Below are 72,089 nucleotides of genomic sequence, written 5' to 3'. Positions count from 1 at the left end.
GGTCGCTGTGTGTTTTCTAGTACTCAGAGAGCTAAATAATTGGCATAAGCAGTCTAGAAGTCATTTTGAGAGCAAATAAACAATATTTCAAAACCGCTTTATGTTTGGAAATAAATAATTGGCATCAGCCATCTTGTTGCCATTATATGAATATGAATGATAACACCAAAACTTTTTCTCCACTTATGGCTAGTGGTTGGGTGAAGCCATTTATTGTCAAACTACTGTGTTTTCTCTTTTTAAAAAGTTCCTTTAAGCTGCTGTGCGTACTCTGCACCCTTCATCTGTGGGACTACTGTTCCTTTAAGCCACTGTGTGCACTCTGCACCCTTCATCTGTGGGGCTACTGTTCCTTTAAGCCACTGTGTGCACTCTGCACCCTTCATCTGTGGGGCTACTGTTCCTTTAAGCCACTGTGTGCACTCTGCACCCTTCATCTGTGGGAGTACTGTTCCTTTAGGCCACTGTGCGTTTTCTCCTATTCAGAGAGCTAAATAATTGGCATAAGCAGTCTAGTTGTCATTTCGAGAGCAAATAAATAAATAAATCATTTTTCAAGATCGCTTTATGTTTGGAAATAAATAATTGGCATCAGCCATCTTGTTGCCATTAGTATAACAAATAAATAATTTTGCAGGAATGCTGTGCGTTTTAGTAGTTTGGAAAATAAATAATTGGCATCAGCCATCTAGTTGCCATTTCAGGACCGCTGTATCTTTTCTACTATTGTGACAAAGAAATAATTTGTATCAGCCATCTCATTGCCATTTGTAGGCCAAACGAATAATTTTACTATACCACTGTGTATATACAAGTAGTGTTTTTATAAAATTTGTATACTATGGAGCTATATTTTTGGGAGTAGTGTGTCTAAAATAAAATTCTACTCTGCAGCCAACTCTTTCACATTTGTGGTCCGAAAAAATTTTAGTGTACTGCTGTGTTTATACGAGTAGTGTATTTAAAAAAATATTCTACTCTGCAGTCGTCTTTTTGTGAGTAGTGTGTCTAAAAAATTATTCTACTTTGCCGCTATCTCTTTTTCATTTGTGCGCCAAAAATATTTATTATTCTACCACTGTGTCTATAAGAGTAGTGTGTCTAACAATGTATTCTACTCTGCAGCAGTCTTTTTGTGGCTAGTGCACAAAAACACGGCTGTGGACGGCAGCAGCTAAATCACAACCACCAAGTCAAGCCAAAAGATTGCACAGTATTACACGGTTTGTATACAGAGAGAGCAGCCAGCAGATTATTACACTGCTTGTTTTCAGAGTACCCCAAAAAAATCAATAAAAAACAACAAAACACAAAAACAGTGTTGGTCACTTCCTCCTCTTCCACCTCCACCACCACCTCCACCTCCTCCACAACCTCCTGCTCAACTTGGACCTCCGCCTCCTAGTCAATACAATGATTATTATATTTGTTATTTTATTTTCTGTTATTATAAGTAGTGTTGAGCATTCCGATACCGCAAGTATCGGGTATCGGCCGATACTTGCGGTATCGGAATTCCGATACCGAGATCCGATACTTTTGTGGTATCGGGTATCGGTATCGGATCCATAGGTGTTGTGAATTCTGTGGCTGAATTCACTCCTGTGGTCACAAGTGGTACTGCAGCTTCTGAGCTTCCTCCCTCAGGTGTTCTGGTGAGCTCGTTAACTGCTTCATTACTTAACTCCGCCTGATGCTGCTATCCTTGCTCCTTGTCAATGTTTCAGTGTTGGATCTGAGCTTCTCCTGATTGTTCCTGTGACCTGCTGCTCTGTATAGCTAAGTGCTTTTTGCTTTTTTGTTGCTTTTTTTCTGTCCAGCTTGTCTTTTGTTTTGCTGGAAGCTCTGAGACGCAAAGGGTGTACCGCCGTGCCGTTAGTTCGGCACGGTGGTTTTTTTTTTGCCCCCTTTGCGTGGTTTTGCTTTAGGGTTTTTTGTAGACTGCAAAGTTCGCTTTACTGTCCTCGCTCTGTCCTAGAATATCGGGCCCCACTTTGCTGAATCTATTTCATCCCTACGTTTTGTCTTTTCATCTTACTCACAGTCATTATATGTGGGGGGCTGCCTTTTCCTTTGGGGAATTTCTCTGGGGCAAGTCAGGCCTATTTTTCTATCTTCAGGCTAGCTAGTTTCTTAGGCTGTGCCGAGTTGCCTAGGTAGTTGTTAGGCGTAATCCACAGCCGCTTTTAGTTGTGTTTAGGATAGGATCAGGTGTGCAGTCTACAGAGTTTCCACGTCTCAGAGCTCGTTCTTGTATTTTTGGGTATTTGTCAGATCACTGTGTGCGCTCTGATCGCTAAGCACACTGTGTTTCTGGATTGCCTACATAACACCTGTCATTAGCAAACATAACAGTACAAGGAGCCCAAACTAATGATTCTCAATAGAGGGAAAGAAAAAGTTCTGACATCATTTTTTTTATTTATTTTTTTTTCTGCTCTGTGTTCACTTTTTTTTTTCCCCTAGACATTTGGGTGATTCTGGACACAGGTGTGGACATGGATATTCAGGGTCTGTGCTCTTCAATGGATAATCTCGTTATAAATGTACAAAAAATTCAAGATACTATTGATCAGAAATCTATGTTAGAACCAAGAATTCCTATTCCTGATTTGTTTTTTGGAGATAGAACTAAGTTTCTAAGTTTCAAAAATAATTGTAAGCTATTTCTGGCCTTGAAACCTCATTCTTCTGGTAATCCTATTCAACAGGTTTTGATTATTATTTCTTTTTTGCGCGGCGACCCTCAAGACTGGGCATTTTCTCTTGCGCCAGGAGACCCTGCATTGAGTAGTGTCGATGCGTTTTTCCTGGCGCTCGGATTGCTGTACGATGAGCCTAATTCAGTGGATCAGGCTGAGAAAAATTTGCTGGCTTTGTGCCAGGGTCAGGATGATATAGAAGTATATTGTCAGAAATTTAGGAAATGGTCAGTACTCACTCAGTGGAATGAATCTGCGCTGGCAGCTTTGTTCAGAAAGGGTCTCTCTGAGGCTCTTAAGGATGTCATGGTGGGATTTCCTATGCCTGCTGGTTTGAATGAGTCTTTGTCTTTGGCCATTCAGATCGGTCGACGCTTGCGCGAGCGTAAATCTGTGCACCATTTGGCGGTACTGCCTGAGGTTAAACCTGAGCCTATGCAGTGCGATAGGACTATGACTAGAGTTGAACGGCAGGAATACAGACGTCTGAATGGTCTGTGTTTCTACTGTGGTGATTCCACTCATGCTATTTCTGATTGTCCTAAGCACACTAAGCGGTCCGCTAGGTCTGCCGTCATTGGTACTGTACAGTCCAAATTCCTTCTGTCCATTACCTTGATATGCTCTTTGTCGTCGTTTTCTGTCATGGCGTTTGTGGATTCGGGCGCTGCCCTGAATCTCATGGATTTGGATTATGCTAAACGTTGTGGGTTTTTCTTGGAGCCTTTGCGGTGTCCTATTCCATTGAGAGGAATTGATGCTACACCTTTGGCCAAGAATAAACCTCAATACTGGGCCCAGCTGACCATGTGCATGGCTCCTGCACATCAGGAAGTTATTCGCTTTCTGGTGTTGCATAATCTGCATGATGTGGTCGTGTTGGGGTTGCCATGGCTACAAACCCATAATCCAGTATTGGATTGGAATTCCATGTCGGTATCCAGCTGGGGTTGTCAGGGGGTACATGGTGATGTTCCATTTTTGTCGATTTCGTCATCCACCCCTTCTGAGGTCCCAGAGTTCTTGTCTGATTATCAGGATGTATTTGAAGAGCCCAAGTCCGATGCTCTACCTCCGCATAGGGATTGTGATTGTGCTATCAATTTGATTCCTGGTAGTAAATTCCCTAAAGGTCGATTATTTAATTTATCCGTGCCCGAACACGCCGCTATGCGCAGTTATGTGAAGGAATCCCTGGAGAAGGGACATATTCGCCCATCGTCATCACCACTGGGAGCAGGGTTCTTCTTTGTAGCCAAGAAGGATGGTTCGCTGAGACCGTGTATTGATTACCGCCTTCTTAATAAGATCACTGTTAAATTTCAGTATCCCTTGCCATTGTTATCTGACTTGTTTGCTCGGATTAAGGGGGCTAGTTGGTTCACTAAGATAGATCTTCGTGGTGCGTATAATCTGGTGAGAATCAGGCAAGGAGATGAATGGAAAACTGCATTCAATACGCCCGAGGGTCATTTTGAGTATCTAGTGATGCCGTTCGGACTTGCCAATGCTCCATCTGTGTTTCAGTCTTTTATGCATGACATCTTCCGTGAGTATCTGGATAAATTCCTGATTGTTTACTTGGATGACATTTTGATCTTCTCAGATGATTGGGAGTCTCATGTGAAGCAGGTCAGAATGGTTTTTCAGGTCCTGCGTGCTAACTCTTTGTTTGTGAAGGGATCAAAGTGTCTCTTCGGTGTGCAGAAAGTTTCATTTTTGGGGTTCATCTTTACCCCTTCTACTATCGAGATGGATCCAGTTAAGGTCCAAGCCATCCAGGATTGGATTCAGCCGACATCTCTGAAAAGTCTGCAAAAGTTCCTGGGCTTTGCTAATTTTTATCGTCGCTTCATCTGTAATTTTTCTAGCATTGCCAAACCATTGACCGATTTGACCAAGAAGGGTGCTGATTTGGTTAATTGGTCTTCTGCTGCTGTGGAAGCTTTTCAGGAGTTGAAGCGTCGTTTTTGTTCTGCCCCTGTGTTGTGTCAGCCAGATGTTTCTCTTCCGTTCCAGGTCGAGGTTGATGCTTCTGAGATTGGAGCAGGGGCGGTTTTGTCACAGAGAGGTTCTGATTGCTCAGTGATGAAACCATGTGCTTTCTTTTCCAGGAAGTTTTCGCCCGCTGAGCGTAATTATGATGTGGGTAATCGAGAGTTGCTGGCCATGAAGTGGGCATTCGAGGAGTGGCGTCATTGGCTTGAAGGAGCTAAGTATCGCGTGGTGGTATTGACTGATCATAAGAATTTGACTTATCTCGAGTCTGCCAAGCGCTTGAATCCTAGACAGGCCCGTTGGTCGTTATTTTTTGCCCGCTTCGACTTTGTGATTTCGTACCTTCCGGGCTCTAAAAATGTGAAGGCGGATGCTCTGTCTAGGAGTTTTGTGCCCGACTCTCCGGGTTTATCTGAGCCAGCGGGTATCCTCAAGGAAGGAGTCATTGTGTCTGCCATCTCCCCTGATTTGCGGCGGGTGCTGCAAAAATTTCAGGCGAATAAACCTGATCGTTGTCCAGCAGAGAAACTGTTCGTCCCTGATAGGTGGACTAATAAACTTATCTCTGAACTTCATTGTTCGGTGTTGGTTGGTCATCCTGGAATCTTTGGTACCAGAGAGTTAGTGGCTAGATCCTTCTGGTGGCCATCTCTGTCACGGGATGTACGTACTTTTGTGCAGTCCTGTGGGATTTGTGCTAGGGCTAAGCCCTGCTGTTCTCGTGCCAGTGGGTTGCTTTTGCCCTTGCCGGTCCCAAAGAGGCCTTGGACACAATCCTGTGTCTTTTCGTTTGACCCTCCCAGACTCCTTTTCCATACATAATGTATTCCATAGGTCGTTGTTGCGGAGATACGTGGCACCTATGGTTCCATCTGTTGAGCCTCCTGCCCCGGTTTTGGTGGAGGGGGAATTGGAGTATATTGTGGAGAAGATTTTGGATTCTCGTGTTTCTAGACGGAAACTCCAGTATCTGGTTAAATGGAAGGGTTATGCTCAGGAAGATAATTCTTGGGTTTTTGCCTCTGATGTTCATGCTTCCGATCTTGTTCGTGCCTTTCATGCGGCTCATCCTGGTCGGCCTGGGGGCTCTGGTGAGGGTTTTCGGTGACCCCTCCTCAAGGGGGGGGTACTGTTGTGAATTCTGTGGCTGAATTCACTCCTGTGGTCACAAGTGGTACTGCAGCTTCTGAGATTCCTCCCTCAGGTGTTCTGGTGAGCTCGTTAACTGCTTCATTACTTAACTCCGCCTGATGCTGCTATCCTTGCTCCTTGTCAATGTTTCAGTGTTGGATCTGAGCTTCTCCTGATTGTTCCTGTGACCTGCTGCTCTGTATAGCTAAGTGCTTTTTGCTTTTTTGTTGCTTTTTTTCTGTCCAGCTTGTCTTTTGTTTTGCTGGAAGCTCTGAGACGCAAAGGGTGTACCGCCGTGCCGTTAGTTCGGCACGGTGGGTTTTTTTTTGCCCCCTTTGCGTGGTTTTGCTTTAGGGTTTTTTGTAGACTGCAAAGTTCGCTTTACTGTCCTCGCTCTGTCCTAGAATATCGGGCCCCACTTTGCTGAATCTATTTCATCCCTACGTTTTGTCTTTTCATCTTACTCACAGTCATTATATGTGGGGGGCTGCCTTTTCCTTTGGGGAATTTCTCTGGGGCAAGTCAGGCCTATTTTTCTATCTTCAGGCTAGCTAGTTTCTTAGGCTGTGCCGAGTTGCCTAGGTAGTTGTTAGGCGCAATCCACAGCCGCTTTTAGTTGTGTTTAGGATAGGATCAGGTGTGCAGTCTACAGAGTTTCCACGTCTCAGAGCTCGTTCTTGTATTTTTGGGTATTTGTCAGATCACTGTGTGCGCTCTGATCGCTAAGCACACTGTGTTTCTGGATTGCCTACATAACACCTGTCATTAGCAAACATAACACATAGGGATGTGTAAAATAAAGAATTAAAATAAAAAATATTGATATATTCACCTCTCCGGCGCCCCCTGGACATCACGCTGGTAACCGGCAGGCTTCTTTGTTTAAAATGAGCGCGTTTAGGACCTGCGAATGATGTCGCGGCTTCTGATTGGTCGCGTGCCGCTCATGTGACCGCCACGCGACCAATCAGAAGCCGCGACGTCATTCTCATTCACTAAACTCCTAATTCTAGGAATTTAGGACCTGTGAATGATGTCACGGCTTCTGATTGGTCGCGTGGCGGTCACATGAGCGGCACGTGACCAATCAGAAGCCGCGACGTCATTCGCAGGTCCTAAACGCGCTCATTTTAAACAAAGAAGCCTGCCGGTTACCAGCGTGATGTCCAGGGGCCGCCGGAGAGGTGAATATATCAATATTTTTTATTTTAATTCTTTATTTTACACATTAATATGGATCCCAGGGCCTGAAGGAGAGTTTCCTCTCCTTCAGACCCTGGGAACCATCAGGATAACTTCCGATACTTGGTGTCCCATTGACTTGTATTGGTATCGGATATCGGTATCGGCGATATCCGATATTTTTCGGGTATCGGCCGATACTATCCGATACCGATACTTTCAAGTATCGGACGGTATCGCTCAACACTAATTATAAGTCATTGACCCCCATTTTGTTTCTTTTTGCAGCCCCAAGCCCTTACTCGGACCATTTTACAGCCATTTTACAGCACTGAAGTTCAGGTCCCCATTGACTTGAATGAGTTTCGGAGTCTGGAGACCGCTTTATGTTTGGAAATAAATAATTGGCATCAGCCATCTTGTTGCCATTAGTACAACAAATAAATAATTTTGCAGGAATGCTGTGTGTTTTAGTAGTTTGGGAAATAAATAATTGGCATCAGCCATCTAGTTGCCAAACTTGTCCCCAGACTCCGTGTCTGCTGCTAGAACTCTGTGTGGCTTTGACCTGCTCTCTAATCTGAGCTGCTGATAACCTGCGATTTCTGAGGCTGGTGAATCGGATAAATTTATACTCAGAAGCAGAGGTGACTCTTGATCTTCCTTTCCTGGGTCGGTCCTCATGTGAACCAGTTTCTTTGTAGCGCTTGATGGTTTTTGCCACTGCACTTGGGGACACTTGTATAGTTTTCCCAATTTTTCGGACTGACTGACCTTCATTTCTTAAAGTAATGATGGCCACTCGTTTTTCTTTACTTAGCTGCTTTTTTCTTGCCATAATACAAATTCTAACAGTCTATTGGGCAATGTGGGCAATGTGAAAATGTGGGCAGCACGGTGGCGCAATGGTTAGCACTGCAGCCTTGCAGCGCTTGGGTCCTGGGTTCTAATCCCACCCCGGACAACATCTGCAAAGAGTTTGTATGTTCTCTCCGTGTTTGCGTGGGTTTCCTCCGGGCACTCCGGTTTCCTCCCACAATCCAAAGACATACTGATAGGAAGCATAGATTGTGACAGTGATGAATATGTTAGCGCTATATAAAAATAAAGATTATTATTATTATTCAGTAGGACCATCAGCTATGTATCCACCAGACTTCTGCACAACACAACTGATGGTCCCAACCCCATTTATAAGGCAAGAAGGTCCACTCATTAAACCTGACAGGGCACACCTGTGAAGTGAAAACCATTCCTGGTGACTACCTCATCAAGAGAATGCCAAGAGTGTGCAAAGCAGTCATCAAAGCAAAAGGCGGCTACTTTGAAGAACCTAGAATATAAGACATAATTTCAGTTGTTTCACACTTTTTTGTTAAGTATATAATTCCACATGTGTTAATTCATAGTTTTGATGCCTTCAGTGTGAATGTACAATTTTCATAGTCATGAAAATACAGAAAAATCTTTAAATGAGAATGTGTCCAAACTTTTGGTCTGTATCTTCAGCTGTAAAACAATGTAACTGAAGTGTCACTGATGGCTTTAAAGGTATTGTTCTCACTCTACTGAAAATGTGTTGTGACGATGAGTAACTGGCATTGTAGTTCAGGCTCCATTTACAACATGATGTTTGCAGCGGGAGGAAAGTTGTTGCCATAAATCCTGTAAAACTCTCAGTAAAGTCTGAGTTATGGGATATAATAAGAGTGAAGTGGAGGTCACAACCAGAGTAACTGATCCAGTAAAACTGACAAGATCTGTGGCTACTGCTGGCACTCGGCAATCTCGGGGATGATGGAGAACACATGGTGACGGCTGCTGATTCATAGATGTCCTATAAAGTAGACTTAGCTGCTCCAACACTGCCAAAAAACAGACCAGAGAGGACACAGCTGAGTACATAGGAGCACTGCGCTGTGCGATTATAGGATGGAGTTAAAAATGGACAATCAAACTAAATTGTCAATGAACTAGCTGAAGGTCACCATCCACCTGTAGTCAGGAGTTGCATGGACTCACCATCTTCATCTCATTTGAGTCCATTTTTACTATGCTGGACCTGCACACAACAGAGGATCCTCCTGTATTTTGGGGGTCTAGTTTGTCCCCGAACATGACGCAGGGTCGAATTGAACTGCATTTCAATCTAACTCTCCTCCAGGAAGAAGATCGCTAGCTTTTCACTGCCATTTAATGGAGGCTATTAGGGTTGAGCGACTTTTGTTTTTTTAGGGTCGGGTCGGGTTTCACGAAACCCGACTTTCTCAAAAGTCGGGTCGAGTGAAATCGGCCGATCCAATTAAAAAGTTGGGGTCGGGGTCGGCCGAAACACAAAACCCAATGCCGTGCAATGGGATACTAATGGTTCCCAGGGTCTGAAGGAGAGGAAACTCTCCTTCAGGCCCTGGGATCCATATTTATGTGTAAAATAAAGAATAAAAATAAAAAATAGGGATATACTCACCCTCGGACGCGCCCTGGTACTAACCGGCAGCCTTCCTTCCTAAGAATGAGCAAGTGAAGGACCTTCGATGACGTCGCAGCTTGTGATTGGTCGCGTGACCGCTCATGTGACCGCTCACGCGACCAATCACAAGCCGCGACGTCATCGAAGGTCCTTCACGCGCTCATTCTTAGGAATGGAAGCTGCCGGTTACAGCGGGTAGTACCAGGGCGCGTCCGAGGGTGAGTATATCCCTATTTTTTATTTTTATTCTTTATTTTGCACATAAATATGGATTCTGATACCGCAAATATCGGCCGATATCCGATACTTGAGGTATCGGAATGAAACGCGACTTTTGCGCGAAGATCGCCGACCTCATGGCCGACCCCACACAGGGATCGGGTCGGGTTTCATGAAACCCGACTTTGTCAAAGGTCGGCGACTTCTGAAAATGGCTGACCCGTTTCGCTCAACCCTAGAGGCTATGCTATAAGTCAGTATCGGCGCTTTGTCGTATGACGCTAATGAGTCGGTCCATCATTTATGGGGTAGCCACCTCCAATAGGGGACACTGCAAAGCCATCATTCTGTTACTGACCAGCCCAGGCTCCAGCACCGAGCGCTACCTCTGCTGCTTAAGCCGCAGCAACCCAATGTGCACCTATGACGTCATCTCGCCAGGTTACTTATTGATAGCGGTATGTGGGATGAGTTCAAGTAGTTGGTGTCCGGACACTTTGTTCTGGAAAGCTTTTCTCTGCCTTATTTCTGCTACTACGGTCATCATTCCAGCTCTGCTACATCAGCCCCCTGTGCTATAGCTCAGCAGTTTTAGTCATCGTTATTCCAAACCTGCTATATCAATTAAACAATAGTATTTGCTGAACTGAAAGAAATGAGCTGGAATATAAGTTGGTATAGATGCAAAGTGTAGGCGCATGTTCACACTGGCCACTAAACAGACAAAACCTAAGATAAAAGCAAAATAAGCAAATACTCCGCAGTAAGTAAATAAATAGCAATAGAGCATAAAAATAATATAGGATACTTAGTTAGCATTGTTTTGATAAAAAAAAGTAAAAGCTGTCCCACCACAACAAGGTGACCCTACTGGGGACTGTAGAATTTGCTGTTCCAGCTCTGCCACATTGCTACTTAAACCTTTGCTGTTTTAGCATTGCTACATTAGCCTCCACATTTCCAGCACTGTAACTTTAGCGTTGCTGTTCCAGCAGTGCTATATTAGTCATTGCTGTTCCAGCATTGCTATGTCAGTCTTTTCTGATCCAGCAATGCTACATTAGTATTGACTATTCTAGGACTACTACATCAGTCATTGCTCTTATAGCACTCCTACTTCAACTTTTGCTGTTCCAGCACTTCTACTGCAGCTTTTGCTGTTCCAGCACTGCTACTTCAGCTTTTGCTGTTTCAGCACTACTACATCAGCTTTTGCTCTTCTAGCACTGCTACATTAGTCTTTGATGTTCCTTTACAGCTACGTAAGGCACTTTTACAACTCTACTATTCCAGTCATTGTTGCTACGCACTTCTACATCAGTCTTTGCTGTTCTTGCCCTGCTACATCATTTTTTCTACCGCCCACTCCTCTGTCCTGCTGCACCAGTGCCGCCATCTGTCTGTGCTGCTCAAAAACTGCTGTATGGGGCAAGCGACTTCGAGGATCAGTGTCACCGGGTGAGAAATTTTCTCTTCCTAAAGGAGAGCTACTTTGCATACTTTATTATTATTTTCTGCACCAAATCTGTAAGTCAAAAATACTCAACGTGTTCATGACACATCAGGTTCCTCATCCACTTTTCTGGCATTAGGTTTTGCTTCTGATCTTGTGACAAATCGACTCAGAAACAGTGCCACAAAAACACACCAAATCTGCAACGTGTGCACACAGTCTAAATTTTTTAAGACCTCTTTTGAGAGTTAAATACCAACAAAACATACTCCAGACCACGGAATAGTTTATGGATGAGCAGTAAAATATAGCACAAGTTTTTTGGTGGCTTACATACCAAGGAAATATACACCACACCACGATGGATGAGCAATGTAATACAGATAAAAATTGGAAAAAGTATTTGGAGGATTATATAGCAATGAAATTTACCCAAGAAGATGTAATACCCTATGGATGAGCAATACAATACTGATACATTTTTTAACAATTTTTTGGAGGCTTCTATAACAACAAAATGGACTCCAGACCTTGGTATTTTTGAACAAGGTTTTTGAGGCTTATATACTCCGAAATGTGCTCCAGAACACGGAATAGTCTATGGGTGATCAATATAATAACGCTAAAATTTTGCAAACAAATTTTGAGGCTTATATAGCAACAAAATATACCCAAGAAGATGTAATAACCTATGGGTGAACAATATACCGTATATACTTGAGTATAAGACGACCCAAGTATAAGCCGAGGCACCTACTTTTGCCACGGAAAACTGGGTAAGCTTATTGAAAGCTTATTGACTCGAGTATAAGCCAGGTATGCATTGTCCACTCATCCGTGTTCTGCCATGCATGGTTCCCCCTTCCCTGTCCTGGTATGAATGCCTCCACATCCCTATCTGCATGCCTCCCCTGTCCCTGTCATTATATGCATGCCTCCCCCTTCCCTGTCCTGGTATGAATGCCTCCCCATTCCTGTCCTTGTCATTGTCTGCATGCCTCCCCCGTTCTGACTGGGTATGTATGCCTCCCCCTTCCCTGTCCCTGTATGTATGCCTCCCTGTTCCATCCCTGTATGCATGCCTCCCCCTTCCCTGTCCTGGTATGTATGCCTCCCCCGTTCTGTCCCTCTATGCATGCCTCCCACTTCCCTGTCCTGGTATGCATGCCTCCCCTGTTCTGTCCCTGTATGCATGCCTCCCCCTTCCCTGTCCTGGTATGCATGCCTCCCCGTTCTGTCCCTGTATGCATGCCTCCCCCTTCCCTGTCCTGGTATGCATGCCTCCCCCGTTCCATCACTGTATGCATGCCTCCCCCTTCCCTGTCCTGGTATGTATGCCTCCCCCATTCTGTCCCTGTATGCATGCCTCCCCCTTCCCTGTCCTGGTATGCATGCCTCCCCCGTTCTGTCCCTGTATGCATGCCTCCCCCTTCCTTGTCCTGGTATGCATGCCTCCCCTGTTCCATCACTGTATGCATGCCTCCCCAATTCCATACCTGTATGCATGCTTCCCCCGTTCCGTCCCTGTATGCATGCCTCCTTATCCCCTATCCCTGTGTGCATGTTTCCTATTGAAAAAAAAAACAAAACAAAACAAAACATCATACTCACCTACCTGCGCGCCCTCGGTGCTGGCATTGCATCTCATTCTGGCCTCTGGTGCCTGCAGCTCTTCCCGTGCTCAGCGGTCACCTGGTACCGCTCATTAAGTTGATGAATATGCACTCCACACCTATGGGAGTGGAGACACGTCCATATTCATCACCTTAATGATCAGTACCACATGACCGCTGAGCACAGGAAGAGCTGCAGGCATCAGCGGCCAGAACGAGATGCAGTGCCAGCACTGAGGGCTCGCAGGTAGGTTAGTATGATGTCCGCGCCGGCTGCTGGCACCCACTGCTCAGCCGCCCCACCTTTCTGCACCGTGACTCGTGTATAAGCTGACAGGGGCATTTTCAGAACACAAAAATGTGCTGAAAAACTCGGCTTATACATGAGTATATTCAGTAATAACGATAAATTATATACCAATGAAATGGACTCCAGATGACGGAATAGACAGTAGGTAAGCAATATAATGCTGGATACATTTTTAACAATTTATTTAGGGTTATATACCAACGAAATGTACCCAAGAACATTTAATACTCTATGGGTGATCAATATAATAACTATAAAATTTTTAACAATTTTTTGTGGCTTATATACCAATAAAGTGAACCCAAGAACATGTAATACTGCATGGCTGGGAAATGTAATCCATGAAAATTTCGAAACTTTTTTGAGTGTTATATATCACAAAATGCACCTGTCATGATCAATTTTGGGGATTTGTGGAAGATCTGGTTCCATGGAGTTAAACCTTTTCTCCATTTGGCCTATTGGGGGTTAATGTCAGTTTTTGTTACCTTGTCCATTTGGAAAAAAAAAAAAAGCTTCCTTGAATCTTGAATCTTGTCTGTCACTTCCCCCTGTGTTTATTTTCTGCAGTGGTGCGGCTAGTGCCCGTCACCAGCCAGTGCACTAGCCAGGGCAGAGTTAGGTGACAGTTAGGGACGAGGTATCCTGATGGTGGCGAGGGGAAGGACCCGCATTCGGCATTAGGGGAGTGCAGGGTCAGGCTCAGGTTTGAAGTCAGGTGGTGACCATTCCCCATTGCCTATGGGTAGGGCCTTCCTCTCCTCTGCTAGCTGACTGACCATCCATTGGGTTGAGTCACACCATGATAGTCACCGCATGACAGGACCCCAGAACACAGAATAGTGTATGGGTAAGAAATGTTAGCAAACAAGAAATATTTTCAAATGCTTTTTGTACTGTTATATAAAATCTAAATGTGACAGAAAGCACATAATACGTAGGAATGAGTACTCTTGTCCTGAAATATTTTTCTATGCTTTTTTAAGCTTTACATATCACCATAATGCAACAATAACCGTGTTAAACTGTATGGATGAGTCATAGAATTCATAAAACAAATTTTGAACTATATTATTTTTGAAAGTGTAGTTGATATACTTATACAGTCATAAAAGTTTTGCAGAAAGTGCAGTGTCAGACAGAAATTATGAGGAGGGTCATCCATAGACCCTTGAAATGCAACTACTGGTGGGACTCATTAAAATATTAAATATTATAAACACTTTAAGTGCTGCTGTCATCTGGTAATGTGGGAAATTGTGGGCTAATTCAGGTTTTATTTATTTCTGTGAAAGTGAGCCTGTCTGCATTCTCTGTTGACAGGCGAAAGCGCCTGTCTGTTATGACTTCCCCCAATGGCACTAAAAACCCACTCAGACAAGACACTAGCTGCAGGGCAGCACAACACATCTAGGCATAGAGGTAAAGCTCATGCCAGGTGTCCAGCACTGAGATCCAATAGTTGAAAGTCGCAGATGAATGAGGGGGTATGCTGGTCAGCCAGGGATCGCTTGACCATCTTTAAAAAATTTTCCCTCCTTCTCAAAAGTCATCAGGCCCTGTACGCTGGGCTGGTGTCATGAAATTGGCCCATGCCTTTAACAGTGTACTCCTGCCTCTGCTGTGTGTCTCCCTCACCACTACTCCTTGGTTGGGCAAGGAAGCTTTCCCCCTACCGCTAGCATTGTCTGATGGGAATTTTTTTCAACATATTTTCCACAATGGCTATCTGGTATCATCACTTTATAAGGCCGGTTTCACATTTGCGGTTGTGACTGCAGCGTTTCTGCCACATGTGTTGTGTATTCCTATATTTAACATTAGGGACGCATGCGTCTGGGATCGGTTGCTTTTTGCCGCATTTGACGACGCATGCATCGTTTCATCGTCTGCGGTTTGGCGCGGTAAACACTACATGTAGTAATTTTTGAGGCGTTAATTTGCCGCCTAGAAACATATGCGGTCAATTGCGGAAAGAATGCACCAAAAAAACGCATTGCTGTCTATGTGAACGCATGAGTTCACAAGCACATGCATTTGCTTGTGTTCGTGAACGCATGCGTTGCACCAGAGAAAAACATGTCTAGACACTGATAAGCCACCTCCCACATACAAGGAGATAAAGGGAGGGAGTGGACATTGGCAGGTTACTACTCAGCAGACAGCCAAGCAGAGCAGACAGACCACAGCACCTTGGAGCAAACAAGCCTCTGAACAATGTGAGTATATCCTAGCCAATGCCTTTTCTATTTTCTGTCTCTACATGTCCTAATTTTTGCCATTTCTTTCTTTCTACATGCATCAGAATGTCATTTTCTTCTTCTGATGAGGAGCAACGTCCTGGGCCTTCTGAAGTAGAACATGTCAGTGAAGTGAGTACCCACCTCCTCAGATTGGTAAGTATTCACTGTTACATCAACACGTATGACAAATTTTGTTTTTTGTTTTTTTAGAGCACTTTTTCCACTGCGGCAGAGGCTGAGCAGGAGGAGCGGGGTCACGGTCGGGTGGCACGGCGGCAGCGTGTACGTATACGTGACTGACTGTTTATTATTTCCTCACTTTACAGTTCTTGAATCTTCCTTTCTTTACTTTTCTCTTTCTTTCCCTTTTGCTTCTGTACTTCTTTTTTTTTTACTTTCAATATTCATGCCATTTCTCTGCTTCTGTTTTATTTCTTCCTTCTGTTAATGTCTCCAACATTAATATCCTTTTTTTTAGGTTCCAGAACGGGATGAGGACCTCATAGACAATGACCACCTCATCTCCCTGGTCCATGAGCAAGTTTTGTTGCGGGACACCCGGGTTCCTGAGCACTCGGTCAACGTGACGATCCGGCGGCTATGGAATGAGGTGGCCAAGGCGTTGTGGGATGGCTGGGACAACAAATGCATTTTGTAAGTATTGCAATGCAGTGTGAAGCAGCAGAGACCTTGGCCGTGCTCACATAACTGCATGCGATGAGAGAAACTCTCAGGAGTTTCTCTCATCACACACAGTTGTGTGAGCACGGCCAAAAGTCCATTGTCTAACCATTATGTTTAGTTTTTTTAACAGTGCTCAAAATCCAAACACGTTGGCGTTCGATGAAGGACCGCTTCAACAAGGACCTGCGTCAAGAGAGCCGGCTTCCTAGTGGTTCAGGAGCAAGGATCCGAAAATACAAATATCACCGCATCCTTGCATTTTTGAGACCGGTCCTTGCCCAGAGAACGTAAGTATATTTTTGGTGAAAAGCAAAAAAATGTTTTGTATTGGATTAGGCTGTCGTCACACTAGCATTTTTTGCTCACTATTTTACATCAGTATTTGTAAGCCAAAACCAGGAGTGGGTGATTAATGCAGAAGTGGTGCATATGTTTCTATTATAGTTTTCCTCACATTGTTCCACTCCTGGTTTTGGCTTACCAATACTGATGTAAAATAGTGAGCAAATATTGACAGTGACGGCAGCCTACACAACAGATCTATAGTCATCAAGTCAGGTGTCAGAAATAATGAATTCATGATGCACAAATAAATGCCTCATGAATACATTATTTCTGACACATGTCCTGGTGAGTATAGATATGCCTTGTATGACCTCCATTGCTCCTTCCTATTTTACATCAGTATTTGGAATCCAAACCCAGGAGTTGGTGATTAATGCAGAAGTGGTGCATCTGTTTCGATTAGACTTTTCCTCGTACTCCCGGTTTTGGCTTACAAAGTCTGATGTAAAACTATGACCAAATACTGCTAGTGTGACCTCAGCCTTAATCTGTATGTTTATATTCCACAGGAGTTTGTGTTTTATAAATGTTTGGTATTAATTTTTTTTTCTCCTTTTTTCACAGCACATGGAGCACCACTGTTGGCCCAGGTTCTGGAGCGGTCCTTCATCAGACAGCCACGGACCCGTCCCAGCCATCCTCCAGCGCTGCAAGTGGGCCTGCCACACTGACTGGAGACCAGGAAGCTGGTCCATCAGGTGATCCCCTTCCCCAGTCCTCTGCCTCTGACCATTTTTTTACGGGCTCCTCCCGGCAGCGTCAGAGGTCTGCGGACAGGTCACTCATGCCCGAGTTTCTGCACTTGAGCTCAGTTTTCCACGAGGGACTCAAGGCGATGGGTGACCGACTGGATACTGCCCTTAGCCTTATGAGTACACGTATCCAGGAGGTTACCACAGCCCTTGCCCAAGTGAAAGCTGACCTCCAGAGGCCAGCATATAATTTTTTTAATGAAATTGAACAGGGCATGTCGGAACACCTTACTCCCGATCTCCAGATTAGTGTTATGCAGGCTTGCAATGCTGCTTACGTTCAGGCTATGCAGCAGAGTCGGTATTTTCAGCAGACAGTGGGGGCATTTCCACCTGTGCCCACACTGTCACGCTTTACCTCAATGCCGACCTCTGCTGCATACCACTGCACAGCCACCTCCATTCCAAGCACTGCCGGACACCACTATAGCGCCACCACCATGCCGAGAGCTGTAGGACAGCCCACCGCCACCACCACGACAACTGCTGCTCCTGCTTGGACCTCCTCCAGTGCCACCACCATGCGGCAGCCGCAGGACCCTGACATGGCCTTCAGTACCGCCACCACAATAGCAATGCCGCTGCCGGACTCTGGCCTGGCGTTCCCCACCATCACAACAGCAATGCCGCTGCCGGACCCTGGCCTGGCGTTCCCCGCCACCACAACAGCAATGCCGCTGCCGGACCCTGGCCTGGCGTTCCCCGCCACCACAACAGCAATGCCGCTGCCGGACCCTGACCTGGCATTCCCCGCCACCACAACAGCAATGCCACTGCCGGACCCTGGCCTGGCGTTCCCCGCCACCACAACAGCAATGCCGCTGCCGGACCCTGGCCTGGCGTTCCCCGCCACCACAACAGCAATGCCGCTGCAAAGGCACACGGACCGTGACAGGTCAGCCAATACGGCAAGGCTGATACCAATGAGCCCAATGAGGCTCCCAGGACAGCAGCACCAATCCAAGAGAGGGAAAGGCAAAAAAAAACAAAAGACGATAGCTATCCCTCCCCCCTCACCTCCCAATGTGTCTGTAATGTCTTGTTTGTCTCACCCTCCCAGTGTGTCTATGCCCTCTCAAGTGTCTTGCCCAATCCCCGAATTTCCCGACCCCAGTAATTTTATTGCACCTTCTCCAGCCACCCCTGCGTCATCCACAGTTAGCCAGCCCTCACAGCTCCACACCCCCCGTTTACGTCAATCAACCCCAAGCAGGCGCAGTTAATTTTTTTTTTTTTTTGGTTTGTTTTGTTAAAATAAATAATAATGTTTTTTGCCCCCAATAAGGTTTGGTTAATTGTGTATTTTGCCGCCGGCAACACACACCGTGCACTAAATAAAAAAATGCACCAAACACTTTTTTATTGGGCCACTTCCTAGCTCCAGTACTTAGTTAGTACAACACTGAAGCTTTATGTGTGTTTGGTATAGAGATATGAGGTGGCCCCAAAAAATAATACTACACCAAACAGCCATCGTCTCTTCAGTCTGCGTCAAATAGCTACTGGTGAACCGAGTCAGGACGCAATGACGTCAACAACCTAAGCCCCCCCCAAAAAATTGTTTTTTATAGGAAATACATACGAGACATGGTCAAGATAATAAAACATGTTTTTTATTAACAACAATCATTATTAACATTTAAAACGTTTCCGACCCGAAGCCAACAGGACATTTTACACAATATTGTCCTACACGTACACGTCAAATCTCAGAATCTAAGAAGGCAGCAAATTGGTCCCGCATGTGGCCAACTTCAACAGTTGATCGCAGCGGGTGATGCCGGTAATCAGGCAAAGGGTTTGAACTTGTTCATTAAGTTCAATGGTGGGTCGCTCCATAGCCAGAATGTAATTGCGGAGAACCACACAGGCTTTTACCACCTCATCCACTGTCTCCATTTTTAGATTTATGGCTGTTGCAAGAATGCGCCATTTTGAGACTAGAATCCCAAAGGTACACTCTACAGTTCTTCGTGCCCTGGTCAGTCTGTAGTTAAAAATCCTTTTAGTGTGGTTCAAGTCACGACTGGAATATGGCTTCAGTAGGTTTTCGCACATCTGAAAGGCCTCATCCCCAGCCATTACAAATGGCATCAGTGGGCCTTGAGTGTTGGGGAGAGGTCGTGGCTGTGGAAAATTAAAATTTTTGCCATAAACACGTCGGCCCATATCCGAGTTTTTGAAATTCTGTGAATCGTTGCTACGGCTAAAAGCACCAATGTCCACGGCAATGAAGAGACAGTCCGCATCGGCTATTGCCATAAGAACTAATGAAAAATATTTTTTATAGTTGAAGAACTGTGATCCCGTTCTGGCTGGTTTGATAATCCGGATGTGCTTCCCATCCACCGCACCCAAACAGTTGGGGAAATCACACACAGTCCAGAATCTATCAGCAATTTACATCCACATGTCCTTGGTGGGTATGGGTATAAATTACTCACGGAGAACGTTCCACAAAGCCTGGCAGGTGTCAAAAACTATTCCGGACAGGGTGGAAATTTCAAGCCGGTACTGGAAGTGGGAGGGATGACAAGCTCTCTCCGATTACCAGAAATCTGTAATAAAATAAAGAAAAAATAATTTAAAAAAAATGCAAAGAATACATGTCAGACCAACAATAATTATGACTGGCATTTGTTTAGAATTATTACGTACCTTAAGGTAACCAGGAGACGTTCCTCTGCTGGAATCGCTCTACGGAGCTGGGTGTCCTGTCTCCTGATGACTCCTTGAATACGAGCAAGCAACTCCAAAAAAGAGGTTTGCGACATCCTGGTATATTCCGGGAATTTTTCCGTGTTGTCATTAAGCTCCCCATACAGTGTGTGATATGCACCACGGCTCTCCCGCAGTTCTATAATGGGGTGTTGCCAAAAACGCCTACTCCATCTCCTTCTCCGTCTTTCACGGTTTCAGTGTTGCTCCCAAGCAAACGCACAGGCAATAAAAAGCTTGATGCTTACATCCAGGTTGAAGTAAAAGCTATCCATGGGAAGATCCATCATGACACAGGATACAGTAGCACACTGTTAAGATTTCAGCAGTCCAAGGGTCTATATATAGAGATCCCATAATACACGCCCTCTGTAGTCCCATTGGCGGTGTCTAGTTATCTAGTTTTTTCTCCTGTAAAATTTTCCAACATGCACACTAAAATGCATGAAAAAACGCATTAAAAACATGGAAACGCAGCGTTTTTAAACAGCATGCGTTCACGCATGCGCCTAAAAACCGCTGCGTTTGTACGCGCTTCTATGCGTTTTTCTGGGACTTGCATTGGCGGATTATACGCTGCGGATTCTAACGCAAATGTGAAAGTAGCCTAAGACCTTTCCACCTCAGGAAGAAGTTCTCCTTGTAGAGTGGGGGTCTAGCAGACTGAACAACCAGTACTCTTTTTTGGCCAAGATTAATGTAACGCGAGGGTCACGAGTGTCATGCCCTCAGCCGCAGGTTCGGTCTCCGCTGTGCAGGGAGACCGGCACCTATCAAACAGCCCTACTCACCCTGTCCGTGGCTCCAGACGATCTGCGGCTTCTTTCTCTGCTAAGAACCTGCATCCTCTTGGCAGGTCTCCTGGAAATGCTCTTAGGAGCCGCGCCCCGCTTCCTGCACATACTTGAAACAGCAGGACACCTGTTCGCTATTAGGGCGGTCTGTGTTATGATGCTCTGTGCATAAAAAGCACCCTCCCCTTTAGGGAGGTGCCTGGGCTATGTGTTCATTCTTTGGATTGTTGCTGCAGCTTCAGGCCACGCTCTGCTGTGCTCTGCACTTTACTTATATCTCTATTTTCACAGAGTCCTCTTCTGGTGAATCCCATTCTGGACTTCTCTGGTCTCTCCGGTTCTCACTCTAAGTTGTCTTGCCTCTCCTCACGGAATCCTCCAGACCCTGCTACCAGTGGAAACTACCTTGCTGGATTTCATGGAGCTTTTGGGATTGTCCCCACCAGCTGGCTCAAGTATTCTACTGTGTTGCTAGTTTGTCAGTATGGGTCGTCCTCTGGTCCTGGATTCGTAGCATTCAGGCCACCTGGTGTTGTGACGGGGGAATACCTGTATAGGGGTACACCTTGCCTGGTGCTCCACTACGTGGTACAGTGCTGTGATCCAGAGGTTCTCTCCCTCTGACACCTGTTTCCTTTTTGTTAATAAATATCTTTTGGTTTATGAGATCTACTCTCCTGTCTTTTGAGTATCGGGTATACAGCCGCCACTGCACCATCAGTGGTCTAGTGAGTCCACTTTACCTTGTCACACCCTGTGGGCGTAACAGTTAGCCCAGGCCAAGGACTCCGCTGATACCCGATTCTCAGTCCAGAGAGAGCTAGCTGCGCTTTGTCAAAGCCAGGATCAGCTAGTTTCCTTCATGCAAACTCTGAATACCCGCTTATCTACTCTACAGGCTACCGAGTCCACCAACGTGACCCAGCTAGCAGAGCTCCGTCTGGAATTCAATCGCCAACATGAGACGCAGGCCCGCTTGTTGGACTACATGACCTCTGTGGATCACCGGTTAACTAAGGTACAGCATCCTACGCTTGAGCCCACCATGAGAGACTGTCCTCCTCATCTCTGCAAGCCTCCTCGTTACTATGGTGACCCCAAGTTGTGCAGAGGATTTCTTAACCTATGCTTGCTGCATTTTCGTTTTTTGCCTCAGCATTTTCAGACAGACATGGCCAAGGTGGCTTTCCTTGCCTCTCATCTGGAGGGAGAGGCTTTAGCTTGGTTCAACCCCCTAATGGAGCGGAATGATCCCATTGTGTCTGATCTGCAGGTATTCTTGGACACGTTCCGCAAGATGTTTGATGAGCCTGGTCATGTCACATCTGCCATGGAGTCTCTCTTTGATTTGCAACAGGGCTCTCTCTCTGTCGGTCAGTATGCCATCCGTTTCCGTACCTTGAATTCGGAGCTCCAGTGGACCAATGAGCCCCTGGTTGGAGTCTTCCGGCGAGGGTTGTCTGGAAGAGTCAAGGACGAATTGGCAGGCAGGGACCTACCCGAGACCCTGGATGATCTCATATCCCTCGCCATTCCGATTGACATGCGTCTTCAGCAGCGCTCCAGAGAGAGGCTTCTCGAGAAGCAATTTCCTCATCCAGCGTCTTCTTCACCAAAACCTCGGTTTCCGTGTCCTGCTCCGGTCTTTAAGGATGTGCCCATGGAGCTTGACCGCGTGAGGGTGAAGAGGAATCAGCAGGAGGAAATTCCCACTAGGAATCCATATCGTTATGGTGGACGCTCCACTTCTGGTCAATGCAGTGGAACTGAGAGGTCAGAAGAACTCTTCCGCCTAGGACAGGTAAGGGAGACCTCCCTAGGTGAGAATGACTCTTCTCTCCCGCTAACCATATCCATACAGGTAATCTTCGGGAAGGTGCGGTTCTCTGAGACGGCCTATCTGGACTCTGGATCTGGTGGAAATTTCATCCAGCAAGCTGTGGCCAGGCAGTTCGGGATTCCAATTGTTCCACTGCAGCGGTCCTGGCGCATCATCTCCGTAGATGGTAGACCCCTGAAAGATGCCACTATCGGTATCACCGAAGAGGTGGAGCTTCAAATCGGAGCACTACACAAGGAAAAGATTACCTTCTATGTGTTACCGAATCTTTCTCCACCATTCCTTCTAGGTCTTCCGTGGCTGCGCCTCCACGAACCTGTTCTGGATTGGCGGTCTGGAGATGTCCTTCGATGGGGTCAGTCTTGTCACGAACACTGCCTCATACCAGTACGGCCTGGTTCTACCTCACAGCCTCCGGCAGCTTTACCCGGGCTACCGTCTGCCTACTGGTCCTTCGCAGATGTATTCAACAAGAGGGAAGCCGAGACACTTCCACAGCACATGCAAGTAAAGAAGCTGCGGAGACACCATCACGTGTTTCTCGACGCAAGCAGTGAATAGCCAGGCCTTTCCCCGGGAAGGAACAACCACGGGAAGGGCAGCATCCTATGAAGGAAAGCCACCTATGCCAAGCATGGTATCCATCCACAGACAGCTGTTTCGGGGTTTTTGCCCCTCATCAGTGTGGAGTAGGAATCTGGCTATTAGGAGCAGTGCCTAGTAAAAAAGGCTATAAAGGCACAGATGATTGGCCTCGGGGAGACCAAAACATCCAACACTGCGGAGACACCATCACGTGTTTCTCAACGCAGTGATTCCAGAACACTGCCCCCATCCCTTATGGGAAATATGCAAATGCAAGTAAAGAAGCTGCGGAGACACCATCACGTGTTTCTCGACGCAAGCAGTGAATAGCCAGGCCTTTCCCCGGGAAGGAACAACCACGGGAAGGGCAGCATCCTATGAAGGAAAGCCACCTATGCCAAGCATGGTATCCATCCACAGACAGCTGTTTCGGGGTTTTTGCCCCTCATCAGTGTGGAGTAGGAATCTGGCTATTAGGAGCAGTGCCTAGTAAAAAAGGCTATAAAGGCACAGATGATTGGCCTCGGGGAGACCAAAACATCCAACACTGCGGAGACACCATCACGTGTTTCTCAACGCAGTGATTCCAGAACACTGCCCCCATCCCTTATGGGAAATATGCAAATGCAAGTAAAGAAGCTGCGGAGACACCATCACGTGTTTCTCGACGCAAGCAGTGAATAGCCAGGCCTTTCCCCGGGAAGGAACAACCACGGGAAGGGCAGCATCCTATGAAGGAAAGCCACCTATGCCAAGAATGGTATCCATCCACAGACAGCTGTTTCGGGGTTTTTGCCCCTCATCAGTGTGGAGTAGGAATCTGGCTATTAGGAGCAGTGCCTAGTAAAAAGGCTATAAAGGCACAGATGATTGGCCTCGGGGAGACCAAAACATCCAACATAGCGGAGACACCATCACGTGTTTCTCAACGCAGTGATTCCAGAACACTGCCCCCATCCCTTATGGGAAATATGCAAATGCAAGTAAAGAAGCTGCGGAGACACCATCACGTGTTTCTCGACGCAAGCAGTGAATAGCCAGGCCTTTCCCCGGGAAGGAACAACCACGGGAAGGGCAGCATTCTATGAAGGAAAGCCACCTATGCCAAGCATGGTATCCATCCACAGACAGCTGTTTCGGGGTTTTTGCCCCTCATCAGTGTGGAGTAGGAATCTGGCTATTAGGAGCAGTGCCTAGTAAAAAAGGCTATAAAGGCACAGATGATTGGCCTCGGGGAGACCAAAACATCCAACACTGCGGAGACACCATCACGTGTTTCTCAACGCAGTGATTCCAGAACACTGCCCCCATCCCTTATGGGAAATATGCAAATGCAAGTAAAGAAGCTGCGGAGACACCATCACGTGTTTCTCGACGCAAGCAGTGAATAGCCAGGCCTTTCCCCGGGAAGGAACAACCACGGGAAGGGCAGCATCCTATGAAGGAAAGCCACCTATGCCAAGCATGGTATCCATCCGCAGACAGCTGTTTCGGGGTTTTTGCCCCTCATCAGTGTGGAGTAGGAATCTGGCTATTAGGAGCAGTGCCTAGTAAAAAAGGCTATAAAGGCACAGATGATTGGCCTCGGGGAGACCAAAACATCCAACACTGCGGAGACACCATCACGTGTTTCTCAACGCAGTGATTCCAGAACACTGCCCCCATCCCTTATGGGAAATATGCAAATGCAAGTAAAGAAGCTGCGGAGACACCATCACGTGTTTCTCGACACAAGCAGTGAATAGCCAGGCCTTTCCCCGGGAAGGAACAACCACGGGAAGGGCAGCATCCTATGAAGGAAAGCCACCTATGCCAAGCATGGTATCCATCCACAGACAGCTGTTTCGGGGTTTTTGCCCCTCATCAGTGTGGAGTAGGAATCTGGCTATTAGGAGCAGTGCCTAGTAAAAAAGGCTATAAAGGCACAGATGATTGGCCTCGGGGAGACCAAAACATCCAACACTGCGGAGACACCATCACGTGTTTCTCAACGCAGTGATTCCAGAACACTGCCCCCATCCCTTATGGGAAATATGCAAATGCAAGTAAAGAAGCTGCGGAGACACCATCACGTGTTTCTCGACGCAAGCAGTGAATAGCCAGGCCTTTCCCCAGGAAGGAACAACCACGGGAAGGGCAGCATCCTATGAAGGAAAGCCACCTATGCCAAGCATGGTATCCATCCACAGACAGCTGTTTCGGGGTTTTTGCCCCTCATCAGTGTGGAGTAGGAATCTGGCTATTAGGAGCAGTGCCTAGTAAAAAAGGCTATAAAGTGCCTTTTTTACTAGGCACTGCTCCTAATAGCCAGATTCCTACTCCACACTGATGAGGGGCAAAAACCCCGAAACAGCTGTCTGTGGATGGATACCATGCTTGGCATAGGTGGCTTTCCTTCATAGGATGCTGCCCTTCCCGTGGTTGTTCCTTCCCGGGGAAAGGCCTGGCTATTCACTGCTTGCGTCGAGAAACACGTGATGGTGTCTCCGCAGCTTCTTTACTTGCATTTGCATATTTCCCATAAGGGATGGGGGCAGTGTTCTGGAATCACTGCGTTGAGAAACACGTGATGGTGTCTCCGCAGTGTTGGATGTTTTGGTCTCCCCGAGGCCAATCATCTGTGCCTTTATAGCCTTTTTTACTAGGCACTGCTCCTAATAGCCAGATTCCTACTCCACACTGATGAGGGGCAAAAACCCCGAAACAGCTGTCTGTGGATGGATACCATGCTTGGCATAGGTGGCTTTCCTTCATAGGATGCTGCCCTTCCCGTGGTTGTTCTTTCCCGGGGAAAGGCCTGGCTATTCACTGCTTGCGTCGAGAAACACGTGATGGTGTCTCCGCAGCTTCTTTACTTGCATTTGCATATTTCCTATAAGGGATGGGGGCAGTGTTCTGGAATCACTGCGTTGAGAAACACGTGATGGTGTCTCCGCAGTGTTGGATGTTTTGGTCTCCCCGAGGCCAATCATCTGTGCCTTTATAGCCTTTTTTACTAGGCACTGCTCCTAATAGCCAGATTCCTACTCCACACTGATGAGGGGCAAAAACCCCGAAACAGCTGTCTGCGGATGGATACCATGCTTGGCATAGGTGGCTTTCCTTCACAGGATGCTGCCCTTCCCGTGGTTGTTCCTTCCCGGGGAAAGGCCTGGCTATTCACTGCTTGCGTCGAGAAACACGTGATGGTGTCTCCGCAGCTTCTTTACTTGCATTTGCATATTTCCCATAAGGGATGGGGGCAGTGTTCTGGAATCACTGCGTTGAGAAACACGTGATGGTGTCTCCGCAGTGTTGGATGTTTTGGTCTCCCCGAGGCCAATCATCTGTGCCTTTATAGCCTTTTTTACTAGGCACTGCTCCTAATAGCCAGATTCCTACTCCACACTGATGAGGGGCAAAAACCCCGAAACAGCTGTCTGTGGATGGATACCATGCTTGGCATAGGTGGCTTTCCTTCATAGGATGCTGCCCTTCCGTGGTTGTTCCTTCCCGGGGAAAGGCCTGGCTATTCACTGCTTGCGTCGAGAAACACGTGATGGTGTCTCCGCAGCTTCTTTACTTGCATTTGCATATTTCCCATAAGGGATGGGGGCAGTGTTCTGGAATCACTTCCACAGCACAGGCCTTACGATTGCCCCATCGATCTTATCCCTGGATCTACTCCGCCTCGAGGTAGGATCTACCCTCTTTCTCCTACTGAGACTCAAGCCATGTCCGATTACATCAAGGAGAATTTGGCTCGAGGGTTTATCCAGAAGTCCTCCTCCCCAGCTGGAGCTGGGTTCTTCTTCGTCAAGAAGAAAGATGGGTCTCTTCGCCTATGCATCGACTACCGTGGTCTCAACCTAATGACGGTAAAGAACAGATACCCACTTCCCTTAATTCCTGAGCTCTTTGATCGGCTTCGAGGTTCCAGGATTTTCACCAAGTTGGATCTCCGTGGGGCTTACAACCTCGTCAGGATACGATCCGGGGGATGAGTGGAAAACCGCCTTCAACACGCGAGATGGTCATTACGAATATCTAGTCATGCCTTTCGGGTTAAGCAATGCTCCTGCCGTTTTTCAGGAGTTTGTCAATGATGTATTTCGTGACCTGCTCTATGTTTGTGTGGTGGTGTATCTGGATGACATCCTGGTGTTTTCTCCCGACTTACCAACTCACAGGAGGAATGTTCGTCTCGTTCTTCAAAGATTGAGGGAGAATCGTCTCTACGAGAAGTTTGAGAAATGTCTGTTTGAACGGAGGTCTTTACCCTTTCTTGGCTATATTATTTCCGATACAGGTCTAGAGATGGATCCAGAGAAGGTTTCTGCCGTGTTAAAGTGGCCAAAACCTGAGGGAATCAAGGCCATTCAGCGGTTCCTAGGATTCGCCAACTACTATCGGCAATTCATTCCACAATTCTCCTCTCTGGTAAGACCACTCACTGCCCTGACTTGTAAAGGAGGCAAACCAAAGGATTGGACTCCTGAGGCCGAATCAGCTTTCGCCTCCCTCAAACAAGCCTTCTCAACCGCACCAGCTCTTCATCGGCCTATGATCAACAAACAGTTTTTCCTTGAAGTGGACGCTTCGTCATCCGGATCCGGAGCAGTCCTCACACAAAAACTGCCTACTGGTAAGATGGTGACCTGTGGTTTCTTCTCCAAGGCATTTACACCCTGTGAACGTAACTACTCAATTGGTGATAGAGAGTTACTAGCAATTAAGCTAGCCTTAGAGGAATGGCGATATCTGCTTGAAGGCGCAGTTCATCCAGTCATCATTTACACTGATCATAAGAATCTGTCCCATCTTCAGTCTGCTCAAAGACTCAATCCTCGCCAGGCTCGTTGGTCATTGTTCTTTGCTCGGTTCAATTTCTCTCTCCATTTCCGTCCTGCAGAGAAGAATATCAAAGCCGATGCGCTTTCCAGGTCCTTCTTGTCTGATGACCTTGAAGAGGAGCTTGAGCATATCATTGAACCATCCAAGATGATCACGGTGGCTCCAGTCAGGCTGTCGCAACTCCCTCCCGGTAAGACCCTTGTAGCTGAAAGAGACAAGAAGCGAGTTTTACACTGGGGTCATTCTTCTAAGCTTGCCAGACACGCTGGTCAAAAGACGACATTACAATTAATTTCTCGACACTACTGGTGGTCCACTTTGCGCCAAGATGTTCTGAACTTTGTTGCAGCCTGTTCCTCCTGTGCTCATAATAAAACACCCAAGAAACTGCCAGCCGGTCACCTCCTCCCTCTCCCGATTCCGTCTGCTCCCTGGCAACACATTGCCATGGATTTCATCACAGATCTGCCAGCATCATCCAGTTGTACAGTAATCTGGGTTGTTGTAGACCGGTTCTCCAAGATGGGACATTTCACTCCACTGTCTGGTCTTCCTTCCGCTCCTAAAGTCGCAAAGCTCTTCATTCAGCATGTCCTTCGGCTTCACGGACTTCCACTCCACATTGTTTCCGACAGAGGAGTCCAATTCATTTCCCGATTCTGGCGGTCCCTCTGTAAACTGTTGGATGTCACTCTGGACTTCTCCTCGGCCTATCACCCACAATCTAATGGCCAAGTGGAGAGAGTGAATCAAGTCCTCACCAACTATCTGCGACACTTCGTGAATGGTCACCACAGCGACTGGGCCGACCTGCTGCCATGGGCTGAGTTTTCCTACAATAATCATGTCGGTAAATCCTCCTCTAACTCCCCATTTTTTATTGTTTATGGACAGCATCCTAAGATCCCGACTCCACTGCCTCTTGCTTATAGCAATCCAGCAGCTGAGTCCCTGGCCAAGGACTTCACAAAAGTCTGGACCGAGACGAGGACCTCACTGGAGCAGGCATCTGTTCGAACCAAGGAACATGCGGATAAGAGACGTCTGGATCCTCCACCTTTCCATCCCGGAGATAAGGTATGGCTGTCTTCCAGGCACATCCGACTTAAAGTCCCTTCTTATATGCTGGCTCCTCGTTTCATCGGTCCTTTTGAAGTACTCCACCGAATCAACGATGTGTGCTATCGTTTCAAATTGCCTGCCTCCTTACGGATTCATAACTCCTTCCATGTATCCCTGCTGAAACCAGTTGTCCTCAGCCGCTTCACCCAGAATCCTGGTAATTTTCCTCCTCCTGTCGGTTCCGAGGACGTTTATGAAGTGAAGGACATCCTGGCCATGAAGAAAAGAGGGGGCAGGTCCCTCTTTCTGGTTGACTGGAAGGGATACGGTCCTGAGGAGAGATCCTGGGAGCCTGTGGAGAACATTAGTGCCCCAGTTCTTCTTAGAAGATTCCTGACAGGTTTGAAGAAGGGGGGGCGTAAGGCGGGGGGTACTGTCATGCCTTCAGCCGCAGGTTCGGTCTCCGCTGTGCAGGGAGACCGGCACCTATCACACAGCCTTACTCACCCTGTCCATGGCTCCAGACGATCTGCGGCTTCTTTCTCTGCTAAGAACCTGCATCCTCTTGGCAGGTCTCCTGGAAATGCTCTTAGGAGCCGCGCCCCGCTTCCTGCACATACTTGAAACAGCAGGACACCTGTTCGTTATTAGGGCGGTCTGTGTTATGATGCTCTGTGCATAAAAAGCACCCTCCCCTTTAGGGAGGTGCCTGGGCTATGTGTTCATTCTTTGGATTGTTGCTGCAGCTTCAGGCCACGCTCTGCTGTGCTCTGCACTTTACTTATATCTCTATTTTCACAGAGTCCTCTTCTGGTGAATCCCATTCTGGACTTCTCTGGTCTCTCCGGTTCTCACTCCAGGTTGTCTTGCCTCTCCTCACGGAATCCTCCAGACCCTGCTACCAGTGGAAACTACCTTGCTGGATTTCATGGAGCTTCTGGGATTGTCCCCACCAGCTGGCTCAAGTATTCTACTGTGTTGCTAGTTTGTCAGTATGGGTCGTCCTCTGGTCCTGGATTCGTAGCATTCAGGCCACCTGGTGTTGTGACGGGGGAATCCCTGTATAGGGGTACACCTTGCCCGGTGCTCCACTACGTGGTACAGTGCTGTGATCCAGAGGTTCTCTCCCTCTGACACCTGTTTCCTTTTTGTTAATAAATATCTTTTGGTTTATGAGATCTACTCTCCTGTCTTTTGAGTATCGGGTATACAGCCGCCACTGCACCATCAGTGGTCTAGTGAGTCCACTTTACCTTGTCACACCCTGTGGGCGTAACAACGAGAAAGGCAGCAGTACATAAAATCGGTCATATGTGCCAAGCTTCATACAGCCAACACTTCCCTGTCTCCACCATGACGACAACTCTATCTCCATCTCTTCCCTCTCTTACTCCTCATTCCCATCCTCAGCCCATCCACGCAGGAGAGACGAGACGAATGTTGTGTGGCAAATAGCCTCTGTTGTGTTAGCCACCAGCCCCTGTTCCTCCCCTTTTCCTCCTCTTCAGCGTCTACCTCCTCATTGACACCCAATCCACAATGAGCAGATGAGATGAGGCTGGGCTGGCTACAATCTCTCTATGTTATGTCTACCTCCATCCCCACCTGGTCTGCATGCAAAGCTTCATGCTTAATTGTGAGCAGCAACTGTTTAAAGCAGGGGTGGGCAATTAATTTTGCCATGGGGCCGCATGAGAAATTGGGATGGTTTTAGAGGGCCGGACTAATATAATTAACTCATTTTCACCCATACTGTAGTATACATATGCTATCTTTTCATAAACAAACAGACAGGGATGGCTCTGTTTTTGGAGTAATGCAGCCATGTTTTCCTAATCTTGGACAACCCCTTTAAGACTGTACTAAAACAGCAAATCCACCCACTGTAACATAAAAGCACTATGGATTTTCCAGTTGGGGTCTGATCACTGCTTAAAAAAGGGAAACCTACCCCCAGTGACTGGATGACAAGGTAAAATGCTTAAAGGGGCCCGTCAGCGCGTCTTTACAGCTGGCAGTAGGAATATTGCTGTGGAGGAGCTTTTTGTCCCCAATAACAATACACCTTTTGTATAGCAATCCAACGGACCAATATTGAGAAATCTAGTATAGACGTCACATGCAAATCAGGCTGGACGTGCACCGGGGGCGTGTCACTGCAGCAGTATTGTCTTTTAAGTGCATTGACATTCCACAGTGCACTTTTTGCATGATTTGCATATGGTTTCTATGCAAGATTTCTCAAGATTAGCACATTGGATCATTACAAAAAAAGTCTCATTTTTTATGGGGGGACAAGCACTGACACATTTACACCACTGCTTCCGTATTTAAAAGAAAAAACATCCAGGAAGTTCCCTTTTAAAGGGGTTGGCCCGTGATGAGCAATTATGACCCCTCTACAGGAAAAGAGCTGTCTGTCTGATCACAGGAGGGATCGTCTGCTCACAAGATCCTGCGCCCAAGTGGTGGAACACATACTGTATGTGCAATGGCTATGGGGCTGACAGGAGCCCCAAGTGCTGAGGTATCTGTAACAGCCTCATAGTGTCCTGGGGGACCACCCAAACACTGAAATGGGGTCTCCGCACCCCCCGAGATCACACGCAGCACTAGATGTACAGAGTTTGTATCTGTTATATAGAACACACAATGCATGATACAAAGCAGGAGCTTTCTATACAGGTGCACAGGCATGGAGCCCTCCTATCCCCCCACACAGAGACAGCAACTGCCCCCCAGTCACCCCTGCTGGCAGGCTGCCCCGAGCCTTGCATGCACCCCTCCTCTCCCACCTGCAGCCCCCATGACCGGCCCAGGACTCCCCTCTTCTGCAGCTCTTACTTGCTCTTGTGTGCAGACTCGACATGTTGACTTCTGGGATGCGGGGGGAGGGCAGAAGATTGAGAAGGAAACAGGAACCTGGCGGCGCTGCTGCTGCATCCTCCTGCACAAGGGAACATGGCTTCTCATCACCCGCAGCTCTGCTCACACAGCACAGGGGAACATGGCTCCTCATCACCCTCAGCTCTGCAAGCGCAGTTCCGACAGCGTGTCGCCTTCACTCCAGCCGCCAGTGGTCTTCAGAAGCGGCTGGCCGAGCGGTGCCGGGGGCGGCTGTCAGAAGTGACAGCTAGCTGGCGGGCCGTTTAAAATCATCAGGCGGGCCGGATGCGGCCCGCGGGCCGCATCTTGCCCAGGTCTGGTTTAAAGGGAACCTGTCACCCCGTTTTTTGAGATTGAGCTATAAATACTGTTAAATAGGGCCTGCGCTGTGCGTTACTATAGTGTGTGTAGTGTACCCTGATTCCCCATGTATGCTGAGAAATACATTACCAAAGTCGCCGTTTTCGCCTGTCAATCAGGCTGGTCTGGTCAGGTGGGCGTGTTCACAGCGCTCTTTTCTTCCCCAGCTTTCCGTTGGTGGCGTAGTGGTGTGCGCATGTCCAGAGTTCCGACTTCCCTGCGCCCACGTGAAGACACAGCGCGCGATCTGCGCTGTAATCCCTTGCATCGGTGGGGGCGGCCATCTTCCTGGGGCCGCGCGTGCGCAGATGGAGTGCTCTGCTGCACGGGGCTTCAGGAAAATGGCCGCGGGATGCCGCGCGTGCGCATTAGAGATCGCGGCGGCCATTTTCCCAAAGCCGAGTTTGCATCTCGGCTTTGGGAAAATGGCCGCCGCGATCTCTAATGCGCACGCGCGGCATCCCGCGGCCTTTTTCCTGAAGCCCCGTGCAGCAGAGCACTCCATCTGCGCACGCGCGGCCCCAGGAAGATGGCCGCCCCCACCGATGCAAGGGATTACAGCGCAGATCGCGCGCTGTGTCTTCACGTGGGCGCAGGGAAGTCGGAACTCTGGACATGCGCACACCACTACGCCACCAACGGAAAGCTGGGGAAGAAAAGAGCGCTGTGAACACGCCCACCTGACCAGACCAGCCTGATTGACAGGCGAAAACGGCGACTTTGGTAATGTATTTCTCAGCATACATGGGGAATCAGGGTACACTACATACACTATAGTAACGCACAGCGCAGGCCCTATTTAACAGTATTTATAGCTCAATCTCAAAAAACGGGGTGACAGGTTCCCTTTAAGCAGGCACAGAAGCAAGATCATTGTTCTAACTAGGGCTTCATTGCAGCTCACGATCTTTGTGGAGTCCTCAATCTCTTGGAGAACCACACAAATGTCAGACATTCATGCCCACTCTTCAGTTGTTATATGCGGATGCTGGCGAGAATGCCGAAGGGGGGTGTTGGAGCTGGTATTCAACTATTGGACTCCTCTGCTCATGCCTTGCCAGCATGTGCAGTGTGGAGTTTCAGTATGTGGTGATGTCGCACACCAGTTTGTGAGCTGACACTTTCATGCGCTGCTGCAGCACAGCCTGAGTGGCGGCAGTTGTAAACGACTTGCAGAAATGGGAGCTGACGCGGCGTACCTTGACCAGAAGCTCTGGCAATTCTGGGTATGTTTTCAGAAATACCAAGTTTTTTAAACTACCTAGTTCAGCGCATGTGCCAGGCATAGTACATGTGTGAGCTTACCAAGCTTCACAACTGCCACCAGGTAATGCCTATTATCACACACGACCATGCCTGGTTGGAGATTCAGTGGCATAAACCACAGATATATCTGATCTGTTATTCTTTTAGGTAACTCTGATGCAGCGTGTGGTTTGTCTCCTAGACACATTAGCTTCAGAAGAGCCTGTTCCCGCTTCACTGAGGCAGTGCTACAGAGCTTCCAGCTTCCCGCTGAGGTGGACGATATGCTCTGAAGATTCCACATTGAAGATGCATGATGAGGAGCAGGAGAAGGTGCAGGAACTTGTGGAGGAGGTGGAGGAAACCCTGATAGAAGTAGGGCCAGTAATCCTCTGTGTCTGGAGCACATGCGCCGTGCCAGGGTGTGACTCAGCCCCAACCACCACAATGTTCACATAGTGTGCTGTCAGGGAAATGTAGTGTATGTACTGTAAGTGCATTGATAAGGGCACATTCTTGGACACATATTGGTATTAGGGTTGAGCGAAACGGGTCGAACATTTTCAAAAGTCGCCGACTTTTGACAAAGTCGGGTTTCATGAAACCCGATCCGACCCCTGTGCGGGGTCGGCCATGCGGTACGCGACTTTCGCACCAAAGTCGCGTTTCAATGACGCGAAAAGCGCCATTTCTCAGCCAATGAAGGTAAACGCAGAGTGTGGGCAGCGTGATGACATAGGTCCTGGTCCCCACCATCTTAGAGAAGGGCATTGCAGTGATTGGCTTGCTGTCTGCGGCGTCACAGGGGCTATAAAGGGGCGTTCCCGCCGACCGCCATGTTACTGCTGCTGATCTGAGCTTAGGGAGAGGTTGCTGCCGCTTCGTCAGAAGCAGGGATAGCGTTAGGCATGGTCCATTAACCACCAAACCGCTTGTGCTGTAGCGATTTCCACAGCCCAACACCACCTTCGGTGTGCAGGGACAGTGGAAGCTACATTTTTTTTTTTTCCTCAGCGCTGTAGCTCATTGGGCTGCCCTAGAAGGCTCCCTGATAGCTGCATTGCTGTGTGTACGCCGCTGTGCAAACCAACTGCTTTTTTCAAAGCACAAATCCTCTTGTTCCTTCCTTTCTGCACAGCTATCTTTTTGGTTTGTCCACACTTTTTATTTAATTTGTGCATCAGTCCACTCCTTATTGCTGCCTGCCATACCTGATTGAGATTACTGCAGGGAGATAGTAATTGAAGGACAGTTCCTTTTTTTTTTTTTTTTTTTTTTTTTTTTTTTTTTTGTGGGAGATTAAGATTGGCATTTCTGCTAGAGTGCCATCCCTGTCTGTGTCATCTCTCACTCAGTGGGCCATAGAAAGCCTATTTATTTTTTTGCTTGATTTGGGTTCTAAAATCCACCTGAAAAAATCACTACATCAATCAGTGGGAGAAAAATATTGGCCTCAGGGCTTGTGTGCCACTCCTGACTCCTGTGTGTGCCATCTCTCACTCAGTGGGCCATAGAAAGCCTATTAATTTTTTTGCTTGATTTGGGTTCTAAATTCTACCTGAAAAAATCAATAAATCAATCAGTGGGAGATTAATATTGGCCTTTGGGCTTGTGTGCCAGTCCTAAGCGTGCCATCTCTCTCTCTCAGATAGTGGGCCATAGAAAGCCTATTTATTATTTTTTTTATTGGGTTTATAAATTTTCCCTGGAAAAAAAAAAAAAGTGGGAGATTAATATTGGCCTCTGGGCTTGTGTGCCAGTCCTGAGCGTGCCATCTCTCTCACAAATAGTGGGCCATAGAAAGCCTATTTATTTTTTTGGTTGATTTGGGTTCTAAATTCTACCTGAAAAAATCAATAAATCAATCAGTGGGAGATTAATATTGGCCTTTGGGCTTGTGTGCCAGTCCAAAGCGTGCCATCTCTCTCTCTCAGATAGTGGGCCATAGAAAGCCTATTTATTATTTTTTTTATTGGGTTTATAAATTTTCCCTGGAAAAAAAAAAAAAAAGTGGGAGATTAATATTGGCTTCTGGGCTTGTGTGCCAGTCCTGAGCGTGCCATCTCTCTCACAAATAGTGGGCCATAGAAAGCCTATTTATTTTTTTGGTTGATTTGGGTTCTAAATTCTACCTGAAAAAATCAATAAATCAATCAGTGGGAGATAAATATTGGCCTCTGGGCTTGTGTGCCACTCCTGACTCCTGTGTGCGTCCTCTCTCACTCAGTGGGCCCTACAAAGCCTATTTTTTTTTATTTGTTTTCTAAATTCTCCCTGAAACAATCATTTTATTTTATTTGGTTTCTAAATTCTTCCTGAAAAATTCATTTTTTTGTATTTTTTTTTTCTAAAGTCTCCCTGAAAAAAAAAAAAAATCAAATCAGTGGGAGATTAATATTGCCCTTTCTGCTTGTGTGCCAGTCTTGACTCCTGGGTGTGCCATCTCTCTCTCTCCAATTGTGGGCCATAGAAAGCCTATTAATTTTTTTGCTTGATTTGGGTTCCAAAATCTACCTGAAAAAATCACTAAATCAATCAGTGGGAGATAAATATTGGCCTCTGGGCTTGTGTGCCACTCCTGACTCCTGTGTGCGTCCTCTCTCACTCAGTGGGCCATAGAAAGCCTATTTTTTTTTTTATTTGTTTTCTAAATTCTCCCTGAAACAATCATTTCATTTTATTTGGTTTATAAATTCTTCCTTAAAAATCATTTTTTTTTATTATTTTTTTTTCTCTAAAGTCTCCCTTTTAAAAAAAAAAAAAAAACAAATCAGTGGGAGATTAATATTTACATTTGCGCTTCAGTGACAGTCCTGCGTGTGTGGCATCTCTCTCATTTGTTGCCACCAACAACAGAGTGTGTAACATTGTGCCTGATTTTCGTTGTGGTCTCACCCACCTGAAAAGGGGTAGCTAAATCATACTGAAGTTATAGCTCACCGTGTAAGTTGTGTGACAGCAACAAATACCGTTAGTTTGGTAACGTTTTTAAAACAATGAGGAAGTCTGGTGGAAGAGGTCGTGGCCGGGGGCGTTTATTGTCAGCTGGTAATGAGGGTAGTGGTAGTGGTGGAGCATCAGGTGGTCGTGGGAAAAAAAATATTGCACCTAAGTCTGGAGCTGTGGAGCCAGGTTCGTCGTCTGGCTACACAAGGCCTCGAACGCTCCCTTTTCTGGGAGTAGGAAAACCGCTTTTAAAGCCGGAGCAGCAAGAGCAAGTTTTGGCTTATCTTGTTGACTCAGCCTCTAGCTCTTTTGCCTCCTCTCGTGAAACTGGTAAAAGTAAAAGCAGCGCGTCGTTAGTGGATGTTCACGGTCAGGGACAAGTTTCTTCCTTGTCCTCTTCAGCAAAAACAACAACAGAGAAGAATGCAGCAGGCGACACAACGGGTTACTCCATGGAGCACTTTACACATACCGTCCCTGGCTTAGAAAGTGAAGCAGTTAACAGTCCATGCCCATTACAAGTTGAATCTGACATGGAGTGCACTGATGCACAGCCACAGCCAGACTACTATGCTGGTCCTTTGACTCAGACCACAACATTGCCCTCACAGGGTGCTGATCAAGAATCAGACCCTGATGAGACTATGTTGCCCCATCACGAACGCTATACCACCGACCGACACGGTGACACAGACGAAGTTGCACACGAGCTACAAGAAGAGGTAATAGATGACCCAGTTCTTGACCCCGATTGGCAGCCATTGGGGGAACAGGGTGCAGGCGGCAGCAGTTCTGAAGCGGAGGAGGAGGGGCCGCAGCAGGCATCAACATCGAAACAGGTTCCATCTGCCGGGCCCGTATCTTGCCCAAAACGCGTGGCAAAGTCAAAACCTGTTGGAGGACAGCGTGGCCATCCGGTTAAAGCTCAGTCTGCAATGCCTGGAAAGGTATCCGATGCTAGAAAGAGTGCAGTCTGGCATTTTTTTAAACAACATCCAATTGATCAGCGCAAAGTCATCTGTCAAAAATGTTCAACTACCTTAAGCAGAGGGCAGAATCTGAAAAGTCTCAATACAAGTTGCATGCATAGACATTTAACCACCATGCATTTGCAAGCTTGGACTAACTACCAAACGTCCCTTAAGGTTGTAGCACCCTCGGCCAATGAAGCTAGTCATCAACGCAACATCCCTTCCGGCAGTGTAGGGCCACCATTTTCTGCACCACCTGCAGTATCTGTGCAGGTTTCTTTGCCAGGCCAAAGCAGTCAGGGTCAGGGAATCACCAGTTTCGTAGTAGGAAACACTGCATCTAGGGCACCGGCGGCAACAATACCATCTCCCACCGTCTCTCAGTCTGCCATGTCCACCGGCACCCCCGCTAGTTCCACGATCTCCAGCTCTCCAGTCCAGCTCACCCTACATGAGACTATGGTTAGAAAAAGGAAGTACTTAGCCTCGCATCTGCGTACACAGGGTTTGAACACCCACATAGCTAGACTAATCTCGTTAGAGATGATGCCCTACCGGTTAGTTGAAAGCGAAGCTTTCAAAGCCCTGATGGACTACGCTGTACCACGCTACGAGCTACCCAGTCGACACTTTCTTTCCAGAAAAGCCATCCCAGCCCTCCACCAGCATGTTAAAGAGCGCATCGTCCATGCACTCAGGCAATCTGTGAGCACAAAGGTGCACCTGACAACAGATGCATGGACCAGTAGGCATGACCAGGGACGTTACGTGTCCATCACGGCACACTGGGTAAATGTGGTGGATGCAGGGTCCACAGGGGACAGCAAGTTTGGGACAGTTCTGCCTAGCCCACGGTCTAGGAAACAGTTGGCTGTAGCCGTTCGCACTCCCTCCTCCTCCTCCTCGTCCTCCTGCAGAAGCGAGACCTCGTCCACAGACCGCAGTCGCACAACCACTCCATCCGCAGCTGCCACTGTTGCACACCAGGTCTCCCATTATGGGGCAGCTACTGGCAAACGTCAGCAGGCTGTATTGGCTATGAAGTGTTTGGGCGACAACAGACACACCGCTGAAGTTCTGTCCGAGTTCTTGCAGAAAGAAACGCAGTCGTGGCTGGGCACTGTAGATCTTGAGGCAGGCAAGGTAGTGAGTGATAACGGAAGGAATTTCATGGCTGCCATCTCCCTTTCCCAACTGAAACACATTCCTTGCCTGGCTCACACCTTAAACCTGGTGGTGCAGTGCTTCCTGAAAAGTTATCCGGGGTTATCCGACCTGCTCCTCAAAGTGCGTGGACTTTGCTCACATATCCGCCGTTCGCCCGTACACTCCAGCCGTATGCAGACCTATCAGCGTTCTTTGAACCTTCCCCAGCATCGCCTAATCATAGACGTTGCAACAAGGTGGAACTCAACACTGCACATGCTTCAGAGACTGTGTGAACAGAGGCGGGCTGTTATGTTTTTGTGGGAGGATACACATACACGGGCAGGCAGTAGGATGGCAGACATGGAGTTGTCAGGTGTGCAGTGGTCGAAGATTCAAGACGTGTCAAGTCCTTCAGTGTTTTGAGGAATGCACACGGCTGGTTAGTGCAGACAACGCCATAATAAGCATGAGCATCCCCCTAATGCGTCTGCTGATGCAAAGTTTGACGCACATAAAGGATCAGGCGTCTGCAGCTGAGGAAGAGGAAAGCTTTGATGACAGTCAGCCATTGTCTGGCCAGGGCAGTGTACAGGACGAGGTAGCGGGCGAAGAGGAGGAGGAGGACGAGGAGGATGATGGGGATGATTATATTTTTAATGAGGAAGCTTTTCCGGGGCCAGTGGAAATTGTTGGCGCGGCAAGGCCGGGTTCTGGTTTTTGGAGGGACACAAGTGACGTGGATTTGCCTGAAACTGCCCCTCAACCAAGCACAACCACAGATTTGAGAACTGGAACTTTGGGCCACATGGCGGATTATGCCTTACGTATCCTCAAAAGGGACACACGCATAACAAAAATGATGAACGATGACGATTACTGGTTGGCCTGCCTCCTTGATCCTCGCTATAAAGGCAAATTGCAAAATATAATGCCACATGAGAACTTGGAACTAATATTAGCAACCAAACAATCAACTCTTATTGACCATTTGCTTCTGGCATTCCCTGCACACAGCGCCCGTGATCGTTCTAACACGAGCTGCAGGGGCCAGCAGACCAGAGGTGTTAGAGGGGCAGAAATCAGAAGTGGCGTTGGCCAGAGGGGTTTTCTGACCAGGTTGTGGAGTGATTTTGCTATGACCGCAGACAGGACAGGTACTGCAGCATCAATTCAAAGTGACAGGAGACAACATTTGTCCACTATGGTTACTAATTATTTTTATAATAATATATAATAATAATAATTTTTATTTATATAGCGCCAACATATTCCGCAGCGCTTTACAAATTATAGAGGGGACTTGTACATACAATAGACATTACAGCATAACAGAAATACAGTTCAAAACAGATATCAAGAGGAGTGAGGGCCCTGCTCGTAAGCTTACAAACTATGAGGAAAAGGGGAGACACAAGAGGTGGATGGTAACAATTGCTATAGTTATTCGGACCAGCCATAGTGTAAGGCTTGGGTGTTCATGTAAAGCTGCATGAACCAGTTAATTAATTTTTTTTTTTTTTTTTTTTAATATAGGCCACACAGGAATCGTTAGGTTAATGCATTGAGGCGGTAGGCCAGTCTGAACAAATGAGTTTTTAGGGCACGCTTAAAACTGTGGGGATTGGGGATTAATCGTATTATCCTAGGTAGTGCATTCCAAAGAATCGGCGCAGCACGTGTAAAGTCTTGGAGACGGGAGTGGGAGGTTCTGATTATTGAGGATGCTAACCTGAGGTCATCAGCGGAGCGGAGGGCACGGGTAGGGTGGTAGACTGAGACCAGAGAGGAGATGTAGGGTGGTGCTGAGCCATGGAGTGCTTTGTGGATGAGGGTAGTAGTTTTGTACTGGATTCTTGAGTGGATGGGTAACCAGTGTAATGACTGGCACAAGGTAGAGGCATCGGTGTAACGGTTGGTGAGGAATATGATCCTGGCAGCAGCATTCAGGACAGATTGGAGCGGGGAGAGTTTGGTAAGAGGGAGGCCGATTAGTAGAGAGTTACAATAGTCCAGACGAGAATGAATAAGTGAAACAGTAAGAGTTTTTGCAGAGTCGAAAGTAAGAAAAGGGCGAATTCTAGAAATGTTTTTGAGATGCAGGTAAGAAGAGCGAGCCAGTGATCGGATGTGGGGGGTGAATGAAAGGTCAGAATCAAGGATGACCCCAAGGCAGCGGGCATGTTGCTTTGGAGTAATGGTGGAACCGCAAACGGAGATGGCAATGTCAGGCAAAGGTAGGTTAGTAGAGGGAGAAAACACGAGGAGTTCAGTTTTTGACAGGTTTAGTTTCAGATAGAGGGAGGACATGATGCTAGAGACAGCGGTAAGACAATCACTGGTGTTTTCTAATAAGGCAGGCGTGAGATCAGGAGAAGAAGTGTATAGTTGGGTGTCGTCAGCATAGAGATGGTACTGGAAGCCAAATCTACTGATTGTTTGTCCAATAGGGGCAGTATACAAAGAGAAGAGGAGGGGGCCTAGGACTGATCCTTGAGGAACCCCAACAGTAAGGGGAAGGTGAGAGGAGGAGGAACCAGCGAAACATACAGTGAAGGATCGGTCAGAGAGATAGGAGGAGAACCAGGAGAGAACGGTGTCCTTGAGGCCGATGGAGCGGAGCATAGTGAGGAGGAGCTGATGATCCACAGTATCAAATGCTGCAGAGAGATCCCAGAGAATTAGCATGGAGTAGTGACCATTAGATTTAGCTGTTAGTAGGTCATTAGAGACTTTAGTGAGGGCAGTTTCAGTAGAGTGTAAAGAGCGGAAACCAGATTGAAGAGGGTCGAGAAGAGAGTTATCTGAGAGATAGCGGGTAAGACGGGAGTGGACCAGGCGTTCGAGGAGTTTAGAGATGAAGGGAAGATTAGAGACAGGTCTATAATTAGCGGCACAGTTTTGGTCGAGGGATGGTTTTTTAAGTAATGGATGTATGATGGCATGCTTAAATGAGGAGGGAAAAATACCGGAAGTGAGGGAAAGGTTGAATATTTTTGTTAGGTGAGAGGTGACAGCCGGGGAAAGGGACTGGAGGAAATGTGACGGAATGGGGTCACTGGTGCAAGTGGTCGGGCGAGAAGATGCAAGGAGCCTGCTTACTTCTTCTTCTGTAACTGGTTCAAAGTCAGAGAGTGAACTAGATGCAGTGGGGGAGGGAGGACAGTGCATGGTATGAAGAGATTGGGAGATGATTTCCTGTCGAATATGGTCAATTTTTTCTTTGAAGTAATTGGCCAGATTGTCAGCACGGAGATCCGTGGTTGGGGCCTGCGCTCTTGGGTTGAGTAGGGACTGGAACGTGTCAAAGAGACGTTTAGGGTTATTGGACAGGGAGGTGATGAGGGTGTTGAAGTAGGTTTGTTTGGAGAGGTGAAGGGCAGAATTGTATGTCTTTAGCATGAACTTATAATGGATGAAATGGATTTTTCATCCCTTATCGACGTTCTCCCTCAACCGTCATTCCCATTTGATTACTGGGCATCAAAATTAGACACCTGGCCAGAATTGGCAGAATATGCATTGCAGGAGCTTGCTTGCCCGGCAGCTAGTGTCCTATCAGAAAGAGTATTCAGTGCTGCAGGTTCAATACTAACAGAAAAAAGGACTCGTCTGGCTACCCAAAATGTAGATGATCTAACCTTCATTAAAATGAACCACAACTGGATTTCGAAATCTTTTGCCCCACCTTGCCCGGCTGACACCTAGCTTTCCTATGTAAAGGTCTTGCCTGTGGACTATTCTGAACGACTTTTCCAATCTCGTAATTTGCAGCACCTGATTGTCCAGCATACGACATGTTTACACCTCACTAAATGGCCAAACTCCCCACACGGGGCCGTGGTATCGCCACTTGGCGCCAGCACCCGTGAGAGTACTGTTTGTCTGAAGAGGTGGGTGTGCCCGCTTTTGGTCGACGGCACTGCCACTAGGTCCCTCATAGTACAATAAAGTGTCTGGCGGTGGTGGTGCGCACCCAACGTCAGACACACCGTTGTAATATGAGGGGCCCTGGGCCTGTACCGCCGGCCACAAGACAGTCCCACCCCCAGGTCAAACAGTGCTCTACCACTTGCAAAATTTTCTCTCACAGCTCCACCAATGTTTAGTCTATGCGCTGACATCCTTCAATGCCTGGCACTGTCAATACCATTGTATTGACATTTTTCTTATGTTAGGCCTTCGAAGCCTGTCTGCGGTCACTCCTTCCACTAGGCCTCCACTGACCTGTCTACTGCTGCCCGTGTTCCCCTGGAACCAATTTTAAATTGCCTACAGCCAGCCCAATTTATTATGTTAGGGCTTCGAAGCCTGTCTGCGGTCCCTCCTTCCACTAGGCCTCCACTGACCTGTCTACTGCCGCCCGTGTTCCCCTGGAACCAATTTTAAATTGCCTACAGCCAGCCCAATTTATTATGTTAGGGCTTCGAAACCTGTCTGCGGTCCCTCCTTCCACTAGGCCTCCACCGACCTGTCTACTGCTGCCCGTGTTCCCCTGGAACCAATTTTAAATTGCCTACAGCCAGCCCAATTTATTATGTTAGGGCTTCGAAGCCTGTCTGCGGTCCCTCCTTCCACTAGGCCTCCACTGACCTGTCTACTGCTGCCCGTGTTCCCCTGGAACCAATTTTAAATTGCCTACAGCCAGCCCAATTTATTATGTTAGGGCTTCGAAGCCTGTCTGCGGTCCCTCCTTCCACTAGGCCTCCACTGACCTGTCTACTGCCGCCCGTGTTCCCCTGGAACCAATTTTAAATTGCCTACAGCCAGCCCAATTTATTATGTTAGGGCTTTGAAGCCTGTCTGCGGTCCCTCCTTCCACTAGGCCTCCACTGACCTGTCTACTGCTGCCCGTGTTCCCCTGGAACCAATTTTAAATTGCCTACAGCCAGCCCAATTTATTATGTTAGGGCTTCGAAGCCTGTCTGCGGTCCCTCCTTCCACTAGGCCTCCACTGACCTGTCTACTGCTGCCCGTGTTCCCCTGGAACCAATTTTAAATTGCCTACAGCCAGCCCAATTTATTATGTTAGGGCTTCGAAGCCTGTCTGCGGTCCCTCCTTCCACTAGGCCTCCACTGACTTGTCTACTGCCGCCCGTGTTCCCCTGGAACCAATTTTAAATTGCCTACAGCCAGCCCAATTTATTATGTTAGGGCTTCGAAGCCTGTCTGCGGTCCCTCTTTCCACTAGGCCTCCACTGACCTGTCTACTGCTGCCCGTGTTCCCCTGGAACCAATTTTAAATTGCCTACAGCCAGCCCAATTTATTATGTTAGGGCTTCGAAGCCTGTCTGCGGTCCCTCCTTCCACTAGGCCTCCACTGACCTGTCTACTGCTGCCCGTGTTCCCATGGAACCAATTTTAAATTGCCTACAGCCAGCCCAATTTATTATGTTAGGGCTTCGAAGCCTGTCTGCGGTCCCTCCTTCCACTAGGCCTCCACTGACCTGTCTACTGCTGCCCGTGTTCCCCTGGAACCAATTTTAAATTGCCTACAGCCAGCCCAATTTATTATGTTAGGGCTTCGAAGCCTGTCTGCGGTCCCTCCTTCCACTAGGCCTCCACTGACCTGTCTACTGCTGCCCGTGTTCCCCTGGAACCAATTTTAAATTGCCTACAGCCAGCCCAATTTATTATGTTAGGGCTTCGAAGCCTGTCTGCGGTCCCTCCTTCCACTAGGCCTCCACTGACCTGTCTACTGCCGCCCGTGTTCCCCTGGAACCAATTTTAAATTGCCTACAGCCAGCCCAATTTATTATGTTAGGGCTTCGAAGCCTGTCTGCGGTCCCTCCTTCCACTAGGCCTCCACTGACCTGTCTACTGCTGCCAGTGTTCCCCTGGAACCAATTTTAAATTGCCTACAGCCAGCCCAATTTATTATGTTAGGGCTTCGAAGCCTGTCTGCGGTCCCTCCTTCCACTAGGCCTCCACTGACCTGTCTACTGCTGCCCGTGTTCCCCTGGAACCAATTTTAAATTGCCTACAGCCAGCCCAATGTATTGTGTTAGGGCTTCGAAGCCTGTCTGCGGTCCCTCCTTCCACTAGGCCTCCACTGACCTGTCTACTGCTGCCCGTGTTCCCCTGGAACCAACATCAGAAAATATAAAAATAAGTATTTTGCTTATAAAAAAGAAAATACTGGAGAGATATCAAATGCAGACATTTTAACATTAAAAACAAACACATACAACAAAAATCTGGTACAGTACTAAAAATGGCCACCAGCTACAATAACTTTCTCCTGCAAGTAGTTAACTGAAAGTTTTTTTCAATTTAAAACACAGATATGGCATCCACCGAGTGTTGTCCTGTCGCGTCTTCTTTATATTATTGCCAAGAAGATGCAAAACAATGAAAATAATAAAATCATTATTTACCAAAAAAATAGAGTAAGTCAAAACCACATTGCAAATAAACATTCATTACAAATAAAGAAGCAGGGCGCGTCCGAGGGTGAGTATATACCTAATAAGAATATAATCACCCTCGGACGCGCAATGCTTATTTCCGACAGCCTTCCTTCCTAAGAATCAGCCCTTCCGTGGTGTAGAGAGAGGGTGTGTTACACTCCAAGGTGTTCCCCAGGTTGCCTTTCCTGAGCTTCGATCTTCATGCTCTCGTTTAGTAGTTGTCGGAAAGTAGGCTGCATTAGGCCTACAAATTGGGTATGGGGTGGAGAGAGATGGTGTGTTACACTCCAAGGTGTTCCCCAGGTTTCCTTGCCATTGCTTCGGTCTTCCGACTCTCGTTTAGTAGTTGTAGAAAACTACACTGCATTAGGCCTACAAAATGGGTATCGGGTGGAGAGAGATGGTGTGTTACACTCCAAGGTGTTCCCCAGGTTTCCTTGCCATTGCTTCGGTCTTCCGACTCTCGTTTAGTAGTTGTAGAAAACTACACTGCATTAGGCCTACAACATGGGTATAGGGTGGAGAGAGATGGTGTGTTCCACTCCAAGGTGTTCTCCAGGTTGCCTTTCCAGAGCTTCGATCTTAATGCTCTCGTTTAGTAGTTGTTGGAAACTACACTGCATTAGGCCTCCAAATTGGCTATGGGGTGGAGAGAGATGGTGTGTTACACTCCAAGGTGTTCTCCAGGTTTCCTCGCCATTGCTTCGATCTTCAGACTCTCGTTTAGTAGTTGTAGAAAACTACACTGCATTAGGCCTACAAAATGGGTATCGGGTGGAGAGAGATGGTGTGTTACACTCCAAGGTGTTCCCCAGGTTTCCTTGCCATTGCTTCGGTCTTCCGACTCTCGTTTAGTAGTTGTAGAAAACTACACTGCATTAGGCCTACAAAATGGGTATGGGGTGGAGAGAGATGGTGTGTTCCACTCCAAGGTGTTCTCCAGGTTGCCTTTCCTGAGCTTCTATCTTCAGGCTCTCGTTAAATTGTGGTTAAATGGAACAACTGCATTTGGCGTACTAGTTGGTTTGGGGCCTACTAACAGTGTCTGCCGCTCCTTGCTGTTCTCCTGGTTTCCTGTCCTGAAATTCTGTTTTCAGGCGCTCGTTAAGTAGTTGTTAATGTTAGACTGCATTTGGCCTACTAGTTGGGTTGGGGCCTACTATCGGTGTCTGCCACTCCTTGCTGTTCTCCTCCACTGAACAAAGCTGTGCCGCCTGTTTACTACGGTTGCCAATTTTGAACTGCATTTCGACTACTTACTGATTTGGGCCTACTCTCTGTGTCAGCCTCTCATTCCAGTTGTCCTCCACTGCAATGCCCCCTGGTTATTCCTGTGTTACCAATTTTGAACTGCATTTAGCCAACTTTATTCTTTGGGCCTATATCTGTGTTTCCTCCTCATCCTGCCCATTGCCCAGCCAGTGATAGATGAGTCTGCTGGTACATTGACCCATAACGCAACATTCCCCGTGCACGCTACACAACAACATTGTGACCCTGCTGAAAGTTAGGTTGCTCTTCCCGCATACCATACCACCTTACACGGGGACAAAGAGGAAGGTGCAGATGAAAGTGCAGGTTCCTTCATCAGGTGGGGGGAGGAATACTAGTTGGCGACATCACTGGCACAGGGCCTCTCATAGTACGCAAAAGTGTTGCTGCCGGTGGGAGGCGCCCCCGCCGTGCAAACACACCGCTGTACTTTGAGGGGCCCTGTGCCAGTGCCAATGCCAACGAGTGGGCCCCCCCTGCTTGCTCAGGTTCACAGCACTTGCAAAGTTGAAATACTTACCTCTCCCTGCTCCACTGCCGTGACGTGGTCCAGATTTCCTGGGCCCACTAATTACTTGAACCAGCCCTACCCACCACAACTTTAGCCAAATGACCCCCAATTTCAAATGCCTTCCAATTATTATAAGGTAAATTACGCTTGACAAGCTTCATTAAGAAGAATGGATGGTTTTGACATTAAAATGGGCACTCTAGGTGTTTTCCTGGCCCCCACTCACTGCCGACTATGCTGCCCCATTGACTTGCATTGGGTTTCGTGTTTCGGTCGATCCCGACTTTACGTCATAATCGGCCGATTTCACTCGACCCGACTTTTGAGATAGTCGGGTTTCGCGAAACCCGGCTCGACTCTAAAAAGGTCAAGGTCGCTCAACTCTAATTGGTACAACTCAAAGAAGCCACAGAGGGAGAAAACGTGGCCTCTGGGGACTGAGTACCAAAGGACGGCTGCCGCCATGAGTCGGCCGAAATCCTCCATATCTACCAGCCTAAATGGAAACATTTTTATGGCAAGCAGCCTGGAAATCTGCCCATTTAGCATTTGAGCTTGTGGGTGGGTGGCTGAGAACTTTCTTTTTAGTTACAAGATCTGGCACTTTAACACAGCTGAACGCTGTGCTGTGACAAGGATTTGGACGTGCCTCATGATAAGTGTAGGGCAGGAGGCATCTGCACCAGTGCTTTGGACAGGGTATTGGGAAACAGCTAGCATAGGGGAAGAGTCAGTGGTGAAACCCATTGGCACCCATCGTGGACTCAGGCATTTGGCCCACCGAGTCGGGTGCTTAGATGACATGTGTCTGATCATGCTGGTTGTGGTTAGGATCTTTGTGGTCAGGCCCCTGCTGATCTTGGCATGGCACAGGTTGCAAATGTCTTTTTTTTTTGTCTCAGAACCCTCTTTAAAAATGTCCCAGACAGAGGAACACCTAACTGTTTGACAAAGAAAAACAGGAGTGTCGATGCTCTGCGAAACAGTTGCCCACATTCTCCCTCTGGTCACCTTACTGCTTCTTCCTGTCTGTTTCAATGCTGGCGATCTCGCTCCCTTCAGAACTACTGGCCTTGCTCTACATGCCAACTTCCCATGTTGAGTCAATGACTTTGTCATCCACCATCTCACCTTCCGTTACTGTACCAAGGTCCTCCTGACTTTGTGATTTAACAACAAGACTTAGAGGCAACCGTGTCACATTTTCATATTCCTCCTTATACCAAATTTGGCGTTCCCCACTGTCATGTTCTTGTGGCCATGGCTGTTCTAAGTTTTGTGTGTCATTTAACACCATGTCCTCCTGTGCCTCTTGGAGCATGGAGATTGAGAGGCCACAATCAAGAAATGTTGTGTTAAAGAGCTCCTCGGAGTGTCCTACTGTGGAATCACTAGTGTCCTGGGACTCATCAGTGTGAGGATTAAGTGATGCAGACTTTAGGCTTGTGAGGCTGGATCATGTGGACGACTGTGTGGTGACCACCTGTTTGCACTGCTCTGGCTTCATAAGTGGTGTACCATGCTCCCTGCAAAGTGGGACAGGAACTTATGTGTCGTGGATGGGCATGTTTCTTGTGCTCCAGCAACAGGCATAGTCGCACCTGCCCGACTTCCTCAGCATCTGCGTGTACTATCATGAGCATTTCCTCTTCCACGTCCCTTAATGCACACCTTACGCATTTTGTAATTTCTTGGTCTCTTGAAACCAAGTTTACTTTTTATAGAATAAAAAAAATTGTCACCTGCAGTAATCGTTTACTCCACCGTATTATAACAGAAAGAATGCAAAACTATATAAATGACGTAATATTTGATGGATCAAAATATATTCAATTTCTCCCGCCCCTACAAAAAAAGCTGCAGCTATATATTTGCCAACGAATTGCACAGCCCTAGTTCCTGTTTACAGACTGGATTATGTCACTCTCCCTGCTCCTGCCACTCTCTCTCCCTTCTTAGGCTAAATGCAGATTGCATGCGCTGCAAATGATTAACCCTTAGGAGGACTGTTAGTATGATGGTTCAGCTTCAGCACCAGTATCAACACCACAGGCCTCTGATTTGTTATACTGTGCATACACAGGCCTAGAGAAGGACTCTCTGCCTTTCAATACGAAGTGTCATAGAGTTGTGCAATGACGTCAGTGTGACAAGCTGGGCGGCACCTGTTCTTTCATAACCTCTGATGATGTCACACGGCCAGCCAATCACAGTAATGCCACAACCAAGATGGCTACGGCATTAAAGTGACGCACAGGCAATCCCCATATGCTTATTGGCTGCATAACAGGTTCCAAATATGTGGAACGGGGATTGAGTTTTCCATTGAGCACCGCCCATTATTCACTGAGTAACGACCACATCCGAACACTATGATACTAAAGCGATAACCGACTATTACCGAGCATGTTCGCTCATCTCTAATGTTTAATTATTAATTATTGGGTGTCACTTATATACTATGCAGATTTCTATGCTTGACCTTCCATGCAAAACTTGTAGAAAAGCAGGGTCATGCTGCCCACATCCCCAGCAACAATTCAAAACTGCTTTTTGTACTGTTAGTAGTAAAGGAACTGTATCTATAGTTTGTAACTATCCATTCATTTTTCCATTGGCAGTTCTTCTTTATTGGCATTCACACAGCACTATAGGTGCTGGAATAACACTAGATCCCAGCATGCATGGTCTTTGTCGAATAGCTTGATTTCCCCAAACTAAAATTTTTATGAGTGTATGCCGTTTGTTAGACAGGAAAGGCGGAGCAAATAAATATAAAGATCCCTACTTCCTGTAGATAGACAAAAAAAGACACTCCCACACTTCCCATTGAGAGACAAAGAACTGCCTACACTTCTTGTAAAGAAAAAGACTAGGGATAAGCGGACCCAGGGAAGTTCAGGTATCAGAACTGTACCCGAACTTGAACTCATATCCCATTGAAATCATCTTGGATCCTAACTTTGGATGTCTTTCTCCCTCTCTCTCTTAATCGCTCTCATTCTCTCCATATCTCTTTCTCTCGCTCCCCTATTGCATTGTATGCTTACTATTGCTCATTTTGCCCTTCTACCCAGCTATTTATTCTATTTTCCATTAGATCTGTAACATCACATGATTAAAAGCTGACTGGCTGAATCCTTCAAATCTCTATGTAGAAACAGGAGGTCAATTTTCCATGCATGAGTCATAAGTCACTGCAAAAGTCCCTGACAGTGGTGAAAAGGGAGCAGCTGGGTCAGAAATTGAAGATGGGAATGAGTCATGCAGGGAGATGAGACTTCCAGTTTCGACATAGAGCAGAGAAAAGAATTAGCTGGGTAGAAACGCAAAATGAGCAATTATAAGTATACTAGATGGTGGCCCGATTCTAACGCATCGGGTAGTCTAGAATATGCATGTCCACGTAGTATATTGCCCAGCGATGTAGTATATTGCCCAGCCACGTAGTATATTGCACAGCCCACGTAGTATATTGCCCAGCGACGTAGTATATTGCCCAGCCACATAGTATGTTGCCCAGTCACGTAGTATATTGCCCAGCCACGTAGTATATTGCACAGCCCACGTAGTATATTGCCCAGCCACGTAGTATATTGCCCAGCCACATAGTATGTTGCCCAGTCACGTAGTATATTGCCCAGCCACGTAGTATATTGCCCAGCGACGTAGTATAGTGCCCAGTCACGTAGTATATTGCCCAGCCACATAGTATGTTGCCCAGTCACGTAGTATATTGCCCAGCCATGTATTATATTGTACAGCGAAGGAGTATATTGCCCAGCCACGTAGTATATTGCCCAGCCACATAGTATGTTGCCCAGTCACGTAGTATATTGCCCAGCCACGTAGTATATTGCACAGCCCACGTAGTATATTGCCCAGCCACGTAGTATATTGCCCAGCCACATAGTATGTTGCCCAGTCATGTAGTATATTGCCCAGCCACGTAGTATATTGCCCAGCCACATAGTATATTGCCCAGTCACGTAGTATATTGCCCAGCCACATAGTATATTGCCCAGTCACGTAGTATATTGCCCAGCCACGTAGTATATTGCCCAGCGACGTAGTATAGTGCCCAGTCACGTAGTATATTGCCCAGTGACGTAGTATATTGCCCAGTCACGTAGTATATTGCCCAGCCACGTAGTATATTGCCCAGCCACGTAGTATATTGCCCAGTCACGTAGTATATATTGTCTAGCCACGTAGTATATTGCACAGTGACAGAGTATACAGCACAGAGCCAAGTAGTATAGAGACTTAAAAAAAAATAAACATATACTCACCTTCCGAAGGCCCGTTGAAGTCCTGCTATACTCACCATCCGCCGCCTTTCCCGCTCCTCGGGACGCTCCCGGGATCGCTCCATTGCAAGCGTCAGCTTCCGGTCCCAGGGCTGGTGTGAGCAGGACCTATGATGACGTCGCGGTCACATGACCGTGACATCACGGCAGGTCCTTGTCGCACACCAGCCCTGGGACTGGAAGCTGACGCTTGCAATGGAGCGATCCCGGGAGCGTCCCGAGGAGCGGGAAAGGCGGTGGATGGTGAATATAGCAGTTTTTTTTTTTTTTTAAATTATTTTTAACATGACATATTTTTACTATTGATGCGGCATAGGCAGCATCAATAGTAAATAGTTGGGAACACACAGGGTTAATAGCAGCGTTAACGGAGTGCGTTACACCGCGGGCCATTACCGCTGCCATTAACCCAGTGTGAGCGGTAAGTGGAGGGGATTATGGAGTGGGCGCCGGGCAGTGAGTGCAGGGGAGCAGGGGAGGGACTAATCGGACTGTGCCCGTCGCTGATTGGTCGCGACAGCCATGACAGGCAGCTGCCGAGACCAATCAGCGAATGAATAACCGTGACAGAAGGACAGACAGACAGACGGAAGTGACCCTTAGACAATTATATAGTAGATAGTGCTGTATATTATGATGATTACAATATATTAAGAAGAAACAAACTTTGATGATAGTGCTTCTTTAAGGAGCTAATAAGACAATCAAATTTCAAATTGTATTTTTAATAACTTACTAAAAATGTCTCTCAGTATTTCTGGCTTTTCTGCTGTAGATTTTTATTTGGGTCGCATACATTTGGATGTGCTCATACTGTTTTATAGACATTCTCTGCTGTAATATCTTCACGAGTCTAAAAATAAAATACTTTAAAGAAGAAGATTAGAATTTGTGAAAGATTTCATTTAATTGCAAAATTACTAAAAATAAAATAATACCTGACGTTTGGTCAGAGGTAATGGAGGTTTAAAGAACACATGTGGCTGCAGGTGTCAGTAGCATTCGGCTGGTATAGTGCCGTCACATCCACATCAGCATGGTATTGATTCTCCTAATATACACAGTTCATGCAGTCAGGCCCTCAGCGACCTCTTGGTACCCTCCTGGAAAGTTATTTTATAAGGTCAATATATGTCAATATACAATGTAATATTGTAGAATAGTAATGACACCGATGGTGCACATAGAAGAGAGGGGAAGCCAACATTAATATCCCCAGTACCCTGTGGCATAGCACGAAGCTACACAATATTTTGCCCCATGCCAGGTGATTGCAAACTCTTTGCTTTTTCTTGGAGAAGTGAAGGGCGTAACAAATCAGATGATTTTGCTGCACTCTGAGTAGGCAGTGGCCGCCATGCGGATATGAAATGATCTGAGCGACCTTTAAGTGTTCTCTATTCCATTTTAATCCTATTTTTTTTTGTAATTTGCAATGTACACATGACTTTGTCTTCTTTGTAATATCTGTTCTACTTTGTAAACACTGCCTAACTTTTATGGAGTAAAATATATAATTTACTAGCTGTCTCTTCCTGCTCTATGAACGAACGGTGCGTCCTCTGAAGTGAATTACGCTACTGACTTGGGTTGGCTCTGGACCTGTTAACCTTTGGTGGAATAGGAGCTGGTGGCAGCATACTTTCTTCTGTGCAATTGGGAATCTTTGCAGTGGTGGCGAAATTGTTAATTATTGTTCCCGCCTGAGTGGGAGTAGTTATATTGCCCTCGTGGCAGTGAGCCCAATAGCCAGTACATAACAGGCAGCCTTTCTGGCGACTAATTAACCTAGGTGAAGTACCTAATCTGACCTGAGGGTAAGGGGGGCACCAGAGAGATGCAGGTTCCAAACTGGAACTGGGAAGTGGGATATAGATAAATCCACTTCAGAAGGAACCAAGGGCAACCAAACAACCCAGGTTTGAGAAAAATTGGTGTGAGTAGTGGGGACAATAAAGGTATCCACCCTGGGATCCCTGACATATTGGTGGGATCCGTGACATATTGTTGGCAGCACGGTGTGAACCATGACAGCGCCGATGCCAAATTCATCTCTACATCTGCGCTCTGAAAAATCAACAACCAAAATGACAGATGATGGAGGATGAGTGGCTAATGAATGAAGACAGAAGTCATATACATGACTCAATGCTGCCCACGAACTGCTTTTATATTTTTACACTTTCTTGCTCTATTGAAGGCTCGAGATATGTGTCGAGATAGGCTCAGGGCTAGAGTTAGACTTAAAGTGGTTGACAACTACTTTTTTATCCACTACTGCAATCATGAAGCACCAATATAATTTGTAATGGTGAGCGAATAATATCAACTCTTTCTAAGCACCCCACGGGTGCCCCTCCAGGACCACTCCAAGATGCTAAAACCACGAAAATACGGAGCAAAAACGTCCACTTCAACATAGTTGTATAAAAATATTCAAAATGTTTATTAATTTATAATAATCACATAAATGCATCAATGCACAAAATACAAAATATGTGTGCCATCAGCACAACCATATGACAGGAGACACAAAAAGGAGAAACGTGATGGTAGCCAAGTTAGAGGGGGAGTACTATGGTACACCCTTCAGGTAGCAGCATAAATCCATAGTCTAATATTCCATATATGGCCATGTGTATCTATATCACTATGTCCGATAGTACATATTCCAAGGCCACCCTATATATGGCGCCACTTCCGGTTTTAACTATATTTAAGCACAATGAGACGTGCTACACACATACCCTGTTGAAAAAGCCACGCGAAATGCGGGGGCCAAGCGAGGTGGGGGTACCAGCCCTGACCACTAATGGGTAAGCAGCAATTGTATACAAGTATGTGATTGTGTATATAGGGTGGCCTTGGAATATGTACTATCGGAAATAGTGATATAGATACACATGGCCATATATGGAATCTTAGACTATGGATTTATGCTGCTACCTGAAGGGTGTACCATAGTAGTCCCCCTCTAACTTGGCTACTGTCACGTTTCTCCTTTTTGTGTCTCCTGTCATATGGTTGTGCTGATAGCAAACATATTTTGTATTTTGTGCATTGATGCATTTATGTGATTATTATAAATTAATAAACATTTTGAATATTTTTATACAACTATGTTGAAGTGAACGTTTTTGCTCTGTATTTTCGTGGTTATACTTTTTTATCCAAAGAAGAGGCCATCAATTTCTGATCGGTGGAGATGCAACACCAGTCACTTGTCATGATCAGCTATTACTGGAAGTTCTCAGATGCTGCTGGAACACAGAAGCTCAATCAATACCATTGTGGCTTCAACCAAGGACTGTTTGGTTCTCCCACCATTTGCGCCTGAGGATAGAGAATAGGCCATCAACAAAAAAGTACTGACCAACACCTTCAAGACTAGGGATATATATATATATATATATGGAGCACCCCCAGACGCAGGGCCGCGGGTCACTCGGTACCGGGCCTTTCTGGCTCAGTTCTGGGGATGTCACGGTGGCTGGACCCGGTCCGTGACCCTGCCAAGGGGCGTCCAATAAAAGGTGATGCGAGTCTGTCAAGGTTTTGTGACGCCACCTGTGGTATTCGGTCAGGGTGACCGACGCTGCTTGGGGTCCACTGGGGTGATGTGATGGCAGCTAGATGGTATACCTTCCAACAGGTGAAGTATGTCCCCAGGACTTCCCAGTAAGGTGGATGGTGATGGTGTGAGGTGCAGTCAATAACGAGGACACAAGGTTGCAGTCTCTTTACCTCTTTACTGAAGACTTCAGGATCCTCAATCCAGAGCACGGTTAACAGTGCTGTCTGAGACCGGCCGGTCCGAAGGCACATCCAGAGATCCCTTTGCAGGTGGAAATCGTTGCCTACCACTAGCGCCTGTGTGTTGTAGTGCTTCCCTGCTGAGCATTCGGGATAGTCCTAACAACTTCTATTCTCGTTCTGTCTAATTCGTTCCAGTTCTTACTAGTTCTCCGTCCCCCAGGTATGTTATGGCTAGGACGCACCCGTTTGACGGGTAGGCTCGGAGTTCTTCCGGGACCCTAGAGATGCCCCTCTCCACGCGTTGCCCCCTATGTCTGCTTAGGTGATGTAAGGTAGACAGCCAACCTATAATTAACTGTCCTGCGGAGTTTGAAGTAAGGCATAGAGTCAGTTACTTCCTCGGTGTTCCGGCCACCGGCTACACGCCTCAGTAGGATGTTGCCGTTCTCCGGGCACGACTCCTACTGGCTCTCCTTTGTGCTTGATCTTGTTTCTCACTGTCCATAGTATCCTTCGCTTCGTGTCTCTTTCTTAGGATACCGCCGCGGGTGGTGCAGGTGCGGTTCCATAACGTACTGTTCTAGTCGCTAGGTACCTGCCAAGTTCCCACGCCTGACAGGGACCCCCCTGAATCTTCCCCGCAACACCCCCTGCCACGGGATGTTGCCTGGACAAAACCCAGTCAGCTTCTGCCTAACTTCCTATCCAACCCCTAGTTTTACCAGTGTGAGGAGTGGCCTAATAAACAAAACCTTTTGCTCCCCCTAGTGGCCGGAGTGTGAAGTGTAATATGTGCTGGTGATACCTGGTCAGATGAACTCCTTTAGTGCCATCAGATGTACCATCACTCCCCTTAGCGGCAGAGCGATACTACTGCAACGACCAGGTCTCTGGGGCGCTGCACTCTCTCCCCGGTTAAATCCAGTACTCCTGGACTGGGAAGAAGAACAACAATACATGTTAGCAAAAGTCATGCAAAGTTTTGAAATGCAAAGAACAAATAAATATAACAATGCTTCCCTTTAAGGGAGGTGAGAACACTTGAATGTTACAAACAAAAACAAGTTTAAATATTTTAAATAACATTCTATTCTTACAGACTATAAATAATTCCTATTACCCAGCCGGGTATTCTACTAAGTGCAAATGCTTGAACAATAATTTAACTTCTCCTTTAAGGGCGTATAGGCTGAACCCACTAAAGGCTTACTATAAAATACTACAAGGCGAACTTAACTTTTTCTAACTTCACAAATGCAGGGCCGCCCGGCTCCTTGTCTGGGCCTACTGTCATCTGTTCTTCTGTTAACGTAACTAACCATCTTTCTATGGTTCTCAGGAGGACTCTCTAACCCCTACGGGTTCACTGTGTTGAAATTCGGCTTCCAACTTTTCTTGTCCTCAATCTCTAGCAACATTATTAACTTTTCCTAAATCTCAACATTATTACAATTTTAACTTTCCTTAGGCAACATTATACTTAAGTGCAACATGTGAACATTCCCTTTAAGAGGAAACCAAGTCTCTTTGAGGTAGTGGAAATCCTCTCTGTTTGCAAGTCCGTTAGAAAGCAAGACCTTCTGTGCTGTATTCAAAACAGTCTCTTCGCAAAGTCTTCCTTCTTTTGTAAAACCAGCAGAGGGCACCTTTAAGAAGGTGCAAACTATTTACAAAGCAGTTTCTGAACCATTCACCGTCCATGATTCAGCAGTCCTTTAAAACAGTGATGAACTTGTAGAAAATAGGGAAAAATGTAAAACAATAGAGACCCCGGGTCAACAAAGGGATCCCTTTAAGAAATAACCCTAGACGGGTTTTAAGCAGCAAAACAGGAGACAGTTAACTATGTACATTTGTCGGGGTTTCGAGGTTTGTTACTATAATAGGTGACACGACATCAGTCGGAAGTGAACGCTTCCTGGCGGGGGCAGGTCTGGTTCCATACTCTCATCTGATGCCGTGTGGACGTCCTTGAGTTGTCTCTTAGCCACAATCAAGTCATTAGTGGTCTGGGTACGGATGGCAGTGTCAGTGGCAGCCTCCGCAAGCAGGACGCTACACGCAGGAGTAGTAGTACTGGGTCCTACGGGTTCAGGGATCGGCGGGATACCATCACTAGTTTCAGTTGTGACAGTAGATGGCGCTACCACAGGCTCACATCGTCTGACTCTCTTGGCAAACCATCCCCGCTCACTCCAGTGTCCAGTGGTGGGTGTAGGTCACATGGTCCCCCTTGTACAAGAGTCGAGTAGGGGGTACGCTGTGGAACTGGGCTTCCATGTTACAGCTAGTCACAAAAACTTCAGTCGGCAGCCCTGGCTCCTGTATAAAGCAGCAACCCCTTCTCGGGTGAAAGGCTAAGACTATCCCTTGTTTCACTGCTCTCTCAGGGCAACAGTTGCAGGGGAATGTTTGCACCTCTGGTAGGGCGGTCTGTTTGGCTCGTTCCCGGTCTTTCCATTGTGAAATTAAGCATCGTCTATACTGTTCCCAGGTGAGCCCGATGACGTAGGAGCCTTCCTGTCTGGACCCGTCTGGTTGGATCCTCGGAGCATCCCATTCAAAGATCACCCCCTCGGGACTCACGTCTAACGGTTCACCCATCGATGTCGGTAGCGGCGGGGGCAGTATCCCCTTCATGGCGTAAAGGGCCACCAGCACGATCTCGACAGCGGGAGACCGGTTATAGGTGGGATGGGGAGCGGTCGCTGGAGCTGGATCGGTCGGTGGGGCAGGGTCGTTTTTGGTACCTGCGTCTGATGTGGTTCCACCGATGTCGATCGACTCCGCTGACGAGGACACTGGAGTCTGCTGTGGCTCTGACCACAGTTCTCCCTGTGCGATCTTCTTGCACAGCTCCGACTTCCATTTCTTCACCGTCGCCGGTCCCACGTCTGGAGTCGGATGGTCTGGCGCCTCCAGCAGCGGCAGGCTCTGGTTCGCCTCTGGTGAGCATGGACGATCCCGGGTCACTCCGTCGTCGCTCTGGCACCCGCTGGTCGTCATCCCTGCTCCTTGACCTACACACACGCTGCTCCTCCATTTTCTGGGGTTTGAGCTCTTGCATTCCTGAGCTTGTCATCCTGTAGCTGTAGTTGGAGAGGGTGGTCGTCACTTTTGGTGCCTCTTTGGGAGCCTCCTCCCATGTCACGCCCTCCTTCTTCTTCTCCTGCGTTCCTCGTGGCGCGGCAATGGCGGCAGTTTTGGTGGGAATCTTGGCGGCAAATAGCAATACACAGTCTTTGCAATAAATCACCGTTCAAACACGTTTCAATCACAGTTCCAAGGCACACATGACCCAATTCTTCAGGCTTAAGTACGATCCTGTTCGTGACGCCAAGTTGAAGCGCCCCCTGACGCAGGGCCGCGGGTCACTTGGTACCGGGCCTTTCTGGCTCAGTTCTGGGGATGTCACAGTGGCTGGACCAGGTCCGTGATCCTGCTAAGGGGCGTCCAATAAAAGGTGATGCGAGTCTGTCAAGGTTTTGTGACGCCACCTGTGGTATTCGGTCAGGGTGACCGACGCTGCTTGGGGTCCACTGGGGTGATGTGATGGCAGCTAGATGGTATACCTTCCCACAGTTGAAGTATGTCCCCAGGACTTCCCAGTAAGGTGGATGGCGATGGTGTGAGGTGCAGTCAATAACGAGGACACAAGGTTGCAGTCTCTTTACCTCTTTACTGAAGACTTCAGGATCCTCAATCCAGAGCACGGTTAACAGGGCTGTCTGAGACCGGCCGGTCCGAAGGCACATCCAGAGTTCCCTTTGCAGGTGGAAATCGTTGCCTACCACTAGGGCCTGTGTGTTGTAGTGCTTCCCTGCTGAGCATTCGGGATAGTCCTCACAACTTCTATTCTCGTTCTTTCTAATTCATTCCAGTTCTTTCTAGTTCTCCGTCCCCCAGGTATGTTATGGCTAGGACGCACCTGTTTGACGGGTAGGCTCGGAGTTCTTCCGGGACCCTAGAGACGCCCCTCTCCACGCGTTGCCCCCTATGTCCGCTTAGGTGATGTAAGGTAGACAGCCAACCTATAATTAACTGTCCTGCGGAGTTTGAAGTAAGGCATAGAGTCAGTTACTTCCTCGGTGTTCCGGCCACCGGCTACTCGCCTCAGTAGGATGTTGCCGTTCTCCGGGCACGACTCCTACTGGCTCTCCTTTGTGCTTGATCTCGTTTCTCACTGTCCACAATATCCTTCGCTTCGTGTCTCTTTCTTAGGATACCACTGTGGGTGGTGCAGGCGTGGTTCCGTAACGTTCTGTTCTAGTCGCTAGGTACCTGCCAAGTTCCCATGCCTGACAGGGACCCCCCTGAATCTTCCCTGCAACACCCTCTGCCACGGGATGTTGCCTGGACAAAACCCAGTCAGCTTCTGCCTAACTTCCTATCCAACCCCTAGTTTTACCAGTGTGAGGAGTGGTCTAATAAACAAAACCTTTTGCTCCCCCTAGTGGCCGGAGTGTGAAGTGTAATGTGTGCTGGTGATACCTGGTCAGAAGAACTCCTTTACTGCCATCAGACGTACCATCACTCCCCTTAGCGGCAGAGCGATACTACTGCAACGACCAGGTCTCTGAGGCGCTGCATATATATATATACACATATATATATATATATATATATATATATATACACACACATATACATACACACACAGCAGCATATAACTATTTGTTATGCAAGCTTTACTAAAAAGCAGAAAATACTAGTAGGTTGTACTGCAAACTATATTAGCATTTTCCTCAAATAACCATGTTGGACTGGTGGATAGGACTCGTTCTTAATGACATTGGCTGGATGATTGGGGTCATTGACCGGCTGAAGAACAAAATTGGAGTCAATCAGTTGCCTTCCTGATAGTATTACATGGTAGACAATATCTGCCTGTATTTCTTAGCATTGAGGACACCAAGAAATGAGCAATGCTGAGGATCATAGATACAGTGGTCAGCCAATGAAACTTAGTGCAGCAGATGAGACAATTCATGCTTACTTCCCTTCAAATCAGAAGATGTCCAGCAGTGCCATCAGCTCAGAACTAGCAGGAACCAGTGGAATCCATCTAGTGGAATCCATCTAGGAATTATCTTTCACAATTGGTGCAGAATCCAACCAGAGGAGCAGCACTTTCAGACCTAATACTATCTAATAGACCTGACAGAATAACAAATCTGCAGGTGGTTGGGCATTTAGGAAATAGCAACCACAATATTGTGCAGTTTCACCTGTCTTTCACTAGGGGGACTTGTCAGGGAGTCACAAAAACATTGAACTTTAGGAAGGCAAAGTTTGAACAGCTTAGAGATGCCCTTAATCTGGTAGACTGGGACAATATCCTCAGAAATGAGAATACAGATAATAAATGGGAAATGTTTAAGAACATCCTAAATAGGCAGTGTAAGCGGTTTATACCTTGTGGGAATAAAAGGACTAGAAATAGGAAAAACCCAATGTGGCTAAACAAAGAAGTAAGACAGGCAATTAACAGTAAAAAGAAAGCATTTGCACTACTAAAGCAGGATGGCACCATTGAAGCTCTAAAAAACTATAGGGAGAAAAATACTTTATCTAAAAAACTAATTAAAGCTGCCAAAAAGGAAACAGAGAAGCACATTGCTAAGGAGAGTAAAACTAATCCCAAACTGTTCTTCAACTATATCAATAGTAAAAGAATAAAAACTGAAAATGTAGGCCCCTTAAAAAATAGTGAGGAAAGAATGGTTGTAGATGACGAGGAAAAAGCTAACATATTAAACACCTTCTTCTCCACGGTATTCACGGTGGAAAATGAAATGCTAGGTGAAATCCCAAGAAACAATGAAAACCCTATATTAAGGGTCACCAATCTAACCCAAGAAGAGGTGCGAAACCGGCTAAATAAGATTAAAATAGATAAATCTCCGGGTCCGGATGGCATACACCCACGAGTACTAAGAGAACTAAGTAATGTAATAGATAAACCATTATTTCTTATTTTTAGGGACTCTATAGCGACAGGGTCTGTTCCGCAGGATTGGCGCATAGCAAATGTGGTGCCAATATTCAAAAAGGGCTCTAAAAGTGAACCTGGAAATTATAGGCCAGTAAGTCTAACCTCTATTGTTGGTAAAATATTTGAAGGGTTTCTGAGGGATGTTATTCTGGATTATCTCAATGAGAATAACTGTTTAACTCCATATCAGCATGGGTTTATGAGAAATCGCTCCTGTCAAACCAATCTAATCAGTTTTTATGAAGAAGTAAGCTATAGACTGGACCACGGTGAGTCATTGGACGTGGTATATCTCGATTTTTCCAAAGCGTTTGATACCGTGCCGCACAAGAGGTTGGTACACAAAATGAGAATGCTTGGTCTGGGGGAAAATGTGTGTAAATGGGTTAGTAACTGGCTTAGTGATAGAAAGCAGAGGGTGGTTATAAATGGTATAGTCTCTAACTGGGTCGCTGTGACCAGTGGGGTACCGCAGGGGTCAGTATTGGGACCTGTTCTCTTCAACATATTCATTAATGATCTGGTAGAAGGTTTACACAGTAAAATATCGATATTTGCAGATGATACAAAACTATGTAAAGCAGTTAATACAAGAGAAGATAGTATTCTGCTACAGATGGATCTGGATAAGTTGGAAACTTGGGCTGAAAGGTGGCAGATGAGGTTTAACAATGATAAATGTAAGGTTATACACATGGGAAGAGGGAATCAATATCACCATTACACACTGAACGGGAAACCACTGGGTAAATCTGACAGGGAGAAGGACTTGGGGATCCTAGTTAATGATAAACTTACCTGGAGCAGCCAGTGCCAGGCAGCAGCTGCCAAGGCAAACAGGATCATGGGGTGCATTAAAAGAGGTCTGGATACACATGATGAGAGCATTATACTGCCTCTGTACAAATCCCTAGTTAGACCGCACATGGAGTACTGTGTCCAGTTTTGGGCACCGGTGCTCAGGAAGGATATAATGGAACTAGAGAGAGTACAAAGGAGGGCAACAAAATTAATAAAGGGGATGGGAGAACTACAATACCCAGATAGATTAGCGAAATTAGGATTATTTAGTCTAGAAAAAAGACGACTGAGGGGCGATCTAATAACCATGTATAAGTATATAAGGGGACAATACAAATATCTCGCTGAGGATCTGTTTATACCAAGGAAGGTGACGGGCACAAGGGGGCATTCTTTGCGTCTGGAGGAGAGAAGGTTTTTCCACCAACATAGAAGAGGATTCTTTACTGTTAGGGCAGTGAGAATCTGGAATTGCTTGCCTGAGGAGGTGGTGATGGCGAACTCAGTCGAGGGGTTCAAGAGAGGCCTGGATGTCTTCCTGGAGCAGAACAATATTGTATCATACAATTATTAGGTTCTGTAGAAGGACGTAGATCTGGGTATTTATTATGATGGAATATAGGCTGAACTGGATGGACAAATGTCTTTTTTCGGCCTTACTAACTATGTTACTATGTTACTATGTTAGTGTTCAAGGAAGTCTGGCCAGGACAAGAAGAAGTGTTTGATTATCCTCATTCAAGCCTTGGGGTCCCCAATCTTTAGCATGGCTGCTGCTAGGCTGCCCATTTCTTCCCCTGCATCCAACCACTCCATTTAGTCTGATTCTGCTCCAACTAGATGTTGCCTACAGAATCAAACTTAACTCCTGGGACCGGATCATTCCCCTAATCCTTACAGAGTTCATGGAAAAATAGCTACTATAGTGAAATTGTGTTGCCCAGATGGATCTTTTTTTGTATCTCACATAAAATATGATAAATTATAATTTTAGAAACTTTTGGGATTTGCAAACTTCAGTGAGATTTTTCTAAAAAAATAAAAACAGTAAACAAAAGAAAAATGAAACAACGCACACAATGGGAAATAAACTCTAAGCTACTCTGGTATCTTCCATGTCTGGTTCTTATATTCATCTTGGACCAATTAATATGACATTTGAATAATTTCTAAAATATCAATAATAGACTGAAACCTTTCGGAACAAGAAAAATGGCTGAGAAATCGCTGTAGGCTACGGCAGCTTTGGCCTTTTGTTTTGGTCTTTCATGAGATGATGTTTCAGTTTTTGCATGGAACTTCTTATTTGGCTTCACAAGATGAAGATTATCTTTTATTTCCTCCTTTTATGGAAAAGTTTTCATGTTGCAATCACTAATGTTATATTCATTGGGCTTGGAACGTGCCAAAGAGTTGATGTTATCATTTTCCCCCATGAATTGGGACAGTATCAGTCGGGACTGTGTTTCTTAAACCCCGTAATTTTCATTTTTGCATTTTTATTTTTTTCCTCTCCATTTTTTTTGCAAAATAGCCATAACTTATTTTTTACATTTTTTAACATTTAACATAGACGTGTGAAGGCTTGTTTTATTTGCAAGTTGTATTTTTAATGACACCTTTCAGTTTAGTATATATAGTAAGATGCTTGCCGAAGCATCCCCAGATCATGACCGATCCTCCACCAAATTTCACAGTGGGTACAAGACACTGTGGATTGTACGCTTCTCCAGGTCTCCGTCTAACCCTTAGATGACCAGGTGATGATCTGGGGATGCTTCAGCAAGGCTGGAATTGGGCAGGTTGCTCTTTGTGAAGGACGTATGAATCAAGCGCATACAAGGTTATCCTGGAAAAACAGTTGATTCCTTCTGCTTAGGCAATGTTCCCCAACTCTGAGGACTACTGTTTCCAGCAAGACAATGTGCCATGCCACACAGCTAGGTCAATCAAGGTGTGGATGAAGGACCACCACATCAAATCCCTGTCATGGGCAGCTCAATCTCCAGACCTGAACCCCATTGAAAACCTCTGGAATGTAATCAAGAGGAAGATGGATGGTCACAAGCCATCAAACAAAGAAGAACTGCTTACATTTTTGTACCAGGAGAGGCATAAGGTCACCCAGAAGCAATGTGAAAGACTGGTGGAAAGCATGCCAAAACGCATGAAAGCGGGGATTAGAAATCATGGTTATTCCACCAAATATTGATTTCTGAACTCTTTCTCAGTTAAAACATTAATATTGTTGTTTCTAAAAGATCATGAACTTCTTTTTTTTTGTTGTTGCATTATTTGAAGTCTGCAAATAATGCATTTTTTTTGTTATTTTGACCATTTCTCATTTTCAGAAAATAAATACAAAATTTATTGCTTGGAACTTTGGAGACGTGTTGTCAGTAGTTTATAGAACCAAACAACAATTTACATTTTATTCAAAAATATACCGCACCTATGAAGAGAAAAATCAGACAAACTGAAAATTTTGCAGTGGTCTCTAAATTTTTGCCAGAGCTGTATATATATTTTATTTCTTACATTTCGTTATTGTTAACAAAGAAAAAGGAAGATGATTCAAATTTTTTTTTCTTTTCAGATTTTTAAAAACTTTTTCTTTTATTTAACTGGTTAGTCTTTTGATCTGGCCTTATGAGCACTTGATCACTTGTACTATATACTATAAAGCAATACTGATGGATTCACAGCTACACTGCTCAGCACTGCCGCATAATGTCCTCCATGATGCTGCTGCTTCTGAATATGTGCTACAAAGAAACAAGAGATCGGGAATCCCCCACGCGTCTGGGTGTGATGTGTGGGGGAGATATCATAGCAGCAAAACTACACCATTAGCTTAAAGCAATACTGATGGATTCACAGCTACACTGCTCAGTACTGCCGCATAATGTCCTCCATGAAGCTGCTGCTTCTGAATATGTGCTACAAAGAAACAAGAGATCGGAAATCCCCCACGCGTCTGGGTGTGATGTGTGGGGGAGATATCATAGCAGCAAAACTACACCATTAGCTTAAAGCAATACTGATGGATTCACAGCTACACTGCTCAGTACTGCCGCATAATGTCCTCCATGAAGCTCCTGCTTCTGAATATGTGCTACAAAGAAACAAGAGATCAGGAATCCCCCACATGTCTGGGTGTGATGTGTGGGGGAGATATCATAGCAGCAAAACTACACCATTAGCTTAAAGCAATACTGATGGATTCACAGCTACACTGCTCAGTACTGCCGCATAATGTCCTCCATGAAGCTGCTGCTTCTGAATATGTGCTACAAAGAAACAAGAGATCAGGAATCCCCCACGTGTCTGGGTGTGATGTGTGGGGGAGATATCATAGCAGCAAAACTACACCATTAGCTTAGCGATTAGAGATAGAACCTGTAAAAAATGCAGGATACAAGTCATACAGTGGACAGAAACAATAGTATTCTTCATGGACACATACACGAGAGCCTATTCTGAAAACTCATCTGAAATGATGAGTATGTTTAAATAATAAAAATAATTTTCTGGATATTATGTCTAGATATGAGATTTCCTTACCTTCTAAATTAGATAATTGACTTTCACAACATAAATTGGCATCATATGAATTTAAAATCCACACAATTTTAATTCCCCCCTCTCTCCCCCAGCATGTGGATGATATTGGAAATAAGGAAACTATCTGCTCAACGTGACCAGTCCTTACAAGTGGCTGCTGTAGGTGTCAGGTGAAATGCCCTCCACCTGCCCTATTAACCCCAATCTGTCTCCGGGCATAACTGTAGCTTTTTTTCTATTGAAATCAAACACAAAACATGTTCACGTTACTATATAGTGAATTTAAGCATAAACCAATTTATAAAACAAGTTAAGCTTTATTTTGCCGTTCTTCCCGGTAGACATTCCTTTTTTAGCTGCAGCTGTGAAATTTCATATGAAGTAATTTTTCACTAATTGTCTCTGTAACTAAAGGACATCTGTCTCTTTGATCCTCTAAGCAGAGCAGCTGGATATCTACCGAACAGTGAATGACTGATCTGTCTCTACTTCTCAAAGTTTTGTAGATATGAAGCAACATTTGGGTTCTGCTCATACAGAAATGACCTTATATTGCCCAGAAAGTGTATGCCACAGTTATACCATACAGTACTTAGAAAAATAGTGGTCACCAAGCCCAGAAAGATTCTTAAAGTCATGTGTTAATTAGTGCAATGATCTGCAAATTGTGTCTATAAAGAGGAAGGGGACTACAACTCTAGTGCCACCTATAGGAAGCAACGATCCTAAAAGTCAATGTCAACCCTCTAACGAGCTTTGTCACATGACTTAGGACAAAAACCAAAACCAGAATCTCAATTTGTAGGCATGGTGTTTCGGGGTACTGCCCCTCATCAATGCAAAGTTTGAGACCTGGTTTGGCTGTGTGAGAGGCGTCTGACCGGGATGCAAGGGGTAAGGTTTCTCCTTGCGGAGAGTGACATGTTAAGCATGCCAGGGATGATTAGACTTTAAGCTGTAATGATCCTCTAGGAAATATGCAAATTGTCTCCTCAGAGAGGAAGGGACTAGAACTCTAGTGTCACCTAGTAGCAATCCTAAAAGTCAATCAGGTGTCACACTTTGCACCGATGAGGGGCAGGGTCCCGAAACAGTGTCTGCAAATTGAGATTCTGGTTTTGGCTCTTATCCTAAGTCATGTGACAAGGCTCATTAACCCCTTCATGACCCAGCCTATTTTGACCTTAAAGACCTTGCCGTTTTTTGCAATTCTGACCAGTGTCCTTTTATGACGTAATAACTCAGGAACGCTTCAATGGATCCTAGCGGTTCTGAGATTGTTTTTTCGTGACATATTGGGCTTCATGTTAGTGGTAAATTTAGGTCAATAAATTCTGTGTTTATTTGTGATAAAAACGGAAATTTGGCGAAAATTTTGAAAATTTCGCAATTTTCACATTTTGAATTTTTATTCTGTTAAACCAGAGAGTTATGTGACACAAAATAGTTAATAAATAACATTTCCCACATGTGTACTTTACATCAGCACAATTTTGGAAACAAAATTTTTTTTTGCTAGGAAGTTATAAGTGTTAAAATTTGACCAGCGATTTATCATTTTTACAACGAAATTTACAAAACCATTTTTTTTAGGGACCACCTCACATTTGAAGTCAGTTTGAGGGGTCTATATGGCTGAAAATACCCAAAAGTGACACCATTCTAAAAACTGCACCCCTCAAGGTGCACAAAACCACATTCAAGAAGTTTATTAACCCTTCAGGTGCTTCACAGCAGCAGAAGCAACATGGAAGGAAAAAATGAACATTTAACTTTTTAGTCACAAAAATGATTTTTCAGCAACAATTTTTTTATTTTCCCAATGGTAAAAGGAGAAACTGAACCATGAAAGTTGTTGTCCAATTTGTCCTGAGTACGCTGATACCTCATATGTGGGGGTAAACCACTGTTTGGGCGCACGGCAGGGCTTGGAAGGGAAGGAGCGCCATTTGATTTTTTGAATGAAAAATTGGCTGCACTCTTTAGCGGACACCATGTCACATTTGGAGAGCCCCCGTGTGCCTAAAAATTGGAGCTCCTCCACAACTGACCCCATTTTGGAAACTAGACGCCCCAAGGAACTTATCTACATGCATAGTGAGCCCTTTAAACCCCCAGGTGCTTCACAAATTGATCCGTAAAAATGAAAAAGTACTTTTTTTTCACAAAAATATTCTTTTAGCCTCAATTTTTTCATTTTCACATGGACAACAGGATAAAATGGATCCTAAAATTTGTTGGGAAATTTCTCCTGAGTACACCGATACCTCACATGTGGAGGTAAACCACTGTTTGGGCACATGGTAAAGCTCGGAAGGGAAGGAGCGCCATTTGACTTTTTGAATGAAAAATTATCTCCATCGTTAGCGGACTCCATGTCGCGTTTGGAGAGACCTTGTGTGCCTAAACATTGAAGCTCCCCCACAAGTGACCCCATTTTGGAAACTGGACCCCCCCAAGGAACTTATTTAGATGCCTAGTGAGCACTTTTAACCCCCAGGTGCTTCACAAATTGATCCGTAAAAATGAAAAAGTACTTTTTTTTCACAAAAAATTTATTTTCGCCTCAATTTTTTCATTTTCACATGGGCAATAGGATAAAATGGATCATAAAATTTGTTGGGCAATTTCTCCCGAGTACGCAGATACCTCATATGTGGGGGTAAACCACTGTTTGGGCACACGGCAGGGCTCGGAAGGGAAGGCGCGCCTTTTGACTTTTTGAATAGAAAATTAGCTCCAATTGTTAGTCGACACCATGTCGCGTTTGGAGAGCCCCTGTGTGCCTATGCATTGGAGCTCCCCCACAAGTGACCCCATTTTGGAAACTAGACCCCCAAGGAACTTATCTAGATGCATACTGAGCACTTTAAACCCCCAGGTGCTTCACAGAAGTTTATAATGCAGAGCCATGAAAATAAAAAATAATTTTTCTTTTCTCAAAAATGATTTTTTAGCCTGGAATTTCCTATTTTGCCAAGGGTAATAGGAGAAATTGGACCACAAATGTTGTTGTCCAGTTTGTCCTGAGTACGCAGATACCCTATATGTGGGGGTAAACCACTGTTTGGGCGCACGGCAGGGCTCAGAAGGGAAGGCACGCCATTTGGCTTTTTAAATAGAAAATTAGCTCCAATCATTAGCGGACACCATGTCGCGTTTGGAGAGCCCCTGTGTGCCTAAACATTAGAGATCCCCCACAAATGACCACATTTTGGAAACTAGACCCCCATAGGAACTAATCTAGATGTGTGGTGAGCACTTTGAACCCTCAAGTGCTTCACAGAAGTTTATAACGCAGAGCCATGAAAATTAAAAAAAAAAATTATTTTCTCAAAAATGATTTTTTAGCCCGCTATTTTTTATTTTCCCAAGGGTAACAGGAGAAATTTGACACCAACGTTGTTGTCCAGTTTCTCCTGAGTACGGTGATACCCCATATGTGGGGGTAAACCACTGTTTAGGCACATGCTGGGGCTCGGAAGTGAAGTAGTGACGTTTTGAAATGCAGACTTTGATGGAATGCTCTGCGGGCGTCACGTTGCGTTTGCAGAGCCCCTGATGTGGCTAAACAGTAGAAACCCCCCACAAGTGACCCCATTTTGGAAACTAGACCCTGAAAGGAACTTATCTAGATATGAGGTGAGCACTATGAACCCCCAAGTGCTTCACAGAAGTTCATAACAGAGCAGTGAAAATAATAAATACGTTTTCTTTCCTCAAAAATAATTATTTAGCCCAGAATTTTTTATTTTCCCAAGGGTTACAGGAGAAATTGGACCCCAAAAGTTGTTGTCCAGTTTCTCCTGAGTACGCTGATACCCCATGTGTGGGGGTAAACCACTGTTTGGGCACACGTCGGGGCTCAGAGGGGAAGTAGTGACTTTTGAAATGCAGACTTTGATGGAATGGTCTGCGGGCGTCACGTTGCGTTTGCAGAGCCCCTGATGTGGCTAAACAGTAGAAACCCCCCACAAGTGACCCCATTTTGGAAACTAGACCCCGAAAGGAACTTATCTAGATATGAGGTGAGCACTATGAACCCCCAAGTGCTTCACAGAAGTTCATAACAGAGCAGTGAAAATAATAAATACGTTTTCTTTCCTCAAAAATAATTATTTAGCACAGAATTTTTTATTTTCCCAAGGGTTACAGGAGAAATTGGACCCCAAAAGTTGTTGTCCAGTTTCTCCTGAGTACGCTGATACCCCATGTGTGGGGGTAAACCACTGTTTGGGCACACGTCGGGGCTCAGAGGGGAAGTAGTGACTTTTGAAATGCAGACTTTGATGGAATGGTCTGCGGACGTCACGTTGCGTTTGCAGAGCCCCTGGTGTGCCTAAACAGTAGAAACCCCCCACAAGTGACCCCATTTTGGAAACTAGACCCCCAAAGGAACTTATCTAGATATGTGGTGAGCACTTTCAACCCCCAAGTGCTTCACAGAAGTTTATAACACAGAGCCGTGAAAATAATAAATACGTTTTCTTTCCTCAAAAATAATTTTTTAGCCCAGAATTTTTTATTTTCTTAAAGGTTACAGGAGAAATTGGACCCCAAAAGTTGTTGTCCAGTTTCTCCTGAGTATGCTGATACCCCATGTGTGGGGGTAAACCACTGTTTGGGCACACGTCGGGGTTCAGAAGGGAAGTAGTGACTTTTGAAATGCAGACTTTGATGGAATGGTCTGCGGACGTCACGTTGCGTTTGCAGAGCCCCTGGTGTGCCTAAACAGTAGAAACCCCCACAAGTGACCCCATTTTAGAAACTAGACCCCCCAAGGAACTTATCTAGATATGTGGTGAGCACTTTGAACCCCCAAGTGCTTCACAGACGTTTACAACGCAGAGCCGTGAAAATAAAAAATAATTTTTCTTTCCTCAAAAATGATGTTTTAGCAAGCTATTTTTTATTTTCACAAGGGTAACAGGAGAAATTGGACCCCAGTAATTGTTGCGCAGTTTGTCCTGAGTATGCTGATACCCCATATGTGGGGGTAAACCACTGTTTGGGCGCACGTCAGGGCTCGGAAGTGAGGGAGCACCATTTGACTTTATGAATACAAGATTGGCTGGAATCAATGGTGGCGCCATGTTGCGTTTGGAGACCCCTGATGTGCCTAAACAGTGGTAACCCCTCAATTCTACCTCCAACACTAACCCCAACACACCCCTAACTCTAATCCCAACTGTAGCCATAACCCTAATCACAACCCTAACCGCAACACACCCCTAACCACAACCCTAACCCCAACACACCCCTAACCCTAACCACAACCCTAATTCCAACCCAACCCTAACCCTAAGGCTATGTGCCCACGTTGCGGATTCGTGTGAGATTTTTCAGCATCATTTTTGAAAAATCCGCGGGTAAAAGGCACTGTGTTTTACCTGCGGATTTACCGTGGATTTCCAGTGTTTTTTGTGCGGATTTCACCTGCGGATTCCTATTGAGGAACAGGTGTAAAACGCTGCGGAATCCGCACAAAGAATTGACATGCTGCGGAAAATACAACGCAGCGTTTCCGCGTGGTATTTTCTGCACCATGGGCACAGCGGATTTGGTTTCCATATGTTTACATGGTACTGTAAACCTGATGGAACACTGCTGCGAATCCGCAGCCAAATCCGCACCGTGTGCACATAGCCTAATTCTAAAGGTATGTGCACACGCTGCGGAAAACGCTGCGGATCCGCAGCAGTTTCCCATGAGTTTACAGTTCAATGTAAACCTATGGGAAACAAAAATCGCTGTACACATGCTGCGGAAAAACTGCACGGAAACGCAGCGGTTTACATTCCGCCGCATGTCACTTCTTTCTGCGGATTCCGCAGCGGTTTTACAACTGCTCCAATAGAAAATCGCAGTTGTAAAACCGCAGTGAAATGCGCAGAAAAACCGCGATGAATCCACAGCGGTTTAGCACTGCGGATTTATCAAATCCGCAGCAGAAAAATCCGCAGAGGAACAGAATACGTGTGCACATACCGAAACCCTACCCCTACCCCTACCCCTACCCCTAACCCTAACCCTACCCCTAACCCTACCCCTAACCCTAACCCTACCCCTACCCCTAACCCTAACCCTACCCCTAACCCTAACCCTACCCCTAACCCTAACCCTACCCCTAACCCTACCCCTAACCCTACCCCTACCCCTAACCCTAACCCTACCCCTAACCCTAACCCTAGTTCTTACCCCAACCTTAGTGGAAAAAAAATATATATATTTTTTTTTATTATTGTCCCTACCTATGGGGGTGACAAAGGGGGGGGGGCATTTACTATTTTTTTTATTTTGATCACTGAGATATTTTGATCAAAACTCACTCTGGAACGAATCTGCCGGCCGGCAGATTCGGCGGGCGCACTGCACATGCGCCCGCCATTTTGGAAGATGGCGGCGCCCAGGAAAGAAGACGGACGGATCCCGGGAGGCCGGGTAAGTATAAGGGGGAGGGGGGGAGATCAGGGCACGGGGGGGGCGTCGGAGCACGGGGGGGTGGATCGGAGCACGGGGTGGTGGATCGGAACACGGGGGGGGTGGATTTGAGCACGGGGTGGGGGATCGCTGTGCAGGGAGGTGGATCGGAGCACGGGGGGGGATCGCTGTGCGGGGGGGTGATCGGAGTGCGGGGGGGTTTGATTGGAGTGCGGGGGTTGGATTGGAGCACGGGGGGAGCGGACAGGAGGACGGGGGAGCGGAGCACAGGACGGAGGGGAGCGGACCACAGATCGGGGGGCTGGGGTGGCGATCGGTGGGGTGGGATGGGGGCACATAAGTGTTTCCAGCCATGGCCGATGATATTGCAGCATCGGCCATGGCTGGATTGTAATATTTCACCAGTTTTTTAGGTGAAATATTACAAATCGCTCTGATTGGCAGTTTCACTTTTAACAGCCAATCAGAGCGATCGTAGCCACGAGGGGGTGAAGCCACCCCCCCCCCCCCTGGGCTAAACTACCACTCCCCCTGTCCCTGC

Source organism: Ranitomeya imitator, chromosome 1, assembly GCF_032444005.1.
Source record: "Ranitomeya imitator isolate aRanImi1 chromosome 1, aRanImi1.pri, whole genome shotgun sequence".
Classification (NCBI taxonomy): Eukaryota; Metazoa; Chordata; class Amphibia; order Anura; family Dendrobatidae; genus Ranitomeya; species Ranitomeya imitator.
This window is presented reverse-complemented; position numbering follows the sequence as displayed.